Below are 72,089 nucleotides of genomic sequence, written 5' to 3' on the forward strand. Positions count from 1 at the left end.
CGGATTGCAGATGGCGGAAGTGTCGGAGGATAATGCGTTGGATCCGGAGGTTGGTGGGGTGGTACGTGAGGACGAGGGGGCTTCTTTTTTGGTTCTTATTGTGTGGACGGGGTGTGAGGGATGAGTTGCGGGAGATGTGGGAGACACAGTTGAGGGCGTTCTCGACCACTGAGGGGGGGAAGTTACGGTCCTTGAAAAACGAGGACAACTGAGATGTACGGGAGTGGAATGCCTCATCCTGGGAGCAGATGCAGCGGAGGCGAAGGAATTGGGAATAGGGGATAGCATTTTTGCAGGAAGGTGGGTGGGAGGAGGAGTATTCTAGGTAGCTGTGGGAGTCGGTGGGCTTGAAATGAATATCGGTTTCTAGGTGGTTGCCCGATATGTAGACAGAGAGGTCTAGGAAGGGGAGAGAGGTGTTAGAGACGGTCCAGGTAAACTTAAGGTTGGGGTGGAAGGTGTTAGTGAAGTGGATGAACTGTTCGAGCTCCTCGTGGGAGCACGAGGCGGCGCCGATACAGTCATCAATGTAACGGAGGAAGAGGTGGGGTTTAGGGCCGGTGTAGGTACGGAAGAGGGATTGTTCCACGTAACCTACAAAGAGGCAGGCGTAGCTTGGGCCCATGCGGGTACCCATGGCCACCCCCTTTGTCTGTAGGAAGTGGGAGGAATTGAAAGAGAAGTTGTTGAGGGTGAGGACGAGTTCGGCTAAGCGGATGAGGGTGTCAGTGGAGGGGGACTGGTTGGGCCTGCGGGACAGGAAGAAGCGGAGGGCCTTTAGGCCATCTGCATGGGGAATGCAGGTGTAGAGGGACTGGATGTCCATGGTAAAGATGAGGTGTTGGGGACCAGGGAATTGGAAGTTCTGGAGGAGGTGGAGGGCGTGGGTGGTGTCACAGACATAGGTAGGGAGTTCCTGGACCAAGGGGGAGAAAATGGAGTCCAGATAGTTGGAGATCAGTTCGGTGGGGCATGAGCAGGCAGAGACAATGGGTCGACCAGGGCATTCAGGTTTGTGGATTTTGGGAAGGAGATAGAAGCGGGCAGTGCGAGGTTGGGGAACGATGAGGTTGGAGGCTGTGGGTGGGAGGTCACCTGAGGTGATGAGGTTGTGGATGGTTTGGGAGATGATGGTTTGGTGCTCGGGGGTGGGGTCATGATCAAGGGGGCGGTAGGAGGAGGTGTCGGAGAGTTGGCATCTGGCCTCGGCGATGTAGAGGTCAGTGCGCCATACTACAACTGCGCCTCCCTTGTCCGCGGGTTTTATGGTGAGGTTGGGATTGGAGCGGAGGGCTGCACGTTCTGCGGGGGAGAGGTTGGAGTGGGTGAGAGGGGTGGAGAGGTTGAGGCGATTGATGTCTCGACGGCAGTTGGAGATGAAAAGGTCGAGGGAGGGTAGGAGGCCTTGGGGTGGTGTCCAGGAGGAAGGGGTGTGTTGGAAGTGGGAGAAGGGGTCAGTGGAAGGAGGTTTAGGTTCACGGTTGAAGAAGTAAGCGTGGAGGCGGAGGCGGCGGAAAAACTGCTCTATGTCCAAGCGTGAGCGGTATTCATTGATGTGTGGGTGGAGGGGGACAAAGGTGAGCCCTTTACTGAGGACTGACCATTCGTCCTCAGTAAGGGGGAGGTCTGGGGGGATGGTGAAGACTCGGCAGGGCTGGGTGCTGTTGTCCCCTCTGGAGTTACTGGCTGTGGAGGTTGTGGGCGGAGTTGCGTCGGCGGTGGGCGGAGTTGCGCCGGCGTCGGCGGTGGGCGGAGTTGCGCCGGCGGTGGGTGGAGTTGTGTCTGCATCGGTGATGGGCGGAGCGGCGTCGGCGGTGGGAGGAGCGGGGTAAGCGGCGGCAGTCGCGGTGACGGTAGTCGCGACTTCAGTGTCGGTGGCAACAGCAGCGATGGTGTTCGCTGCCCCGGAAGTGGGGAACCCGGCGGTGGCGGATGTGACGTCATCTGAGGGTTCTTCGATAGTGGCCTCATGGCCAATGGCGGCGGACCCATTGTGGGGAAGGTCCTGGGTATGGCTGGGGATTTGGGGGGTGGAGGAAGCCCGGAAAATGTCGGTTTATATGCAGAAAATAGGGAGGGGGATGGGGTAGGGAGTAATCGATAAGGTAGAGCACGAAGAGGGAGAAGAGCAGTTGGGTACATAAAGGAGTTGATAACGATCTGGCAAGGAGGGTGAATAGATGTTAATGGGGACTGTTAATGACTAACGATAGATATTGTGTAATGGCAGGCTATCTGGTAACAAGGCCTGGTTTGTGGAGTAAGGGGCTCGGACATAGGAGACTTTAGGTCCTAAAATTATTGAACTCGATATTGAGTCTGGACAGCTGTAGGGTCCCCAAGCGGAAAATAAGGTGTTGTTCTTCTAGCTTACGTTGAGCTTTGCTGGAACACTGCAGCAAGCCAGAGGCAGAGATGTTGGCCAGGGAACAGGGTGGTATGTTAAATTGGCAGGCAACAGGTAGCTCAGGGTCTTTTTTGTGAGCAGAACGTAGATGTTCTGCGAGGCGGTCACCCAGTGTATGCTTCGTTTCCCCAAAGAAGAGGACATCACATTGTGAGCAGCGAATGCCGTAGACTAGATTCTGGGAAGTGCAGGTGAAGTTTTGCTTCATCTGGAAGGTCTGTTTGGGCCCTTGGATAGTGGGGAGGGAGGAGGTAAATGGGCAGGTGTTGCACCTTCATTGTTTACGGAGGAAGGTGCTTTGGGGCTGTGGGAGGGTGTTTTGGGGGTGAAGGAAGAGTGGACTAGGGTGTCCCGGAAGGAATGGTCTCTGCAGAAGGTGGACAAAGGAGGGGAGAGGGATATGCGTCAGGTGGTGGCACCTTGCTGGAGGTGATGGAAATGGCATCTGATGATCTTCTGGATGTGGATGCAGGTGGGATTGTAGGGGACCCCTATCGCTGTTGCAGGAGGGAAAAGAAGGGATATGGGCAGAAGTGTGGGAGATGGGTCAGACCCAGTTGAGGGCCCTGTTGACAATGGTGCTGTGAAATCCTCAGTTGAGGAAGAAGGTGGACATTTCAGAGGCTCCCTTGTCGAAGTTGGCCTCATCTGTGTAAAAACTGTAGCCACTGGGTTCCAATGGAACTACATATGACATCATCAACTTTATTCCTAAAAAGGATAGAGTCCGGATAATTTATGAAGAGTGAAAAGCCAGAAATAGTGGAGATCCAAAAACACAGGAGAATGGCAGTAACGTGGGTCATTATGCTACCATGAATACCTAAAACCATCTGGAAAGTGGAATGAAACTTTGGCTTTTATATTTGGAGAGCTCGTTAGAAAAAAAGTGAGAAAAAGTCAGTATTTAGCTACACACAGCTCTGGTTGCAGCATGTCATGGGTACTAAGCAATTCTGCACACCAGATCTCAGGCAATATTTACTAGCCCGAAAGGAACAGTGGTGCAGATTTGCCAGAATTATACCAGAACTGCAAGGGTTAAATTGATTTAAAAGAATTTGAGTTGAGTTTCCTGGAATTTAGAAAATTAATCGTGATTTCACTCAATGTTTCCTGGAATTTAGAAGATTAATTGGTGATTTCACTGAATGTTTCAAGACAGTAAGGAGCTGATAAAATAGATGGAAAGAAGCTAGAGATAGTAGGAACTGCAGATGCTGGAGAATCCAAGACAACAAGGTGCAGAGCTGGATGAACACAGCAGGCCAAGCTGCATCATAGGAGCAGAAAGGCTGACGTTTCGGGCCTAGACCCTTCATCAGAAATTATGAAGGGTCTAGGCCCAAAATGTCAGCCTTTCTGCTCCTATGATGCTGCTTGGCCTGGAAAGAAGCTATTTTTGCTGGATTGGAACATGGTCTACAAGTTTGAACCAAGCCTTTTGTGAGCATAGTCAAAGGTTGGAGCTCACTTTTGCAAAGACCAGTCAAACATGCGACATTAATTGTGAATTTTAAATTTGAGACTGGTAAATACCTTTAGTCAAAGGTATTACATAAGGTGGGGAAATAACACAGTAAGGAATTAGGTCACAATCAGCTGTTACTTTATTGAATACAAAATGAACTTGATCATCTGGCCTAATCGTGTTCCAAGATTGACTGCTCATTACATTGTTGCTTGTGGCATCTTGCTGTCTGCTAGTTTGTTGCTATGGTTTTCAACTGGTTGCTACAATGCAAAAATTATTTGTGGACTATGAAATATTTTGTAACAGTAAACAAGTGAAACTGCATGTCTTTTGAGGTGCTATAATCTGATCTCTCCAGTGTATATTGGAATGTACAGCAAATGACGCATAGCAACTTGACTATTGGGGTTCATGGTGGCACCTGAATTGCTGAATACCAGTCCCATATTAGCAGCTGTTGTCTTCTCACTAAGTATTACTGTCCTGAGTATTTCTCACTTTTAAGAATCTGCTACCTACATCATGCTTTCAGAAAGGGCCAAATGATTTGCAAAACAATGGACTTTTCAATTCAGTTGTACAATTAATGCAGCTGTAAAGTGGTGCTTGACTCACAACTGCTGTGTTAGCAGAATCTCAAGCAGCATCAAACAAATCTGATAGATTTAATGAATAACAACATTATTCTTGGAATGAATGCCAACCAGGAATAGAAACAAGTTTCTTGGCTTATTGCTTAACTGCTAGCTCCTTCAAATAAACATCTGTTCTTCTGAATAAAGCAGAAAAGTCAATAGTTGAACGTTTTTGAAGCAGAATACTGCCATTTATTGTACAACTTGCTATCATAAACCCTCACTGAATGAGGCTTCTTAAAAGAAAATCAGGCATTATAGAAAGTAAGGGGCACTGAGGCTTGGCAAGGAACATAGGTATTTGTAATCAACCTATAACTACACACCTCTGGACCAGGTTGTACTTGAACTTGGGCCTTATGGCTTAGAGGGACAGACAATACCACTGGGCCACAAGAGCCCCATTTGGAGTGGGATCTGGATCACAGGCAGGAAGCACATTCACATCCAAATTGTAGAGAAAGTAGGGAAGAGTGATCAAGGAGTCCTGATTGCTGAGGCTGGGTCCCATTGTAGACAATTCATTCCCCTTTCCGATCAGCAGGAGAAAACCACCAGAACCATTCACACATTGGAAACCTGGCTGCCTATCTGGCTTGAACCTCCTGCAGCAACAGTAGACTTTTTAACTGGTGAGGGCCTGTGTGGAGCCACTCAATAACAGATGACAGTGGACATGCTAAATAAATCAATGAATGTTGTGGCTGCAGAGACACCCAGTTGCAGGAAGGGAGTCTGGATGATGATGACAAAGTCCCACTTTTTTTTATTTATTCAGAATGTGGATGTCGCTGGCTAGGCTAGTATTTGTTGCCCATCCTAATTGCCCAGAGGGCAGTTAAGAGTCAACCACATTGCTGTGGGTCTGGATTCACATGCAGGATGTTAGTTTCCTTCCCTGAAGAACATTCGTGAACCAGATGGGTTTTTGATGACAATCAACAATGGTTTTATGGTCATCCTTAGACTCTTAATTCCAAATTTCACCTGCTGTGGTGGGATTTGAACCCAGATCCCCAGAACATGACCTGGGTCTTTGGATGAATAGTCCAGTGAGAATACCATGAGGCCATTACCTCCCCTAAATGATTCTTCCCACCACATCCTGAAAACCTTTACCTGCCCTGTTAGGCTTCTTGGCTGATTAACAAACTGACAGCTTATGGTTAGTACACCAAAAGGTGCCCTGTAGTTCAGTTCCGCAGAACACTGATAAACCCATTCTTTTGTGTTCCCAGACCTCTCAACACTTGTATCTAAACCCTGCTCAGAATTTGCCTCTATGTTAAGTCCAAGGCAGAGCATCAAATTCGTGAATTTCAGTCAGTTTGGGAGCTTGTTTTTTCATCCTGAACTACAGTTGTTACAGGGAAATAAATATTATTCAAAATGGAGGATATGCAACAGAATAGAATTGTGTTATGCTCCATTTGAAAGTCTGAGTAACTATAAATCTTTAAAATGAGGTGATAATATATTTCATCATTTTTATTTATACCTACAAAGCCCCTAACCATGACAATTGACACTTGGTTTCTTTTTAAGAGACTACTGGTAAAATAAAATATTCAAGTAATCACATTTAAATCTGATTACAATGGTCTGCAATATTCTTTTCTTTTAAAAAAAAACAATTTTTTCTAATTAATTATGTCGGGTACTACGGTGATCATCAAGTCTTCATTTCCACGACGCACAACAAGCCCCAGGGTGTCACTGTTTTTAATCGCTTCGCTCACTTGTTCTGAAGATGTGATTGTTTGTCCGTTGATACTGATAATGATGTCACGGTCTCTTAAACCAGCACTGAAAATGAAGAATTTTCAAGAATTATGGAAATGCATTTGTCCAATAATATACAAAGTTCCAAAAGTGACTATAAAAGCAAATTATACAAAAGGGACCAAACACATGAAACAGCATTCAAAGTAGGAGCAGAAATCGGCCACTCAACCCCTTGAGCCTACTTGCAATTCAGTAAGATCGTGGCTGACCTGACCACTCAATGAGATAAGTGATGTTATCTGAAGGCCAGTGGCCAGACTGTTGATTAACCCACTGTAAAATCTGTTACCTTGGAAAACAAGCCATTTCACACAGGAAAATCACCTCTGTCCTGTTTTTGCACAGCACAATGGTGTCATGAAGGTGAATCAATGGAGCAATTAGAAAAGACAGCAATTAATATTTCAAGTATTCATTTGCTATTGTTTAACTGAGTTAAGGCTTCATTGTAGTGGAGGACAGGGAGGAATTACCTGCTAGCACAGTACTCTTTAGCAAACACTGAAAACAGTCAACACTTTTACTTCAAAACAAAAAAGGTGCTCATTGAGTGTTTAGTGCCAGCAAGTGCAGCTGAGAAATTGGTCCATCATTTTGCATCTCAGGTCACAGTAAAGTTCTCTCTGCTAAATCCGAATTACACATCTCAGTCCAAAACTTTGAAATTGACCCATTACTCCAGGAACAATAATGCTCACAGTGGAATTGAAATGAGAATGGAAAACCAGATCCTCCACAGACGGCACACAGTGGACATTTAAATTAGTCTGGGGTACATTTGAACCCAGATCTAGGAACAAGAAAGGGAAGCTTCTAACACCCTACACCAGCCAGACTATTTAGGCTGCACCTTCCAAAGCAAGAATGGATAGATGGCATCACATGTGGACAGGGTGGTGAAGAAGGCATTTAGCATGCTGGCCTTCATTGGTCAAGGCAATGAGTATAGGATTTGGAACGTTATGTTACAGTTGTATCAGTCATTAGTGAGGCCACACTTGGAGTATTGTGCGCAGTTTTGGTCACCCTGTTATAGGAAAGACACACTTAAACTGGAAAGTGCGCAAAGAAGATTTATGAGGATGTTACCAGGACTAGTAGCCCTGAGTTATATAGAGAGAATGGGGCCAGGATAGGACTTTATTCCTTGGAATGTAGAAGAATGAGGGGTGACCTGATTGAGGTGTATAAGATCATGAGGGGCAAAGATAGGATGAATGCATATAGTCTTTTTCACCCAGGGATGGGGAATTGAAAATTAGAGGGCATAGGTTTAAGATGAGAGGGGAAAGATTTAAGAAGGACCTAAGGGGCAACTTCTTCACGCAGAGAGTACTGTGTATATGAAATGGGTGGCCAGAGAAAGTGTTTGAGGCAGGTACAATAGCAACATTTAAACAACATTTGGATAGGTACATGGATGGGAAGGGTTTAGAGATATATGGACCAAATGCAGGCAATTGGAACTAGCTGAGTGGGCACCATGGGCAGCATGGACCAGTTTGGGCCAAAGGGCCTGTTTCCATGCTGTGTTACTCTGACTCTATGGAACTGCCCTGTTGACCATGGAGATTTTTTATTCAGATTGCAGTATTTGAAACTGGCAAAAGCATGATCCAACTGGCAACAGAAATGGTGGAAATTAGTCTGAGAACTTTAGCCACTGCTAAAATTCATTTTGCCCCACACTTTATTTTTTACTTGTACCCCAATGACTATGCAGAAAATGCTTCATGAATCACATGAAGCTCTTGTCTGTTCTAAACATTACGTATTTTTTTAGTCTTCTCCAATGTTGGCTGCAATTGAAATATCGAGAGTTTGAATGAATGATGGTCAAAATTAGCTGAATTGAATTCTCGAATTTTGCCTTATTACCATCAGTTGGAACATGGAATCAAGCAGTAAAGTGGGAAGATGTACTCTGCACAACAGCAGTATCTAGGTTTATCTGAAGTGGTACAAAAGTTGCCCACCGCTTCGACAGTCAGAAAGTGACCTAAACTCTAATGGAATTAATTTTGTAACATGGTGTGAAAAGCCTTTGCAGTTCCATTCTAAACTAACTTCCCTCTAACGATGTACCACAGACAGGAGAGGATTAGGTGTGTTGACATGGGCATTCAGTATCTAATGAATACTGTTTTATTTGCTGTGCAATTGAATGCAACAAAAAAATATGGATTTCAAAAACCCAGCAGATTCCCCCATCGTACCACTCGTCTTATATCTCATACCTTGCAGCAGGTGTTGCCGGAATTACTTCAAATATGTAAACCCCAGCAGAAACATCAGGAAAATCTTTGTCACGCATTTTCAGGTCACGCAAGAGACTGAAACAGAAAATCATTTGCCTGCTGTGATTTCTGTAACTGTAAACTGCATGCATTGAAATCTGACAGCATTGCGTCACAGTCAAATCCAGCATAACTTTAAATGCTTCATCTTTGCAGTGAGTAGGATAAAAGCCAACATGGTTGCAAAACCATACATATTGTACATTTCCTCATGATAATGTGGCATTGTCTCACTTGGTGATTGTTTCAAGCTTGTCCCAGTTCATCAGTAACACTCCTGATCAAACAGACACATTATACTCATAGATATGTTTGGATTCATGGATTACTGAGGTTGTTGGCTTGCTTGCCGAGCTGCCCCGTTATCATACAGACGTTTCATCACCATGCTAGGTAACATCATCAGTGCAGCCTCTCCGCTTGGTATTTATGGTATAAATTGATGACCTTCATTGTCTGGGTGCACTGAGATGAGAGAAAGTTTGTTGTGTCGTTTTGTTGCTAGCTGGTGTTTGTGTACCCGGATGCCTAGTTTCCTTCCGGTCTGGCTGATGTAATGTTTGTTGCAGTCATTGCAAGGTATTTTGTAATGTTGGTATGTTGGTCCTGCATGTCATGGTATGGGGTCTTTGGTTCTTGTGAGTGTTTGTCATACCATTCTAGCTCAAGCCAACCACAGACACACACGGGAATTCCTACAGGCCAGGTTTTCAACCCGTAATGCAATCAACAAACGTGTGGAATTAGACCCCATATACAAACAGAACCGGAAATGACACAACCCAACTTAACAGACCGGATCATATAAATTCCAAGCGGAGTAGAACAACATTACTTCATCGGAGGCTGCACAGATGATGTTACCTGGCATGGTGATGAAACGTCTATACGATAAGCAGCCAGCTCAGCGAGCAAGCCAACAACCCCATCAACAACCCGAGCTACAAATCTTTGCAAGGACCTTAAATAGATACTTCCTCCAAAACAAAGTCTTATAACAAGCTTAATGACTGCATGAATGCTGTACATAATACTTACCTTGGTGTAAGTGCTACCATTCTTATTCCCATATATTTTTTCTTTGGTGAAGAGTTTTCTGTTGGTATAAAACCAGAATGGTACATTTAGGATAGAGGATTATGCCTACTTATTGGAACATACAACATAGGAACTATGACAATATTCATTCAAATTTGGATTCTGACCCACACCACCAACAGTGATACTTACCTCAAGCAATCCAGACTTGAGGTACTGGGAAGTATTTGTTGGTGGGAGGTAGATGTGGGAAATGTCACAGCTATGTTTGACCTCTTTCTCAAATGCAATTTTCCACTGGACCTGCTGAGTGTTGGCTAAGAGGTTGTATCCTTGATTCCATTTCCCCCATTCTTGTTAACTTGTGACTGTATCTGCCTTATCCTAGTGCTAGAATGACTGAGACTAGTTGTTTCAGCGCAAACAAGGAGTTAAATGAAGGATTAGATTATAGAACCCGAAAGTGTGGAAACAGGCCATTTGGCCCAACAAGTCCACACCGACCCTCCAAAGAGCATACAGACCCATCCCCTTAAACCTGCATTTCCCATAGCTAACGAACCTAACCTACATATTCCTAAACACTGTGGGTAATTTAATATGGACAATCCACCTAATAAAAACATCTTTGGACTGCGGGAGGAAACCAGAGCACCCGGCAGAAACCCACGTAGACACGAGGAGAACGTGCAAACTCCACACAGACAGTTGACCGAGGCCAGAATCAAACCTGGGTCCCTGGTACTGTAATGCAGCAGTGCTGAACACTGAGCCACCATGCTGCCCTTTCACTGAGCCACCGGGCTGCCTCTATGGATCTATACAGATTTCTTTCTGTTATCTGTTATCTGTTATCTGTTTAGTTCAGTGACAATAGGTCGTGTATTGACTGAACAATGGGTTAACAGTAACTTGAGAGATTGGGTTGAAAAAGAAAATGACTCACACTTTCTGTGGAATTCTTTTTAAAACATGAGTAACACACCACTGAAATGCAGAGCTGTGTTCTGTCCTTTCTGCTGATTTAGCTGTTCTCATAATGAAAAGCAGTTGATGGTTTTTTCACCTCACAGTGGGTCTCCTTGAAGATGTACCAATAGAAACAACCAACAGTGTGCAATATAAAAGTCCAACCAGCAGTCTGGTTTTAGTCATAAATGTGTGATTAATTTTCTGTCTCATACCTTTCAGCTGGCGGTCATGAGATTCTGCAAGGAACTGCTGAATTCTTTTTGCAGGGATTGCAAAAGATATCCCAGCTGTCACCTTAAGTGTGTTAATGCCAATGACTTCACCGTCCTACAGTGTAAAATAATTGATGACAAAAGACATTTAATTAAATTGTCTGGCAAAATGCTTAATGTGTTGCACATTTGATACTTGGAGGGAAATTTTAACCCCAAAGAATACGTTCGGGATGGTTTATGAAGTGAAATAACAAAATATTTTAAACCCCAAACCAAACCAGTCCACTTTGAGTGTAAACCGAGGTGTGTTCAGGACAAGAGTGGCAGTGAGTAACCAACCAACTCTGAACAGGTGATTCTGTCATTTAAATACTAATAAGAGGTTGTGTGCATCTGATATTTTCCTTTGCTCCAACTTTCATGCTACCTGCCTGAGGAAACTAAGCAGCAAGAAGTTCTGCATGGAAGAGGCCAGTGCTTTTCCAGAGCAATCTGTTGGTCAGGAGACACTGAAGTTCTGCCTCTACACCCCTCCTGAACCCAGAACTCCAATCCTTCTGGTCTAGCAAACAAAGCTGGTTATCTCTTGTGAAATTAAACACCCTCCCAATCTCTCAGGCCCTGCCATCGTTGTCCTTCCCTTTTCTCCTTGACCCCTTCTTTCCTCTCCCCCAAATTCATGAGAATCTGTCCTCTTCATCCAAATCTATGATTCTTTCCTTGTAATCCCTCACTGTGATCTCAGGCAGGCACAGCTTCCTGCCAGTCTGCCTTTCAACCTGGCTGGCTGCTGTCAGGAAACAGATTTTAAAAAAAATTAATTGTGTCCTCCCATTAAATTAAGCAGCTGCTGGGGGAAGTACCTCCTTCCAGTTTTCCCTTCAGCAAACAAGCCCCCTCCCTATACTCTCCCTGTAAATATCATGTCCTCGGTGTCATTAATTCTTGACGAATGTTGTTCAGTAAATGTTGTTCCAAAACACATAGGAACAGCCAAGATGTCATTCTACTTGAAAGAAAATGCCCAAGAGCACTGAAGATTCATTCTTTGTTGAGGATTGCATCCTGTCAAGCTAATTGTTGCATTCACCCTCTGATACGAATTAATCTTCTCCTCCCCACACTGCATCGCATGACTGCTGCTGCTATTGCTGCCAGTTTGCCCCACTCATTGACCTGTACTCATTTGCTTCAAAAGCCTTTTCTTCAACCAGGCAGAGTTGATTAGCTGCCCACCGCTTCACAAAGCATCCTAAACTGTCTTTCTGCATGATATGTGACATTGCCAGCTGTGGTAATGTTCTCTCCTTGAGTCACAGAATTCCTACAGTGTGAGAGCATGCCATTCAGCCCATTGAGTCCACACCAATCCTCTGAACAGCATCCCGCTCCGACCCAACCCTCCCACCCTATCCCTGTAACTCTGCATTTATCATGGCTAATACACTTAACCTGCACATCTTTGGACTGTGGAAGAAAACCACGTAGACACGGGGAGAATGTGAAAACTCCAGACAAACCGTTGCTGAGGCTGGAACTTAACCTGGGTCCCTGGTGCAGTGAGGTGGCAGTGCTAACCACTGAGCCACCGTGTCACTGTAATCTTTTGAATTCAAAGGATTATGTGTTTAAATCCCATACAAAGACTAGAGCTGTGAAGCAAAGCTGACACTTGTTGTCCAGTGCTGAGGAAGGACATCAGTGTTGGAGGTGCTGTATTATGATGACATGAAGCACAAGTCTCTTATGCGCTCTCACACATATAAGATCCATGACCACAATTGCAAAAAAATTCAGGATACTTCCTTCTTGTGTTTGGCCCTCAAGCAACATCAGTGAAAGTCTTTATATATCTGTTCATATCATAGATCGTATCATAGCTGCCTTGTTCTTTAAACTGCAATAGTGATTTCAATGGCTGTAAAAGTACTTCAGATACCTTGAGGTTGTTAATGGCATGATATAAATGCAACTCCTTTTGTTGAAACAGAGGAAGTTGTAAATTGTGACAAAACCTGTAGAATTACTTGTGAATAAAGAGAATTTTCAGAAGAGTGAAACTGTTCTAAGAAAGAATTTTTTTTGGGATGAGATGGAAGGTTATAAATAATTAACAATATAAGCCACTGCCAGCAGTCACAGTTTAGCAACCAAAATATTTGATTTGTGGCTCTTCTGTCACTACCTGATAACTTTGCTATTGGTACTTAGAGTTCTTGGTAAGTGCTGAACAATCTCTCATTCACAAAGCATCTACTTTCATTATCAATAGACCAGTGGATAACAGCAGATTCCATCATTTAGCCTATGGGCGAGATACCAACATAACTTTTGGAAACTTACTGCACTTCCAAGAAGTAATGAATGCTGACGGTTAGCTTCATTGGAAATGGGCCAATGATACTTCAGCAGGCTTAAAAAAAATTTCTCTATACCCATGGTCACCTTTGCAAAACAGAAGTTCGAAAAATGATCCTTTTAATTTGGAGAGCAGGAAGTGAGTAATAGCTGCCTAGATGACTCTTCCTCCCGTGGGAAAGCGTGTACTTCAGTGCAGCACACAACTGCTGCTTTCCCACCTGTTCAAATTGGAGTGCTGCTTTATCAGATCTCCTTTGAAATGGGAGGATTCATATCAGGATCCATTGCCACAGTTGCAATTACCTCATCAAGCTGGCAAGCCAATGATGGAGGATCATCTGTTGGGAACATTACCGCTCAAATCCAACAATGACCTCACATCAGGGCACAAGTAGAGTAACAGGATAATTTAATGCCATTACTGATAAAATTCCAAAAGGTAAAGCCAATCGCTGGTAGGGACTGTCAATTACTTTTGTGATTGAGAGCTCTCCTACCACACACCACACATTTTCACTTCCACAAAATCAGGCCTGAATTCCAAAAAATTAAACAAGAAATGCTTCTTATGCAAGTTTCACACAACTGGGAAAATCAGCAGCATTACTGCTGGTGCTTTACATGAAGTGACACAGTTCCCAGTTCGGAGTATACATCGAACACATATGGCACCCTCTGTGGTGCCCTGATTCAGCGAGGCTAACTGCATGGACTCCAAATGGATTCTTGTTTCTGTGGTTCATTACTTCTTCACTTATAGGAGTGACTTATAAGGAGAAACTCAAAGAGTGCTATTTCAAACTTAATAGGCAAGATGAGATTTTAGTTGTTGGGTTGGCTGCATAGTTATATTGGAATGCATGCCCGAGAATAAATGATAGAAAGAAGTTTTTTGTAAAATGTAAAGCTTGGGAATCACCATTACAAAAACAGGAATCAACCATCTACGACACACATGATGAGAAATTTCATGACACCATAGGATTCTGAACTTGTAGAATTCTCAAAGAGTTGCAAAAATCCAGTCCTGATCAGGACTAGGGGCTGAAATCTCAGGCACTAGCATTTGCTTCTGCCCCCAAGCCCACCATCAACCTGAGCACAACAGCCGCTCCACTCCTCAGTGATCAGAGTGACCCCTCCCCTGACCTAAGCGTAATGGCCCTGACCATCGCTCCAGCTCCAACACGGCACTCTCCAACGCTAACCTGAGCATAGCGGTGTCCTGCTTCCAAGACATGAACAGAATAGGCCTCACTCTCCGGCCCAGGCACAGTGGCTGCCCTTACAGCCACCGGAGTTATTGGACCTTGATGCACGGCCATCCTGGGCCCTGATCCTGACAGAGGTCGATTGTGCTTTGGATACTAAGGGAGAAGAGAGCCAATGCGGATGATGTGGTAAAGTGGTGTTGAGATAGAGATCTCATTGAATAGCAGAACAGGCTTAAAGGGCTGCATGAACTACTCTTGTGCCTATCAAGCACTACTCATCTTGTAACCCCTGAGCTTGAAAACATGAATATCTGTGCCATATTTCATGTGCCAATCTCATTGGAATGATACATGTCCAAATGATGCTGACAGCTGCAAATCTAAGTGTGTTCTGTCACAATGTGATTTTCACCTATTTACTCTCAGCAGTCCCTTGCCTGAACAAAATAATTTTTCACCACAAGTCTAGCAGCTGGTCTACTTCAACATATGTGGCTCCAAGAGAATTAGTGGAGATAATTGGGGCCACACGCACCATATCAAACCAGAAAATTCAAGTTAACATTTCCACTTATCCAAAAACAGCTAAGTTCTGATTGAAAATAAAGCTTATTGTGCATTTTAATTTAACTCCATGTGCTGTAAACAACTCCTTCAGTTCCATAACAAATGAGCAAATTATTTTCGAGCTTCAAGTGTCAGTGTCAGACATTGGCAGCATAATATTATAAGCATTTCTTTTTCACCAGAAGTTAAATAGTGTTCAAGTTCTTGTGGATACTTTGTCCAAAATTCTAACCGTATAAATTTCTTCATGAAATATAACCTCCATTTTTACTGTCCCTGTATTTCTGAGTAGAAAGGATTAATTTCAAAACTAACAGACCCCAGAATATTATGAGCTGTTCAAGAGTTCACAACTTTGAACAAAAAGAGGTCTTTTTTACAAACTATTAATTCAAAAATATATGTTAAACTGCTGCTCACCAGATTGACAAGTGGTCCTCCAGAGTTTCCATACTGTAATAAAAATGGAACATGTTCACAAGGCATGATTTTAAATTATTAATTCTTTATCCAAAGACATCTTTGATTCAAGTATTTTTAAATTGAGAACTTTAGTACACAAATTTTAAAATTGTAATGTTGAACACTGGAAAAGCACTCTTGTCTGCCATACATTGAATGATACAAAGTCTTTCTCAATGTCTGTAATATTTGCAAGAAATGACAATATTCATAGAGCTAATAACACACAGCGAATGAAAGCTCCAGAATAATATCTTAAAGTAGCCCATGAAAAGAACTAATCTACTGTCTGCGCAGGCCACCATTCTATAATTTGCCATTTTTGCAAGGCAACCTAGTTAGATAATTTTAAAATTTCTGTACTCTTTAATAAGCTTCCCAATAACAGGCTTCATTTTCTTTTGCAGTCCAGGACAAAACAACCCTTGAAAACTGGTTGAGCTTATCAGAAAGCTTGCACAATTTCCCCACCATGAATTAATTTATCTCTACTTTTACAATGGTACCATTTTTGAAAACAATTGCTATTTTCCTGGCCACGCAGCATTCCTCCATAAACTTGAGATCATCCAAAGCTCTACTGCCAATGTTTTAACTCACACCAAATCCCCATTCACAGATCACTTCTGTACTTATTAGCCGACCAGTTCAAGAATGCCTTGGTAAACAAATTCTCATCCTCATTTTCAAATCTTTCCATGGCTCTAACTCTTCCTATCTTTGTCATCATCTTCAACTCCATAATCCTCTGAGAGATCTGCATTCTTTCAACTCCTGCCTCTTCAGTATCACCAGTTTTAATCACTTCACCATTCCTGATCGTGCCTTCAGCTGTCTACATGCTAAGCTCTGGAATTCCATGTTTACTCCCTTCATTCACCTCTCTTTCCTCCTTGATGATATTCCTGAAAATTTACCTTGTTGACCAAGCTTTTGGTTACCTGAGCTAAGATTTCATAGGTGGCTCAATGTCAAATTTTATTTTATGTGGAATGGCAAGAGAAACTGCACTATGTTAAAGGCATTACATAATTGCAAGTTGCCTCTCTTTTCGGTTTGAGATAAAAGTAACTGGATCTCAATTTATTCATTTGAAAATTAGTATTACTGTAAGAAACAAGATTCTGCAGTGTGTACTAAACATGTTTTTCTCATTAATTAACTGTACAGATCATTGCATCTTCATTACACCTTGCTCTCTATCTACTGTGGCACGATTGTAGGCTCTTCTACTGTTGCCAAAGTTCTTTGTTGATTTTGTTGGAACACAGTCATGAAGGACATATTTTTAAAAGATTCATCGCTGATACATTGAGTTACCTATTTGTCAGGCAAGGTCCATTGGACAAAGAGTCAATTGGATTCACAGAAATTATTACTTCAGAAAAAGCTCAGCATTTCACCTTATCAAAATTTAACAACAATTTTACAACTAGCTGTCCATATAGATTTTTATATCTTATTTGTTTGCACTCTTTGACCTTACATTGATTATGGCATCTGTCTGAATATAGTCCATATCAGAATCTTTGAGACCAAGCTCTTTGCCTCCTCTCTCAGTGGTGCTGACAATCCCTGTTGTCACTGTATTCTGCAATGAAAATGGACTGCCAATCGCCACCACGAACTCTCCTGGTCTGAGATCTGAAGAGCGTGCTAGCAAAAGCACAGGTAAAGGGTTCTATTCACAGACAAAAAAAATGTAATTAATGCTCACATTTCCAATTTCATAAGCATAGAGAATCAAATAGTTTACGTTAAAGAAATGCAGTTTTATATAAAAGAGAGCCAATATAATCAAATTAACTACTGATTCGAGAACATTGATAGAATCTGAAAATACAGAGGAGGCTGCTGACCTTATCAAGCCTGTGCCAAATCTTTCAAACAGTTTCTAAATTAATCCCCATTCCCCTGCAGTTGCCACATAGCTCTGCAAAAGTCTCTTTTCAAGTAAGTATCAAATTGCCTTTTGAAAGTCAGCACTCAGTCTGCATCTACCACCATTACAGATCATAACAATTCACTATTCAAAAAATATTAATTTCCCCTCTGGTTATTTTGCTAGTTATATTAAATCTGTTTCTATGACTTTTGACCCTTCTGCCAGTGGAGGCAGTTTTTCCCTGACAACACTGTCCAAAACCTGCATAGCTTTCACCATAATTGTCTTAATTTGTGAATTGTTAACCTGCATATTGAAGCGGAGAAAGAAAGAAAACTGAATTAAGTAAATCATAAGAACGGGAAACCATCATCTCTGTGGTTTAGTCTGGGTTTGAATCCAAAGTCTCAATTGCAAAAAGACGTGTTCCAACTCCTTGTGAGTCAACTGCCTCCAAGTTGGCTCTCTTATTTTGCATTTGCAAAGATTTCACTTTATGCCCAACTGAAAGCCAAACTGGCCAACATTCTCGTCTTTGAAGCTGAAAGGGTATTTGCAGAGCAAAGCAATTCTTTGTTTAAACAAAAACTAAGGCATGATAAACATTGCACACGATTACTAGGAGGTAGGGGAGAGGGGTAGGTGCAGAAGAAGGTAACTTAAGGAACTTACATCTGGTTGTATTTTAATTAATGCTATATCTGACTTTTGGTCAACATCTTTGACCTTTGCTTCATAAGCTTCTCCATTTTTCAACTCCACCTTTATTTTCTGTTTATTGCTGAGTACGTGTGCATTGGTGACAATTAGACCATCTTCTGATACGATGAACCCTGAGCCACTTGCCACAGAGATTTCACGGCTACTGAAGGGCATCCTGCATGGTAACAGGTAATAATAACAGAACACAGTTGGCAAAGTATGGAGCAGTTTTTACAGTATGGTCAGTGTACTCTAACGTAGTAGCTTACTGTCTCAAATATTAACTGTTCATGGTTAGATACAACTTTTTTCATCAGAACTTATTCTTATGAGGAAATCTTAATTTCTTTTCGTGATGTTTGATCCATGAAAAAGTACCATTTAAAAGACAATGGGAGAAAAGAATGAGACCACCTGGGGAACTATTCAGAATGCTGGTATAGAATGAATAAAATGGCCAACTTCCACACTTTGGACATCCTGGAGAGTTCAACGTTAATAATCAAAATTCTTTGCATCTTAGACCAACAAGCTTTTGAAGATAAACAAGGTGGCGGGAGATATGACAGAAGAAAATGTCAGTTATCAACAATTGCAAATGTTTGAATGTTATGACTTTTGTTATGTAATTAACATGGGTAGAAGCTCCACTAACTCTAAGTATAGAAAAACAGGCTGGAAGAGAACCAGTTCTGAAAGGATTCAAGAACAGTCAAAGTGTTTTGGTTGAGAGAAGCAGCTTCGAATTAAGCAACGGTAACCATTTATGTAGATGGAATATTTTCAAATGATTCAGGGAAAATTACAGCAGGAGCTTGTATTTTTGACATAAGTCTTTGGTCTGGGCAAAATAAATTAATGAAGAGGCACATATATTAAGTTATGTGGAGGTCTGAAAAGATACGAGAACCAAAAACCTACTCTCTGTGTACAGCTAGGTTGATCATTTCAAATGCATATGAATTATTTATTCCATCATTAAATATGTTTTGCTTGCATGATATCTATCATAGTGAATCATAGAAAGTGATTAACTAACAGTTGTTTCAAGTACTGTCCTGGAAATACTTACCATTTCAAATATTGTACTTGACTCTGGTTGGGCTAATTTTCGGAACTCTCATCATTTAATCTCCAATCAATATTCTTTGAAGGATATGATTTCCAACCATGCAATCCAGTCAAGTACCTTTTATTCCAAATTTCCACTTAAATAAAATGTTTCCTGAAATACAGACACCACTAGCAGTCCAGCATTTATTGCCTATCTTGCATTATCCTTGAGAGGTTGACGATAAACATTATACCTGAAGTATAATTTAAAATCATTTTAAAGGTGCTACGTATTATGACTAACAAACTTAATTGTACCAATAAAACAAAGGCTTTTTTAAAATATCCTATTTTTCTCCTGTTTTAATCTTTCACTCCTAGAAGCCACATAACTGCACAGTACCGAGTGGAGATTCCTCTTCCATGGGTCTCTGCCCTCCTGAATTGTGTCATAATCTCTCATGACATTGTTTATGCATAATTGTTATGAGCTTGTAAAATGCATCAGTTTTTGAACTGACACTATGAGTAGTGAATTTTGGCAGGACAGTTCAGAAGATACAAACCCCATTGTAGGAAATTTCTCTTTCCTGGATGCAGTGACTTAGTTACACATGGTTGAGACTCTGACGCATCGGAAGAGGCAAATTTCAGAAGCTAGGCTGGAATTACTCACCCTGTTCCTGCTCAGGAGATTCCTGCTAAGGGGACACAAATAAATCTGAACACTCATTCGCAGTCATTTATGTAGAACTACAGAAATGACCGCAAAACAAGTCAGTCAAGCTTGTATCACAATGATCCAATGCTGTACCACCAGGTCTTGTCCACATCTGCTACATAGTTAGTGGAATGCTCGGAGTTTAACAATGTCCAAAAGGTTTTTTGAAATTTGAAGTCACAATTTCTCATGAGGATTGACTAACGTCTGATCTACCAAGGACAGTCACTGCTTATTATTCCACAGCTCTCATCAATGTTAAGGTGCGATGCATTTGTTGAAGGCTCTTTGGGAAAAGAGAGCATACATTTCTTCACAAGATATCATTCAGAAAATTTCTGTCCATTTCCCAGCCATATCAAAGTCCATTGTTCCCACTTCCTGATGTAGAGTCATAGAGATACACAGTAAGGAAACAGACCCTTCGGTCTAATCAGTCCATGTGAACTATAACCCCAAACTAAACTAGTTCCACCTACCTGCCCCAGGCCCATATCCCTCCAGGCCTTTCCCATTCATGTATGTATCCAAGATAACAAGGTGTAGAGCTGGATGAACACAGCGGAGCAGGAAAGCTGACGTTTTGGGTCTGGACCCTCGAAAAAGGGTCCAGGCCCGAAACGTCAGCTTTCCTGCTCCTCTTATGCTGCCTGGCCTGCTGTGTTCATCCAGCTCTACACCTTATTTTATTTAAAACATACCAAAATGCCTTCTTCGCTATCCTGTTTACCTGCAACTCCACTTTAAAGGAACTATGAACCTGCACTCCAAGGTCTCTTTGTTCAGCAACACCCCCCAGGACTTTACCATTCATGTGTAAGTCCTGCCCTGATTTGCCTTTCCAAAATGCAGCACCTCATATTTATCTAAATTAAACCCCTCCATCTGCCACTCCTTGGCTCATTGGCTGATCTGATCAAGATCCTGTTGTACTCTGAGGTAACCTTCTTTGCTGTCCACTACACCTCCAATTTTGATGTCATCTGCAAACTTACTAACCATACCTCCTATGTTCACATCCAAATCATTTATACAAATGTCTAAAAGCAGTGGACCCAGCACCAATCCTTATATGCCAATGTATTTTCTTTGTATCACTGTAAAGGTCCATAAAATGACTGTCTTACACGCTGAACCTTTACTCTTACCTTCGAAAAAGTTCAAGGTGAACCACAGCAGGAGCAATTTTCTCCACCACGTCTGCGATGAAGTTAAACTTGAATCGCATGCTGTCTGGGTGCTGGTGACCTACACTAAGCAAATACACTAAGTAAAAAAACAGATAACACAGACAATTTGTTTCACTAGGTATTGTTATTTGTATCAGAGATAGTAGGAACTGCAGATGCTGGAGAATCCGAGACAACAAGGTGCAGGGCTGGATGAACACAGCAGGCCAAGCAGCATCATAGGAGCAGAGAGGCTGACGTTTCGGGCCTAGACCCTTCATCAGAAGGGTAGTCCTTTTCTCACTTTCTGAGGGACTGATTCTCACCTTTTATTTGCACCTCAGCCCCACACTCCTAATCTTTGGCCATCCAGTGCACAGTAGGTCGAGCAGATCACTGGAACTCCTCATAAGTCAGGTCCTGAGCCTGACCAAGGTGGCCATAAACAGGCAATGGGCAGTTGAGTGAGTCATTGGGACTGACTGCCTGCCCGTCATCCCTAATTATGTTCATGGCCTAGCAGTCTTTGTGAGGGAGCATGCGGTGTCCACAGGCATGCTCAAGCCTTCTGTCACCATTGGTTGCCGAGGGCATTGTTAATTTACAAAACAACATGCACTTTGCTAAAAGATAGTAAGAACTGCCGATGCTGGAGTCAGAGATAACACGGTGTGGAGCTGGAGGAACACAGCAGGCCAGGCAGCATCAGAGGAGCAGGAAAGCTGACGTTTCGAGTCGGGACCCTTCTTCAGAAATGGCGGATGGGGAAGGGAGCTCTGAAATAAATAGAGAGAGGAGGGGTGAGGCTGGGGAAGGTGGGTGGGATGGTGTGGGATAGGTTAGTGCAGGTAGGCAGTGGTGGGATTGGTCAGTGAGGTGTGAGGAGCAGATGGGTGGGAGAGAAGACGGACAGGTTGTGTCAGGTCATGGAAGCAGGGATGAGAGGGAAGGTTGGTCATGAGATGAGGCCATGGATGGGGAGATTTTGAAACTAGTAAAGTCCACATTGAGAGGATTGGGTTGTAGGCACCCAAGGTGGAATATGAGGTGCTGCCCTTCCGGTTTCTGGTTGGCGTCATTGTGACACTGGAGGCGGCTCAGGATGGACATGTTGTCCAGGGAGTGGGAGGGGGAGTTGAAGTGGTTCGCAACTGGAAGGTGTTGTCGTTTGTTGCGAACAGAGCGCACGTGCTCTACAAAGCGCTCTATGAGCCTCCGCTTGGTCTCACCAATGTAGAGTGGGCCACATCGGGAGCAGTAGACCACATTAGCGGATGTGCAGGTGAACCCCTGGCTGATGTGGAAGGTTTTTTCGGTTCCTTGGATGGAGCTGAGGGGGGAGGTGTAGGGCCAGGTGTAGCACTTCCTGCGGTTGCAGGGAGAGTGCCAGGGGTGGTGGAGCTGGTGGGGAGTGGGGAGCAGACAAGGGAGTCGCAGAGAGAACAGTCCCTATGGAAGGCAGATGGGGTGGGGAGGGAAATATATCCTTGGTAGTGGGGTCAGATTGCAGGTGACGGAAGTGGCAGAGAATGATATGTTGAATCCAGAGGTTCGTGGGGTGATACGTGAGGACAAGGGGGATTTTGTCTTTGTTTTTGTTGCGGGGAGTGGGTGTGAGGGCTGACGTGCGGGAAACGCAAGAGATGCGGTTCAGAGCATTTTTGACCACTGAAGTGGGGGGGGATGTTGCGGTCCTTGAAATAAGAGGACATCTGGGATGGTCGGGAGTGGAACACCCCATCTTGGAAGCAGACGCGACAGAGGAAATGGGAGTAGGGGATCGCATTCTTGCGGGAAGGTGGATGAGAGGAGGTGTAGTATAGGTAGCTGTGGGAGTTGGTGGGCTTGAAATAGATATCGGTTTCAAGGCAGTCACAAGCAATGGAGACAGAGAGGTCCAGGAAAGAGACAGAGGTATCGGAGATGGTCCAGGTGAACTTGAGGTTGGGGTGAAAGGTGTTAGTAAAGTTGATGCACTCTTCAAGCTCCTCGTGGGAACACAAGGCAGGGCCGATACAGTCATCGATGTAGCGGAGGAAGAGGTGGGGGATAGTGCCAATGTAGCGGAGGAAGAGGGACTGTTCCATGTATCCTACGAAGAGGTAGGCATAACTTGGGCCAGTGCAGGTTCTTTGTATCTTTGATTTCTGCTAGTGTCCCTTTAAGTGCTGGCTCCCTTTCACCTGTTTTTAACTTTGGTTTGGCTTATTAAATTTATTTGACATTAAAAGAGTGAGACAGTTTGTAACAAAACAGCTGGGGGACAAAGTGGAGCAGAGGACTGTTGTTCACTTTTAAAAGTTTGTTAGTAATGGGTGGGATTATCAAGAACCTCATGAAGTTCTTGAGCACAACCCAAACACCCCATTGCTTAAATATGTCTGCACCAGAAAGGCAGAAATGTACACACTTTCTTCGTGTACTTGAAAACATTCTACTTCCATTTTGCTGTTTCTTTCCATTTTTATTAATGATGTTTGGAATGTTTGTACTGTATTTGGAGCATTCATACAATAATATATCTCAGAATATGGGTCTATGCTCATAATTCTTCACAAAGCTCAAAGTTCCAGTTTTTCAATAGCTATTAAGAGATGGTATTGATGATGACCAAACATTGTAAGAAAATTAAAGGAAATCAACCTGCAGCACAGTTGACTGGCAGGACATGGTGGGTCAAGGAGCCATTTTCCATGCTGTAAAAACTCTACGACTCTCTCTATAACACTGTGACTTTCTAGCAGTGGTGAAGCAGCGGCAGAGGCTTCAGAACATTTCCTTTAACAGGAAGAATAATCAGTGACAGTAAGGGAACTAAGGAGGACAAGAAATATAAACTAATTCAGATTTGGGGAAAAAGTAATATGAACTTAGATTGTAGAAAATTTCTGGAAAAATAATTTTGTTAAAGTACAAGATTCAACTGATGGTTGTGAAGCAGCTTGTGAATGAGATAGCTTTCGTAAATTAAAGAAATATTCCTTCCCTATTGCATATTGAATAGTTGAAACACCTGATGAATGAAATGTATTTTGTTGCTTTCTTCACTTAGATGTTGGATTCCTTTTGTTTATCTAAAGTCAAGTAAAGGAAAGTTACTATTTATTTTTATGGGCTGAGTCTCACTCAGTATTGGAGCCTTGCCAAAAATAATCATAAGTCAAGATCGGGAAATGAAGCCAAGAAGCCAACACCACTAGTTTTGGGCCGATTCGGGAGCTTTGTTTTCACAATCTCCTATTTGGGCTTTACTTTTAAAAATAATAATTGAATGAAATTGCATCAATGGTTGTAATTTTGCTGCTTCTGCAATCCAGCTTAAATGTTCACAGTGATTGTGCAGCACTGCTGGCCAAATAGTTGTGCAGTTTTCAGAACCAAAGGCAGCAAAGACTGGCATTGAGAAAGCAGTATGGGGTAAGTTACTGCATGACTCCATTTTTATAGGACACAGCTATGAAGATGTATTTCTCAAAGGTACTGTTGGAAAACTGGTTCTTGTTATGTGTTGTTGGACTCTGCAAAACTAAGTTCTCAAAGGGTTAATCCAATGACAGTTAAGAATGAACTAAACTCAAAGTAGTTACTGTTCCAGAACATTTAATCTCAAGTCCCATTAATGTATACCAGCACTGCACAGTAATGTCTTGGTATTCAATGTTAAATCCAACAATAATATTCCATTCATTTTCAGACTGGGATCCAAACTAATCTGTTCAGCTGAAACATTCGTGTAAAATTTGTAAAATTTACATTTTGCCGTGTTTGATTCTTAATCTGCTGATGTGGAATTATGTTTGGAAATTTAAACAGCTGAAATTTTACTTAAAATTATGCTCAGCATGATGAGAACATATAATCTAAATACACTTTGGAGACAAGCTGCTCGTTTTTTTTTGCACTTTGCTCTTGGAAATCGGTCTAGTCCATAAATTCCCAAAAGAAACTCAAAAATCCCTTTAAGGTTATGGAGAAATTGTTAAATCAACTTCCCCTCCTTGTTCAAGGGATTTCTCAACCTCCTGTGATATTAGAACTGTTAAGGTAGTTGGCAACAGATTCTTTTAACTTGATCAAGTGAAATGTTATAAATCTGCAGTAACTCAGCCAAAAACAAAAGATATGACTTCAAAGGCCAACTTGCATAACATCATCCTAGTCAGACAAGTTTATACACTCAGGAAAAATGCTGTGGCAGCAGACAAAGAAGTTAAAAGAAGGTGGAACTTTTTGTCAGTGGCCAAGATTTTATCCTCATAAATACAGTGTACACTCATAGAAAATTCACAGCCTGAGGGGCTCAAGCTTCAAGATCTATTCTTAAATATGAGACAAACTGAAAAAAAATAGTTTCCAAAACAAACAAGCCTTCTCAATCTCATAGTTTTGACCTTCTCAATCAGAACAGCTGTTGCACGGAGCTATGTCCACTGGAGCGAGCTTGTTGACCAATAATTTCTGACTATTCAGAGATTCAGACATAGCTGTGGTGATTCCTTTCATACAGCAGTGCTATGTTATTTCTTGAGGAAAATCCAGCTCCCGTATCCTTCGACAGAAAACCGAGCAGTTCCACTGCAAGAATTAGATCCATGGCTCCTGATGGAGTCTCACTGTTTTCCTCATCTCTGCATCCCCCATGTAACATTCAATGCCATTGTCCAGTTAACAGTAGCTGGATCTGAATGCTAGGGCTGGGAGTGAGCTGAGAGGGGCAATGTCTTCACGACAATCATGTCTGTCTTCATCAGGACAGGGTCCTCACAGACCTTCAAGTGGCAAGTGACCAAATCTGACTGTTTCAACATGTACCAGTGGGCAAATAATACCATGGAAATATCTGTTCCAACTGACACACAATGAGCTTACTTTGCTGACTCAGTTGACAAGCATTTCACATCCCCAACCCCCCACCCCCGCTCCATTTATGGGATGGAAAAAATGTTTTGCAATTCTCAGCCACCTGTCATGGCCAGAGTAAAATTGGTTTTGCCTGGTATATTCCTCAGAGGGAAGACTGCACCATTCACAACCCCAAGAGGTCATTTACTACCAATTCAGTACCTCTGAATTGTAACCTCTGTTATAATGCAGGAAACATGCAGCAAATTTGTACTCAGTGGTGTCAGTCATGGCTCAGTGGTGCCACTTTCCCTTTGAGTCAGAAGTGTGTAGGATTCAATCTCAATCCAGAGGTGTCTTTCAAAAAAAAAGATTGACAGTCCAGTGCAGAACTGTATTCAGGCAGAGAGTGCAAACTTTTTAATGAGATATTAATGTTTTTCTGACCTCTCAGTTAATGTAAGTGATCCCTCACCCACGGATGATGTACCAGTGCTCTGAGCCAATGTTTACCTCTCCAGAACCACCATCCAACAAACAGGCAAACTGGCAGATAATTCTTTACTTTGGCTGCATTTATTGCAAAGCCACCACCAGGTGTAGTTAGAAGTATACATGCACAGGATCATAATGTTGCAGCATGAATTCACAACTCAGTGACAGAGTGGCATGCTGCTGATTTGTTTTGTATTTGTCTGTCAAGCCTGTGTTATTTCGCTGCAACCTGTATTTCCACTATTGTAGTAGCTCTCATCCTATGGGAGCAATAACGATAGATCCCAAATATTCAAAGTGATTTGATTATTTCCTGACTGGACATCAACTGTCACTTTTAAAAAACTAATTACCTTGAAACAACGATGGGGCAGTCAATGCACGCACTAATACTGACATCACCGGATACAAAATCTTGCGATAGTTGTGTGCACTGAGGCAAATCCCGAAACCTGTTGTCATGTCCAGCTGACCTCACCATCTTCGTCTGTACATGCATCTACTCTGTGCCCTCTTTTATGGATTACAACAGTGACTACACTTTAAAAGTTCTTAATTATCCATTCAACGCGTTAGATTGTGAACGGTACTTATAAAAGCAAATCTTCTTTCTCAGCCTGATTCCAGAAACAGCAACGCAATAATGATCTGTTTAATTGGTGTTGTTTGAGGAATAAATCTTTACAGAACACCAGTGGGATCTGTACTGCTAAAATAACGCTAGGGATCCATTTGTAAAATGGTTTAGCAACCTCTTCAAAAAGTCAGTACTTCCTGACTGCCACATTGCAATATCAGCCTGCATCATGTGCTCATGTCAGTGGGACTGTAATTCGAAACCATCTGACTCAGAGGCACAAGGACTCCCCACTGCACGACAGCCTCATGACACCCGTAGAAAACAGCTTCATTGATGATGAGTTGTACCTTATTTCTTGTTTCTTTCTAGACAAAATTACATTGGCACAAGTCTTAGAGTTAGTTTGAAGCAGAGGCTCATGAGGAAGGTGAAAAATTGAACACTTAAGTCTTGTACACTTAGCTGCTACTTTCAGCCAGCCGAATAAAGGTTGCAGAACAAGACCTTGCTAACTCAACGGTCAAACTGTGACTCAGCTGATTCTTAGAAGAAACAATTTGTTTTGAAAACTGCTGACAAAAGATCCAAAAATATATCTGGGAATCACATTACAGTGTTGACACTAGGAGGCTGCAAAATCACTTTTGTGGTTGTTTTCAACCAGGTGTGCTGGATTTTAGAAACTTAGTTGCTGGAAATGCTGACTTTGTTTAGAATAATCATTTGATTCGAAATGGTTACAACACAAAACAGGTCTATTCAGCTAATTGGTCCTGTGCCAGCTCTCTACCTGAGAAAGTTTAGCCAATCTCACTGCCCCTCAGAGCCCTGCAAATTTTCTTCCAGATGCTTTTCCTATTCCCTTTTGGGACGAGCAACTGAATCGGTCAACACCCACTATTTAGACAGTACATTTGAAATGGTAACGGTAAAGTTGCCATAGTCTTACCAGACCATAGGGCTGCTGTCTCATTAGAAAAAGACAACTGGTTTAACCTGATGGTCACCATGCCTCAGGCAAGGGAATAGGTTGAGAAGGAGAATCTTTCATGGTAACTTTAGCTGGTACAGAAATTGAAACCACATTGTTGTGTTACTGTGCATTGCAAACCAGCTGTGCAGCTAACCGAGCTAGCTAAACCAACCCCTTATATGAATGGTAACTACTTGCTAAACAAAAAGGATTTTCTTCATGTTTTGTTTTGCCAAAACGTTTAAATCTGTGTCCTCTGGTTCGTGACCTTTGCAACTGTATAACAGTTTCTCTCCTTCCCAGTCCTGTTCGCTCTTGATTTTGAACATTTAAATCTCCTCTCAATATTCTCAAAATGGCACAACTGTCCGATGAGTATAAACTCAGACTTACTTGGAAGCAATTATGTTCTATTGTAACATGTAGACATAACTCTACAGTGATATTCACATTCTATTTTTGACTAACCTTAAGTGATGATACATCTTCTGGATCCCCAGCCAAAGCACTTTTTCGCAAGTGCCACTTTGAAACAACAAATACTAATAGTTCTGTTACTCTTCCATTCATGTTCATGTAAAAGCTCTGGCTATTCTGTGGGTTCTGGCTTTTCAGAAGTATTTTTCAGTTGGCACCAACATGATAACTTCCAATCACTGTCGGCTAAAGGACATCATCTTGATGAAGATTATCAGAGAAGTAAGGGGAGAAATGACAAAATGAATTGTTCATGTGATTGACTTTTCTAAAGATCAGTCATGGACGTCACATTTTCCTTGCTGTGTTCTGAAGGTGTGCAAGTTTCTCTTTCAGTGACTTACTTGTGAAGTTCTGGCAAGTTCCTTCCTGCATAATACTTGATTTCTCATTATGGCACCAAAAATGCAATGTACATATTCCTTTTAATTATGACTTCCGTTCACAACTGTTGATACCCTAGGTATGCCTTTGTAACAATGGTCTTGGTATTTTTGTACTTTTCCTTAAGAACGGCAACATTTTCCATGTCCACTAATTCCGTCAACAATAACTTCTTGAATAGTATCACTATCATTTTATGTGGTTGAATATTTGTGGAGTCTGTCAAAGGCCATCTTGAATGCCCACCCATCAAAAGTTTCCTTCCATTTCTGCTGAAGTTGTAATGACCAGCACTTGGCAAGCCTGGTCAGTCAATTCTATTTTCTAAATTTGTTTCCCACTGTCTTTCACAAAATCTGTATGTTCTGCGGAAACTTTCATGAGGCAAATAACCATTGTCCATTTAAGAATTATTTAAAAATTATAATTTCAGGTGACTGATGGTAAATTTTGTTTGCACTAATAAAATTCATATTCTCTTACAGTTTTGTCAGCAAGTTGTCAATGATGAAAACTTTTTGCTGCTTGGTAAGAGGTGCTTGCACTTAAAGGGAGAATGTAAACGTGATCTTCCATCTAGATTGAAAGGTGTGACCAATTGGCAAAATGACAAATTGAAGTCTGAAGGAGCAAGTTTACATGAATAAAAATAAATTATGTTTGAATGAAAGAAGTTCCCATATGTAACTGTACAAACAACTATGTGGGGCCCTCCTAGTGCAGTAACAGCATCCAAACCTCAGGCCCAGGAGACCTGAGTTCATCTCATTCAGAGGTGTGCAATAACATGTCTGAACAGGTTGATTAGAAAATACCTGTAATCAAACATGTATGTTTTCGAAAGGGTAGCATGCAATGAGGTTATGTTGAGGAAAGAAGGGCAGAAGGTTAGGTTGACAAGATGACATACAATTTGAAATCGAAAGGGTTGAAGAGTCAGTTTTTGACTGAAAGTGCTTTTTCAAAAAAAATGTTATTTAATTGTATAAGCAACGCTGCAAGGCTAGCAACTGTTCCCCACCCTTAAGTGCTTTTGAACTGATGCCATATCAGTGGTTAGTTGACTTGTAAATATAAACTGCTTCCTTAAGTTTGGCTGGGTCAAAATTGTGGAACTCCCTTTCAAACAACGGAGTGGCCCTACAAGATTTCAGTTCAAGAAAGCAACTCATCACCAACACTTTCTCAACGACAAATAGGGATGAGCAACAAATGTTGACCTGGCTAGTGATCCCCGCATCCCGTGAATGAATAAAGAGACGTCATCCACATTGCTGCGGGATCGGCCGGGAATCACATGGAGAGCAGACTAAGTGAAATATGCAGATTTCATTCCCACAGTGCCATCAGTGAACAGGTTAGGGTTTGGGACAGTTGATGTTAGTTCACCAGGTGTAATGTGAATCCATGCCCCAGAGCATGATACGAAGCCTCTAGATTACCAGCCTAATGGCATTCGCCCGAAGCCCTCTTCCTTCTGAGTGGTGGCCTCCAACTAACGAGATGCCCTGCAGTGATGGGCTGCAGGAGCCCGCGTTCATACATACCTGCATCACAGGCTCCCTTCTGGATCAGAATGACAGGAAGCGCGTTGGAGGACTGGTGCCGGCGGCTGAGAGCCTTGAGGCGGCAGATGTTGCTGTAAGTCTGGCCATCGCTGCCACACACCTCATCGTTGTGCGGGCAACCGCAGGTGCCCTTCTTGCGCTTGCCAGCCGAGTAGATGCACTGGAAGCCTTCCGCACAGACACCGTGCATGTCCTCTCGCCCCCCGCAGCTTTCGCCCTCGGCCGCGGCGCAGACGGTGCAACAACCGCAAGAGTCCTTCACCTCGCCCTCGGAGCAGTTCACCGGGGCCGGGGGGCACCGGGAAGGGTCGCAGACCTGGGGGCAGGCATGTCTCATCACTCTACCGTTCACCGCCATCAGGCAGAAGCTGAGTAGCAACACGGTGCCCAACATGGTCCACGGTCGGCAGCAAACCTGGTCAAAGTGGCCACGAAAGGAGCAAAAAAAAAATCAGATCCCGGAGGAACTGGGCAAAGAATGCAGCAAGGCTGTTGCGTCTCTCTCTCTCTCACGGAAGGACAGACCTTGCAACTGAAATGAATTGCAGTTTGCCCCCAGCAGTTCCTCCACCACCTTTGCAGGAATGTACTGGAACGAATAGTGCGCTGAAAAAAAAAACAAAATCCTCCGGAGATAACAGTTTGGTCACTCAGTCCTCGTACTTGTCAGCTTTCTCTGGTCACTTGTGGCTGTCGTCTGTTGCTATGAGAAAGGAGGGCAAGAAGCAGAGCCAATGAAATCTGTGCCAAAATCCCCTACACCCAACCCATTGGATGCTTCCAATTAAGCCCATTCTTCGCAGAAAACTTTAACCCTTGCAAGCGGCCCGTTTAAGATCAATTCGGATCAGGGACCGCTTTGAGTGCTGTCGTGCTTGTTGTCTTCTTGTGAGCTGTGCAGATATTATTGGCAGCCAGCAGCAAAGCAATCGACCCTGCAGATTTCCTGTGAATGGCATACCTCCTAAACAGCAGGCAGGGCGACAACACATCTTGTGGATCAGCTCTCCTGGAAAAATAAGAAGCCATCTCTTCTCGAAAAGTAGTGAAAGACTGTGCAGGGTGTCAGCTCCTGTTCAGTCGGTGGCCCTCTCAGCTCTGAACCAAAATCTTGAACAGGAGAAAAAATGGTAGATAAGATCAACTAATTCCACTGTTTGGACAATCTAGAAGTAGGGGCATAGTCTTAAAAATTAAGCCAGACCATTCAGGAGAGATGTTAGGAAGCACTTTGACACACAAAAGCTGGTAGATATTTGGAACTCTCTTCCACAGATGGCACTGGATGCTGCATCAGTTGTTAAAATTTAAATTTGAGATAGATATGTTTTTGTTAATTTTTTACAAGAATGACGCCAGGATTGAAGGACTTGTCATATCAGAAGCAGTTGAGGACTCTGGGCCTGTACTGGACAGAGTTTAGAAGGATGAGGGGGAATTGAAACTCACAGAATACTGAGAGGCCTGGAGACGATGTTTCCCTGAGTAGAAAAGACCAAGACCTGACAGCACAGCCTCAAGTGAAAGATACTCTTTAGATGAGGAGAAATTTCTTCATCCAGAGGGTGGTAAATCTGTGGAACTCATTGCTGTAGGAGGCTGTGAAGGACAAGTCATTGCGTATGTTTAAGACAGAGATAAACAGGTTCTTCATTCGTAAGGAGAATCAAAGGTAGTAAATAGAAGGCAGGAGAATGGAATTGACAAATATTTCAGCTATTATTGAATGGTGGAGCAGACCCAATGGGCCAAATAACCTAATGCTACTCCCATATCTTATGGTCTTAAATAAATGTATTAAGGAATATGGGCCAAAGGCAAATATATGGAATTAGGCCACAGATCAGTCATGATCTCATTAAATGATAGAACAGGCTCAAGCTGAATGGCCTACTCCTTTTTCTATGTTTAAGCCTGAGGACTGAAACTGATCACTTAGACTGACACTTTGTTGCAGACTGAGAGAGTGCTGCATGCTAGGGATTCCATCTTCTGGCTGAAAACCCAATTGAGGAGCTGAAAAAAAATCACCGGCAGTATTTTAAAGTGGCAAGTTATTTTGGTGCCCTGATCAAAATTCTAGCCTCCACCCAGTGCTGCCAAACTATTTATCTCATTTGATCGTTGTGGGATCTTTCTGTGCCTAAAAATGAAAATTAATTTGTTGCTTGTTAGGCACCTTAGAGCATTTTGAGGGCAACAAAGGCATTGTATAAATACAGACTCTTCTTCTTGTTGCTCCAAAGTACAGATGTTTGTTACAAACAAATCTATACAATAGAAAGAAGGCACTCCCACATTTGTAATGTCATCCCAGGTCCCGAACAGAGAGAGCTGTGGTTGCTAACTCATTGAGCCCACTGAAGTCAGAGATTGTCAGCTCTTTGGGGACAATGGGAATGAAGGGATGTGAAAAAAGGATGGGAAAATTTGAGTTGAAAGATCTCAAAACGGGCTCAAGGGGCTGAATTACTGAGTTCTGATGTCCTTCGACACTTACTGCCTCTTCAAGAGCTTCACAGCCTTTCAAGTATCAGACCTTTGTAATTTAGCTGCCATTTCAATGCTTGTTTAGTCTGTTGATTACTATTAATAGTTGAGATCTAGCATTGTGCAGAAAGGCAGGGTTAATTCGTAATCTCATTGTAAAGTTACCCTGGAGAAAGTTGTAGAACGATACATTCCAGTTTCAAATTGGAAACATAAACCAAGTCAAAGCAAGTTAAATAGGAATAAGGGGAATAACTGGCCAATGTTGTTTGGGAAAATAGATGAAAGGTATAGTGGCAAATAAACAATTCAAGTACAGAAATGCATTCCATAAAAAAACCTCAGCAAGAAAGATCCATTCTAGGTTTCCCAGGGTGCTTAAGGACGGTATTGTATTAAAAGTAAAGACTCATAGTATTTCAAAGAATATACATAAGCTTGAGGATCAGGAGTGTTTTATAAACCAACAAAGAATGACAAAAAAGGTGGATATGGCAAAATATAACATATGAAAGTAAACTAAGCAGGAATATAAAGACTCTTTGACCATGTCCAGTTTTAGATGATTCAGCACTTGACGAGATAGTCCTGAATGTGCAAAGAATTACACTGTTCACAAATTTACAATTCTCAGTTAGACTCATAATATGGTGCAATGCATGTACTGAAAACTATGTGTATTAATACAGAGGGTACTGTTGTTTGGAGACTGAAAAAACACTGTGCCCTGTGGCCAGATAATTTTTCAGATAAATGTCAGGACCAATCCATGCCAACAGACTGGATTAAAATTAAGTTTAAAAGAGCTGGGCAGTTAACTATAAATCAACATGAATTGGTGTATTCTCCATGGCAATACCTCTCCTAATCTACTAGAGTGTACTTCCCAACTAATCAACACACTCTTCATGCATTATAATGGTGATGGTTGGTATGGTGACTCAGTGTTAGCACCACTGTCTCACAGCACCAGTGACTTGGGTTCACTTCCACCCTCGGTCAACTGTCTGTCTAGAATTTGCACATCCTCCCTATGTCTGCATGGGTTTCCTCCAAGTGCTCTGGTTTCCTCCCAATGAGCCAATTTTGTGTCCAATTGACAATGTCTTCTTGAATCCCATGTGATCTAAATTGGCTAACCAGTCCACCATGCAGAACCTTGTCAAAGGCCTCACAAAAGTCCATATAGACAATGTTTACTGCTCTGCCCTTATCTATCTTCTTGGTCACATCGTCAAAAAAAACTCAGTCAAGCTTGTGAGACATGATTTCTCATGCACAAAGCCATGCTAACTATCCATAACCAATCCTCGTCTCTCCAGATGCATGTAAATCCTGTCTCTCAGAATCCCCTCCAACAAATTACCTACCACTGACGTCAGACTCACCAGTTTAACATATAAGGTAGATGATTTGTTTTTAAAAAATGATTTAATTATTTGTTATATTAGAGTAAATTTCAATGAATGATTATACTTCAGGTTGCCGCCATTTTTCTTTTCTTGACAATTTTGCTTCATTTCCTTCCACTCATGAAAGCTTTGACTGATCACAGGGTTTCCCTCCACAGAAATGACAGATCTTTTGGTTTAAATGGTCTTCTTTGCACCATAAGTTTGGTGATTGTGACAAGGTCAGCCAGATGGACATCATGGAATACGAGTTCCCTGTTTGGGACTGTTAACCTGGTCCAATCAGGGAGCCCTGGCTGACAGATATAAACTGGAGTGTCAGAGGTTCTGTTCACTCTCAGATCTGGCTTTGAGGAAGCTGGACCAGTATCAAGTACTATGCACATGTATATAAAGGGTGACTTGGTGACTCTGTGGAGTTAATACAGTGGTGACGAGATTGGGATTAATTATATAACCATGCACAAGTGCCGACTGGCTGAGGCCCAATTGCACTTCAGGCAGGCATTATAACTGGCTTTGTCATAAGAAAATGCAGCAAGTGGAGCATTTGAGTTACAGGATGTGCCGATGTAAGTGGCCAGACCAACTGAGCTTGGGGGGCACACCACTTGAGTGAAGGCAATTGCATAGCCTCACTCAGGACATGTCCGAAACAGAGGGACTCTAGGTCAGCCCACAGGAAAACCACAAAACAAAGCCAAGCCTCAACCAAACAGTTAATGTTTTCTTCTGGATCCTGACCTGCAAAACATTGTAGTTGCTGCTGGTATGTGGACTCGAGACAGCAAAAGAGTTCCACTAGGCCTGAACTGAGTAACACAACTCATAGGCCGGTGTACATTGACTGGAAAGCCCACCTACATCTGGCTTGGAACAGTTAAATTGCTTAGTAACATCCAAATCAGAACCAATCAAAATAAACTTCTGGTTAAATGGTCACCCAGTTCTAATGGAGGTTGATACCAGTGAGCTGCATCAGTGATTGCAGAAACAGTCTTTAGCAAAATTCGCTACGGAATTCAACTCTTAAGTTTGTGTAAAATCTCAGTTAGACTGAGAATCTGCGGTAGCGAAGCTTTACAGATTAAGGTGACAACTTCAGTTCTGGTCTCGTATGAGAAGCAGCTAGTTCACTTACCATTGATTGCAGTAAAAGGCTCGGCTCCCAAGCCTAATGGGGCGAAATTGGTTGAGAAAGATTCACCTTGATTGGCTCAACATTTTTCAATGAGAAAATGGCTGCCTGAGTGAAATCCTAACTAAATACCTGGAAATTTTTCAGGATTTTTTAGGGACTACTAAAGGAGTCAAGACCACCTTATGTGTTGACCAGGAAGTAATTCCACAATTCTGTAAGGCTCACCCAGTGCCATTTGCCTTATGTGCAAAAGTATAGGCAGAAATCAGGAGGCTGTAAAGTGAAGAAATCATCAAACCAGTCCAGTTTGGGCAGCACCGGTGGTGCGGAGGGAAAGTCCGACAGGTCAGTTTACGTTTATGGGAAGTTTAGATAAATGGTAAGCTGCTTCCCACAGCTGGATAAATACCCAGTCCCTTACATAGAGGGCTTATACACAAAGCTGGCTGGTGAGGGCCATCCTTCATGAAGCTAGGGATGAGCCATGCATTCCTGCAATTGTAGTTAGATGAGGATTCCCAGACATATACTACAATTAATACCCATAAGGGTTTGTACTCATATACAAGATGGCCATTTGGGGTTTCATCTGCCTGTGCCACTATTCAGCAGATGATTAGAACATTTTGCAAGGTCGGCCTCAGGTCGCCATTTATCTGGATGACGTGCTAATAACAGGAAAGACCAATAAAGAGCACTTAGAGAACTTGAACGTAGTCTTTAGACATTTCTCCAAGGAGAGTGTGTGTCTTAGAAGGGACAAATGTGTGTTCTAGGTACCCCAAGTAGATCTACTTGGGCTACAGAATCAACAAGACCAGCTTACACTTGTTGGAAGATAAAGAGGGCAATCAAAGGTGCCACAGCTCCCATGTCTGTACCGGAGCGGAGATCTTTCCTTGGATTGGTGAGTTATTGCGGAAAGTTCATATGTTACCCAGCCTTCACCCTGGCACCCTTGCATCTGCTATGGAAAAAGGGTCAGCCTTGGAAATAGTCTCATAACCAAGAGGTAGTCTCTAGGGAAGTGAAGAAACAGCTATCATCGTCTAAGATCGTCTGTGGTCCCAAGTGAGATCTGGTGCTGACTTGCGATGTCTCCCTATATGGTATTGGGGTAGTGTTGGCTCACAAATGGCCCAATGGAAAGGAATGCCCAATAACATATGCTTCCTAGACTTTAGCTGATGCAGAGCAGAAATACGCCCAAATAGCGAAGGAAGGTGGCAGTCATCTTTGGTGTGAGAAAGTTTCATCAATATCTCTATGGTCATAAATTTGAAATATTAACAGAACACAAACCCCTGCTAGGGGTCAAAGAGGACAAGGCCATGCTGCCCATAGCTTCCAGTTCAATTCTGTGCTGGACTGTCATTTGAAGTGCATAAAATTACAAGTTAGAACAGCATCCAGGAGGCCAAGTTGTAAATGCAGATGCCTTGAGCAGCCTCGCAATAGCAGATACAGCACCAGAGATGCTACCATCGGAACAGTCCATTCTGATTTTAAACTTTCTGGATACCTTTCCGTTCACCACTGACAGTATCAGACTGTGGATGCAAGGAGATCTGTTCCTGGCAAAACTAAAACAGCTGGTCATGATGGAGGAAGCAAAAAGGCTATCACAACCAGAACTGAAACCTTTCTGGACCCCCGAGACCAGATCACCATAGAGGATGGCATTTCATTATGAGGTGCAAGAGTGATTGTCTTGAGCAAAGGTCACCAGCAGATACTGACTGAACTCCACCAGGGTCATCCAGGGGTGTCCAAAATGAAGATGTTGGCAAGAAGTTATGCCTGGTGGCCAGGATTGGATGCAGCCATTGGCACATTGACAGCCAACGCCAGAGTGCCAGGAAGGACAAAAATTACCACCAGCAACTCCCTCCTCATTCGTGAGAATGGCCGAGTAAATACCGGACCCGGTTACGCATCAACTGTGGAGGTCCTTTCATGGGCTTAATATTCTTAGTCATTGTGGATGCCCACTCAAAGCAGTTGGATGAGCATAGAGTTCATTTGTCAAACACAGGGACGATGATAGAAAAGCTCCAATAGTCTTTTGCATTGCACAGGCTCCTGGAAGTGTTGGTCACAGACAACAGGCCATCATTTACCAGTGGAGAAATTCAAGTATTCCCAAAAGTTGAATGGCATTCAGCATGTAAGGAGAGCTCCACACACCCATTGTCCAATGGTCTAGTGGAAAAAGCAATCCAGACTTTGAAGGCAGACCAAACTTTAAAGAAACAGCCTTCAGCTTCACTTGATACCAAACTGTCCTGGTTCCTATTGATTAATGGACCACCCCTCATGCAACTGCAGGGGTAGCTCCAGCAGATTTGCTAATAGGTAGAAGTCTCCACACCGCGTTAAAAATCTGATCTTCCCAGACCTGATGGTGGTGGTGGGGGTGTGTGGTTGGGAAAGTGAGGGTAAAACGGCGTCAGGAATGCCAATGCCAGATACAAGACTCCTCTAAACGAGAGAGACAGTTCATTTAAGGGACGAAGTTCGATGCTGAAACCACAGAAATGACCCTGTATGGGTAAGAAGCATGGTCAATGCGAGGTCAGGTCCTATGATGTACAAAGTTTGTGTAGGTGAGGTGGTCCTGAACATGCACATGGACCACATGAAAGCTGTAAACTCGCAAACGGTGCAGGAGCAAAGCATACCCGACCCTTCAGAATAGTCAGAAAGTCTGTTGGATCCCATACGTTCTTCCCCTCCATCCAACATCGAAGAAACCTCAGAGTCTGAATGGACACAGTGGATGTTGCAGCCTTGATACTTTTACCACCTGAAGAAGGACACCACTTCTTCTGAGACTCTCCGGGCACAAGAAGCGGGCAATGGTCCAATACACTCACCCGTTCGAAGGCTGAGTAGGAGGAACTGGACCCAGTGCAAAAACGCCCCAGGAGAGCCTACAAATACGGGCCCCGGACTTAGAGGGGGAGGGACGTCATGATTGAAACAAGGTAGACCTCGTAGATTGGGGCTGTTGATCTGATCCGATCAGGGTGCCCTGGCTGACAGATATAAACAGGAGTGTTACAGGCTCTGTTCACACTGAAAGGTGTCTCTGAGGAAGCTGGACCAGTGTCAAGTGCTATGCACATGTAAATAAAGGGTGACTTGGTGTTGGGATACTGGCCTCTGTGGACATATTACAACAAGCTCAATAAAGATTTTATGAGTCCATGATATCATTGTGGGAGTGTACTCAAAGGATGGCAAGCAACAAGCTGTGAAAGTAATTGCATCAGTCCATAGTTTTGTTGAATTCTAATCTTTGATACAGGCTAACCTGTAAGTACAGTGCCTGCATACATGTAATATGCACAATTAGAAAATTATTCTCCATATAATTTGCCCCATTCATGGAAATGTTACAGTCAAGAGTGAGTTCTAGAAATATTCATGACTCCAAACTGATGATGCTTACCATCTTTCAGCACTTGATCAGCATATTTATCTCCTCTACCCTGTGACTGCATTGTAAATGTACACTGACTACTGACTGTATTGCACCAACTTGCTCATCTTACCTTTTGTTGAGGTTGTGCAGGACGTTGGTGAGGCCTCTCTGTGTCCAGTTCTAGTCGCCCTGTTATAGGAAAGATATTATTTAGCTGGAGAGGGTTCAGAAGTCATTTACCAGGATGTTGCCGGGAATGAAGGTCTTGACTTATGGGGAGAGGCTGGATAGGCTGGGACTTTTTTCACCGGAGCATTGGACTTTGAGGAGGTGACCTTACAGAGGTTTATAAATGAATGAGGGGTGTAGATTAGGTGAGTGGCAGGTCTCTTTTCCACACAGTGGGGGATTTCAAGACTAGGGGACATATTTTTAAGATGAGAAGAAAAAGATTTAAAAATAAAACATGAAGAGCAATTTTTTTGCACAGAGAATGGTTCATGTATGGAATGAACTTTCAGAAGTGGTGAATGCGGGCACAGTTACAATGTTTAAAGACTTGCATAGGTACATAAATAAGAAATGTTTGGAGGGATATGCGCTAAGCGCATGCAGTTGGGACTATCACAACTTACTTTCTTGCCTATCTTTATGTCATCAGCAAATTTAGCAACCGTACCTTCAGACCCTTTGATCAAATCATTTATATAAATTGTAAAATGTTGAGATCCCAGCACTGTCCCTGCTAACCAGAACCTGATCATTTATGTCTACCCTCTGTTTCCAGATAGGTGGTGGTTAGGCATTTGGGAAACAGAAGGTGAGTTACTCACTGCTGGAATCCTAGCCTCTGACCTACACTTGTAGTGACAGTATTTATATGAGTGGTCCAGTTCTGGTCAATATTAGCCTCAGGAATTTGATAGTGTGGGATTCAACTGTTGTAATGCCATTGAATGTCAAGGGGCAATGGTTAGATTTTCTCTTGTTAGAGATGGTCATTGCCTGGCTTTTATGTGACGCAAATGTTACTTGCCCCTTATCACCATGGTACTGCCATAATATCATGCAATGTATCCTCAACATGAAGATGGGATTAGTCTCCACGAGGACTGTGTGTTTGTCACTCCTACCAATACTATGGACAGATGCATCTGCTAAAGGTAGATTGGCGAGGGCAGTTCAAGTAAGTTTTTCCCTCTTGTTTGTACCCTCACCATCTGCCACAGTCTAGCAACTATATCCTTTAACTCGGTCAGTAGTGCTGCTACCAAGACACATTGAAGTCCTCTACTAAAAGTACATTCCATGCTCTTGCCATCGTCAGTGCTTCCTCCAAGTGCTGTTCAACATGGAGGTTAACAAATTCATTACCAAAGGGGAAGAACTAAGTGGTAATCGGCAGAAAGTTTCCTTTCCCTGGTGCTACACAACTTCATGGGGTCCAAAGTAAATGTTGATGACTGCCAGAGCAATTCCCTTCCAACTGTACATCACTGTAGTACCACCACCTCAGTGAAATGACAGACACCCAGGAATTGTGATGGTGGTCTCTGAGACATAGTCAAAGCCACAGAATCATATGTTACAGAAAAGGTACTTTGGACAGCTCTCACAATTTTGGCACAAGCCCCAGATGTTTTCAGGGTCAACAGGTTTGTCATTATCATTTCAGATGCTTAGGTTGATGCCAGAAGGTCCATCCAGTTCAATCCTTTCGGCTTTGTAGTTGTTTTGATACAAATGAATGACTTGCTGGGCCATTTCATGGGGCAGTTAAGAATCAATTGCTGTGAGTCTAGAGTCATGGTTAGACCAGACCTGGGAAGGTGACAGATTTCCTTCCTGAAAGCATGATGGATTTTTACAACAATGGTTTCTTCTTTCTAATTGAGTTCCAATTTCACCATCTAATATGGTCGGATTCAAAAACATGTCTCTAGAACATTCACCTGATTACTACTCCAGTGATACGACCACTACGCCATTGCCTCTCTTCTGGTTATTCTGATCGTAATCCCATTGAGAAGAAACGCTTAGTGAATGTTGGAGAGCACAGCTGAATTAAAAGTCATACCCTTTGTTTTTGCCTGGCCATTTTGGTTCCACTTGATTCTGGTAAGCAATTCGAACAAACTCCAGCAAAAATTAAATTCTACTGCAGTAAATTCACAACGAGTTGAATCCCAGGGAATCCACCTATAAATTCATGTTAAGTGGCTGGGCGGTCACACCTGCATGGAAGGGGCAGCAGTGGCAGGAGATAAAAACCAAATGCAAGGAGCGCCTTCAACTTAGTTCTATCTGTACAGTCGAAGTATGTCACAGGAAAACAGGTAAATGATGGAGAATATTTCTTCCATGACTGTTTTGATTGGTCAAGTGATTTAAATCAGAAGATGTAATTACCATTGAATGAAACAGAATAGAGGTGATTGAGCAGGCAATGTCTTGCAGCTTTAGAATGTGGTGCTGTGATCGACGGAGAACACATCTACTGCAGGGGTTGGCTACTTGAAGAACCTAAGCTCAGAGCTGGTTAACTGGAGTCTGAACTGTGGGCACTGCAACACATCAGGGATCTTGAAATGAAAGAAGCTGTACCTAGATACCTTTGTACCTAAGTCCACACTGTAAATGGTGACATGTAATCTTTTCACTATACTTATTGAGTATATTTGACAATAAAAGCTAATTCTAATTCTTCACAGGAAGAGGTATCTGGACACTTGTGTTTCAGGAGACAGTCACAGCCCTTAGACTCCTTCTATCAAATTTGCATTGTTTTCAGAGACAGAAGGATATGACTGAGATTGAATGAGAGCAGAGCCTTAATAAATATGACCCCTCGTGAAATGATACAAGTTGGGGGAGAAAAAAGAAATATAGCATAATAGGGTACATCATATTAAGGGGAATAGGCAAAGACAGAGAATTCCAAAGGCTGTGTTGCCTACCTGATAGCAAGATTCAGGACGACTGTTCTGGACTAGAGAGGAACTTGAAGTGGGAGAGGAAGATTCAGTTGCTGTGGTCCAGGTAAATGTGCAGCTGAAAAATTGGTATGGGAGAAATAGCTTTTCAATTCAAGGGCACTAGTACCAGTACTTGTGAAAGAGAGAGCTGTTCAGTTGGGGTAGGCTACATTTGAATCATACCAAGTCCAGTGTCCTGGTGAATCATATGACTATGGTTGTAAATAGACCTTTAAACTAATTAGTTGTGGTGTTGGTGGAGAGGGGGACGTTCAATTGAACAGAGCAGAGGTACAAGGTTGTGAGGAGATGAACAATAAAGTGTTTCAGGGAGGGGCAGAATAAATAAGAGTGCAGCAGAAATTAGAACCAGAAAAAATAATGATGGTCAAAGATTAAAACTTAAGGCTTTTTATCTGAATACATGCAGCATTTGTAACAAGATAAATTGAATTGACGTTACAAATAGAAATAATTTCATTTGACTTGATAGCTATTACCGAGTGGTGATTGCAGGATGGCCAGGATTGGAACTCTTAATTCAACGGTATTCAACATTCCAGAAGAGCAGACGAGAAGGAAAACAAGATGGGGCAGCTTTAATGGAGGAAGAGATTAGTGTGATGGTGAATAGTGCTTTGGGTGCAAGAAATCAGGTTCTGGAATCAGTTTCAGTGGAAATAAAGGTGAGCAAGAGAAAGAAGTCAAGGTTGGGAGTCATTTATAGGCCCTAAAGAGTTGCTTCACTAAAGGACAAAGTATGAATCAGGAAATAATGGAGGCCTGTAAGAAGGACACATAGTCATAAGTGATTTTAATCTGTATATTGATGAGACAAATTAGATGGGCAAGGGTAACATGAAAGAAAGACTTGTCCAGTGCATCAGGGATTGTTTCTTCGAGCAGTACATTGCAGAACCTGCCCAGGAACAGGCTATTTTTGATGAAGTAATGTGTAAAGGAGTAAGATTAATAAAAGAATCGTAGTTAAGTATCCTGTATGGACAGAAGTCATGATATGACAGGATTTCAAATGCAGTTTGAACGTGAGCCAATTGTGTCTCAAACCAGTGTCCTTAACTTAATAGGGCAATTATAGAGTTATGAAACAAACTGGGAAAATAGACTAAAGGTAGGTCAGTATATGTGCAGTGGTAGCTATTTAGGCAGATATTTCATAACGCTCAGCAAAAATTTATTCCAGTCAAAAAGAAGAACTCAATGAGAAGAGTTAATCACCTATCATTAACAAAGATAGTCAAGGAGAATAACGAATCAAAAACTAATCATAAAAAGTGGCAGGCCAGAGGATTGGGAATTTTCTGGAGATAGGCAATGAATTACTGAAACTCCATTTAAAAAGATGAAAATTAATTCCAAAAATGAATTCGCCAGAAATAAAAAAAACAGCTTTCATCTCTTTGGGTATGTGAAAAGAGAGAAGCTAAAATGACTGTGGGACCCTTGGAGGATGCGAATGGGGAATTAATAACAGGGAACAGGAAATGGCAGATAAATTATACCAATATTCTGCTTCAGAGGAGGGCACTGTAAACATCTCAAAGGTATCAGATAAGCAAGGTACTAATGGAAGGAAAGATCTTGTAACGGTTTCTATCATGAGGTACAAAGTATTTGATAAAGTCATGGAACTGAAGGCAGATAAGCCATCCAGGATCTGATGGCCTAAATCTAAGAGTTTTAAAGAAGGTGGCGTCAGATGAATTGGAGGCATTGGTCAAAACATTTTAAAACTCAACAGATTCTACGAGTGTTCCAGCAGATTTGAAAGCACTGATGTGACACCAGTCAAACTAAGAGCTGTCGTTAGGAAAATGCAAGGGATGATCATTTAGTAAGAAATAACAGGAGGTTTAGAAAAATTTAATGTAATCAGAGTCAACATGGTTTTGTGAAAAATGAATCATGTTTAACAAATTTGATGGAGCCTTTGAAGATATAAAAAGTTAAGTTGATGAAAGGGAACTGGTAGATGTGTATTTGGATTTTCAGGAAGGCTTTTGATAAAGTGTCACATAAAATGTTATTGCACAAGAGAGGACCTCATTGTAATGGGGGTAATACATTAGCATGGTTTGACAATTGGTGAACACACAGAAGGCGGAGCGATGGGATTAATTGAAAAGACATAGCAAGTGGACTGCCACAAGGATCAGTCCCAGTGCCTCAATTATTTACGATCTATATTCACGATGTGGCAGATGGGGCAGAATATAATATATTCAGATTTGGTGATGCTACAAAAATAAGTGGGAGGGCATGAGATAAGAATGCAAGGAATGTGCAAGGGAATATGGTTAGGTAGGGCGAGTGGTTAGAAATCGGCGGATGGAGTTTGGTATGGAAAGGAGTGGGGTTGTGCATTTTGTTAGGAGGAATCGGAAGGCAGATTATTGAGCGAGACTCCAAAAATGTGCAATGCAGTGGGATCTAGGTGTTCTTGTGCATGAAACACAAGAACTTATCATACCCGTTAAGCCTTCATTCATTCCAGGTTAGAAGAATATAAGATAAATCTATAGAAACACACAAGATCCTGTGGGAGCTTCACAGGGTAGATGTTGAGAAGATGTTTCCACTAGTGGAGGAATCTTGAACTAAGGACCATAATTACAGAATAAGGGAACAACTTTTAAAACTGAGATGTGAGACAGTGAAGAAGGTTATCTAAGATTACAAAGAGATCTTGATCAATTGGCTCAATGGGCTGAAAAGTGGAGTTTGATTTAGATAAATGTGAGGTATTACATTTTGGTAAAAACAAACAAAGGCAAGACTTATACAATTAAAAGTAGGGCCTTGAGTGGTCTTGTAGAACAGAGACACCTGGGGGTTCAGGTACATAATTCTTTGAAGTTTGTGTCACATATAGACAAGGTGATTAAGAAGGCATTTGGCGTGCTTGCCTTCATTACTCAGACCTTTAAATTTAGGAGTTGGAACATTATGTTGAGGTTGTACAGGGCATTGGTGAGGTCTCTTCTGCAGTACTGTATCCAATTCTGGTCACCCTGTTATAGAAAGGATATGATTGAGTCGGAGAGGGTTCGGAAGAGATGTACCAGGATGTTGCCAGGAATGAGGGTTTGATTTATAAGGAGAGAATGGATAGGCTGGGACTTTAGCATAGCATAGAGTGGTATTGATATGTTGAATGGCAAGGTAGGGGATTTCAAGATGAGTGGGCAAAATTTTGAAGGTGAGAGGAGAAAGATTTAAGGGAGACATGAGGGGCAAATTTTTTGCACAGAGAGTGGTTTGTGTGTCGGATGAATGACCAGACGGAGTGGTAGATGTGAGTACGGTTGTAATGTTTAAGAGACATTTAGATTAGTACAATTAATAAGAAGTCTGGAGGGATATGGGCCAGGTGGGGGCAGGTGGGACTGGTTTAGTTTGGGATTATGGTCGACACAGACTGGTTGGACCAAAGGTTCTGTTTCGATGCTGTATGAATCTATGACTCTGTGATCTACAGTCAAGTTCAAGAGTAGCCAGATCTTGGGAACAACTGCAACCTCCAGGGTCTCTTCAATCCTGACTTGGAAATATATTGTTGTGCACTTTTCATTGTCATATTAAAATCCCCTGCCACAGTTAGTTAGAAGCATCATCACCACAGGAACTGCAGGGAAGACCTGCTACCATCTTCCCAGGGTGAACAAGGATAGGCATAAATGCAGTTTTGTGAGTGTTGTTTACATCCTGTAAATTAGGAATAATTGCTATTGTTCAATTAGTTGATCTGTGATGCGGCTCAAGCCCATAACTGAGCTGAGATTTTGTGCACTGTTTGGTTGACATCCAGAAATTACTTGTCACTCAGAGTCACCTTTCCCCTTTCGGATGGATTCTTCCAGATCTCCAGCTGGGCTATTAACTGGATACCACGAGGGAAACATGAAATTTTGACTTGAATTAAGGGAAAACCTGACACCATCTGGTACATTTTGTTTCAATTAGACTTCCTGCTGCCATCGATGGGGCCTCTTTGACACCATGCATGAAAATACTTGCTGACCAGATTACTCCAAACTGCTGACAAGGGAACAAAGATATACTGGCAAGCTCCACATGACAGAATAAACAGTGGATTAGGAAAAGAAACATGACAGACCTAAAAATTCAAATACTTGTGCAACAAACTTTGTGTGAATCATTTGTATTCTATTTGGGGACTGTTATTTGAGCCATGTTAGCGATCCCAGCACCCTTATTATTTGGTTTCAACAGTCTTAGTTTCCGGTGTCTGTCGGCAGTATGAGTAATTATTTACAGAAGGAGATCTAAATGAAGTGCTGGAGAGGAAATTCCAAAGTTATTTGAGATGGCAGTCCCTCTGTTGGTGCGTTATCATGACCACAGTTCAAAGTCATAAATAATTAAGTCCATATCGCACAAACATTATATTCCACTGAGAAACTGTTGACAATGCAAAGTACTAACCATGCTTATAAAGAAATGAAAATTGGAAACATCTTTTCCTTTTTCCCACACTGGCCTCAGTCCCAAACCTTCATTCAGGAAGCCGCTGGATATAATCACCTGACAAACATATGTTTGCTCATGTTTTCTTTTCTAAAATAAGCAAACTTATCCCCAGTTGGATAAACCCCAAACTGAAAATTTGCACAGATTTTTGGTAGAAGATATTAACTGTGGATCCCTAAATTTATTTGGTATGACCTTGTATACAGTAAGGTTTCAGCCTTGGGCCTGTTGGCATTATGGCCTCTGTGTCAGAAGGTCAGGGTTTAAACAAGCAGTCCAAACTTGAAAATGGAATTCGGCATGACATTTCACTGCAGTACTGGAGGTCTGCTGCACTACCTGTTTACAGATAAAATGTTAATCTGCAGCCTCATCTGTTCTCTCAAGTGGATGCAGAATATTCCATGGCATTTATCAAAGAAGAGGATTAGAATTTGTCCCATTTCCTAACCAAATATTTTTTCATGGGGCTTGAGCTCCATTAGTGAGGCAAACATTTATTGCCCATGTTTAATTGCCTTTGAACTGAATTGTTTGCTTGGCTATTGTTAGCTACCTTGCAAGCTTCAAGGTCATTTCAGTTAAGAATCAATGTTACCATGGGTCTGGAGTTCTCATGTAGACATGGACAGGAAAATGTTGTTAAAGGTTAAGACAGAACTAGCTGGGATCTCCACAAGTTGGTGATGGTTTTTTGTCACCATTATTGAAGGTAGCTTTATATTCCAGATTTATTGGTTGAACTTAACTTCCACTCGCCGTTGGGGTTGGATTTGAACCTGTGCACCCAAAGCATTACACTTGAGCTTATGTACTATCTCAGTAAGATAATCCCTATGTCACTATCTCTTGTCATTTGTTTTTAACCAATATTACTAGAAAACTTATTTGAAGGTCATTTATCTTCCTGTCATTTTATAATTTGATTTTTCCATAACATGTTCAAATTAACTACCAACATTATACCAGTGACTACCATTCAAAGACACTTCAATCGTTATTAAGCAAACCTGAGGAATGTAAATCATCATATCAATTCAAATTACTTTTCCTTTAATCCACTGAAACTATTTGTTGTCCTTTTAATATTTTGAACATTCACTGAGCATTGAAGTGCTTTGAGATCCCATGGTTCACAAACTATTCTAACAGTCCTTAAAGAAAGTGCAGATTTAAAACTTGGATGAGCAGACGGTGACTCTTTGTTTTGCCCAGGCATTTGTTAATATTCCAGCACAGTAGAATGTATGGGAATGAATGAATGTTTTCCATTGAAAATTTATATTGGAAAATTTCTCTCAGGAGTCTACATGAAAAAAAGATCATCTGTTTCAAACAGGACTTTTCACAATCTCAAGTGCTTTACAACCATTTCAGACTCCCACAAACAACAAACTCATAATCAGCTAAAAATCTTTTGTTTTGTCAGTATTAATTGAGAGATAAATATTTGTCATGGCACAAGGGCTAATTCCCTTGCCTTCGTTGATGTATCACAATGGGATTTTTTACATCCACCCAAGAAGGCAGATGGAGCCTTTATTTAAAGTTTAATTCAAAAAGCTGATACCTCTGACAGTGCAGCATTCCCTCAGCACTGCAGCAGAGTGGGACTTAAGCCCAAACTTTGCAACTCAGCTGCAAGCAAGCGATACATTGTATCACAGTTAACACTCTAAAAAGTGACAAACAAAAGACTTGTATTCAGGTAAAGCCTTTTGCCACATCAACATGCCTCAAACCATTTGACAGCACATTACATACTTAAGAAATGTAGTCATTGATGTTATGTAGGTAATATGACAGCCAATTTGAAAGAGCAAGCTTCCACAAACAGCAATGTTGTGGTGATCCAAATAATCAGGCTTGTTGATTTTGGCTGCAGGATAAATATTGACCCGAGAAAAGTCCGAATAGCGTGATGGGAATTTTTCTGGCCACCCAAGAGAATAGACGTGGGACACTTTTTTCTGTTAGATGCAAGAGACAGCACTTCCAACTGCAGCACTCCATTGGTGAGATAGTCATGACTTTTTAAACAGAATTTTTGGGGTTTTAAAAATTCATTTATGGGATGTGTGCATCGTTGGCTGGCCAGTATTTATTGCCTGTCCTTAGTTGCCTTTGAGAAGGTGGCAGTGAGCTGCCTTCTTGAACTGCCGCAGTCCACTTGCTTTGGGTTTGCCATTAGGGAGAGAATTCCAGGATTTTGACCCAATGACAGTGAAGGAATGGTGATATACTTCCAACTCAGGATGGTGAGTGGCTTGGGGGGATCTTGCAGGTGGTGGTGTTTCCATGTATCTGCTGTCCTTGTCCTTCTAGATGGAAGTGGTCGTGGGTTTGGAAGGTGCTGTTTGAGGATCTTTGGTGAACTTCTGCAGTGCATCTTGCAGATCGTGAACACTGCTGCTACTGAGATCTGGTGGTGGAGGGAATGAATGCCAATCAAATGGGCTGCTTTGTCCTGGATGGTGTCAAGTATTGAGTGTTCTTGGAGCTGTGCTCATCCAGGAAAGTGGTGAGTATTTCCTCACAATCCTGACTTGTGCCTCATGGACAGGCTTTGGGGAGTCAGTTGGTGAGTTACTTGCTGCAATATCCCTAGCCTCTGACATGCTGTTATAGCCACTATGTTTATGTGGTGAGTCCAGCTGAGTTTCTGGTCAATGATAACCCCCAGGATCTTGATAGTGGGGGATGCAGAGATGTAGCACCATTGAATGTCAAGGGTCAGTGATTAGCTTGTCTCTTACTGGTGGTGGTCATAGCCTAGGATTTTGTGGTACAAATGTTACTTGCCACTTATCAGCCCAAGCCTGGATATAGTCCAGATTTTGTTGCATTTGAACATAGACTGCTTCAGTAGGTGAGGAATTGCGAATGGTGATGAATTTTGTGCAATCATCAGCAAACATCCCCACTTCTGACCTTACAATGGGGGGAAGATCATTGATGAAGCAGCTGAAGATGATTAGGCTTCAGACACTACCCGAGGAACTCCTTGCAGACATGTCCTGGAGCTGAGATGACCGACCTCCACCAACCACAGCCATCTTCCTAAGTGCCAGGTATGATGCCAACCACCAGAGAGATTTCCCCCTGATACCCATTGATTCCAGTTTTGCTCGGGCTCCTGGTTGCCTTACTTAATCAAATGCAGCCTTGATCTCAAGGGCTGTTGCTCTCACTTACTTCTGGAATTCAGCTCTTTTGTCCATGTTTGAACCAAGACTATAATGAGGTCAGGAGTTGACTGACCCTGGTGGAACCCAAACTGGGTTTGCTGAGCAGGTTATTGCTGAGCAGGTGCTGCTTGATTGCACTGTTGATGACACCTTCCATCACTTCACTGATGATCAAGAGTAAACTGATGGGGCAGTAGTTGGCTAGATTGGATTTGTCCTGCCTTTTATGTACAGGACATACCTGGGCAATTTTCCACATTGTCGGGTAAATACCAGTGTTGTAACTGTACTGGAACAGCTTGGCTAGGGGAGCGGCAATTTCTGCAGCACAAGTACTATTGCCAGAATGTTATCAGCACCCATAGCCTTTGCAGTATCCAATGTCTCCAGCCGTTTCTTGATATTACATGAAGTGAATTGAATTGGTATCTGCACTCTCCACTGAACCAGGGTTGATCCCCTGACTTGATGGTAATGGTTAAGTGAGGAATATGCCAGGCCATGAAGTTACACATTGTGCTGGAGTACAATTCTACTGCTGTTGATGGCCCACAGCACCTCATGGATGCCCAGTCTTGAGTTGTTAGATCTGTTCAAAATCTGTCCCATTTATCACAGTGATAATGCCACACAACACAATGGAGGTTATTCTCAATGTGAAGGTGGGAGTTCATCTCCACAAGGTCTGTCCAGTGGTCTCTCTTACTGATACTGTCATGGACAGATGCATTTGTAGCTGGCAGATTGGTAAGGTTGAGGTCAAGTATGTTTTTCCTTCTTGTTCATTCCATTACCACCTGCTTCAAACCCAGTCTAGAGCTATGTACTTTAGGCCCCGACTATCTCGATCAGTAGTGCTGCTGCCGAGCCACTCTTGGTGGTGGATATTGAAATCCCCCACCCAGAATATATTTTGTGCTGTTGCCATCCTCACTGCTGCCTCCACCAGTTGTTCAACATGGATGATTCATCAGCTGAGGGGGGACGGTACGTGATAATCAGCAGAAGGTTTCTTTGTCCACGTATAACTTGGAGCCAGGAGACTACATGAGGTCCGGAGTCAATGTTGAGGACTCCCAGAGCAACTCCCTCCCGACTGCACACCACTGTGCTGCCACTTCTGCTGGTCTGTCTTGCCGGTAAGACAGGACGTATCCAGCAAAGGTAATGGTGGTGTCTGGGACATCATCTATAAGGTATGATTCTGTGGGTGTGACTGTGTCAGGCTGTTACTTAACTAATTGATGAGATAGTTCTCCCAATTTTGGCACTAGTCCCTAGACGTTAGTAAGGAGGACTTTGCAGGGCCGACAGGGCTGTTTCTGCTGTTGTCTTTTCTGGTGGCGAGGTCAATGCCAAGTAATCCATCTGGTTTCACTTCTTAGAGACTTTGTAGCAATTTGTATAACTGATAACTCCCCAGTACAATCAGGGAGCCCTGGCTGACAGATATAAACCGGAGAGTCGGATGTTCTGTTCACTCTGAGAGCTGGCTCCAAGGAAGCCAGACCAGTGTCAAGTACTATGCATGTGTCAATAAAGGGTAACTTGGTGTCGGGAGACCTGCCCCTGTCAAGTTATTCCAGATTCAGTACATGAGATGGATCCCTGTCCATGTGTGCAAAATGTCCTTGCATCACCATTTCAATCAAAGGTACTGGAGCACTTCAAAGTGCAAAACCATCCTGTAAATAGATTGAAGATGTGCTTTGAAGATTCAGTGAGGCTGCTATGCGTCAGATGCCAATATCTGTGGATGGGTGTGTGTGTGTACCTTGAGCTGAGGGTGCCTGGTGACTAAGATGGCAAGACAGAGAAGCAATTGGTGAGCTGATATTGCCAGCTAACCACTCTGACTTCCATGTTGGGAATTTTCGCCATCCACTTTCTATTCAACAAGAGCCTTGTCTTGCTGTTCAACAATCGGTTAAAAAATGGGACTTCTTTCCCTCAACACTGAGAAGTTTCTCGTTGATCATCTCATACAATTTTCCTTTCTCACCATTGCTGATTGAAATAACTCCACAGAGACCAGTATCCTGTCACCAAGTCACCCTTTATTTCCCTGTACGTCATATTTGACATAGGTCCGGCTTCCTCAGAGCCAGCTCTCACAGTGAACAGAATCTCTGACACTTCTTATTGTATCTGTCAGCCAGGGCTCCCTGATTGGACCAGATTAACAGCCCCAATCAGGGAACTCAGGTTCTATGAGGTCCACCTGGCTGACCTTGTTATAATCACTACACTTATGTCATCCAGGGGCTGGGAAGTTTCTGGCCATTGTATCGACATTTGAGGTTTGTTAGGAGTTTCCCTGAATTGCATAGACAGATGCAGGAAATTACAAATGAATACAAAAGAATTTCGTGGACAAAGCTTGACATATTATTCCATGTTTGGAAATTATGTGAGAAAATTTTATGAGAAAGCAGAATATTTTCTAAACAAGATGAGACTAGGGGCTGCGAATGTTATAGTTTTGGGATCTAATTTTCATGTGTAAAAGTTATTAAAGTCAGTTTTTAAAAAAAAATTATTCATGAGATTAGAGCAATGTTGGCTAGACCAGTATTTGTTACCCATCCCTAGTTGTCCTGGTGAAGGAAGTGATGTGCCATCTTTTTTAACAGCAGCAGTTCACGAGCTGTTGGGACACACTCCGCACTTTAGGAAGTGAGTCCCAGACTTTTGACAATGAAGGTACAGCAATACAATTCCAAGTCAGGATAGTGTGTCACTTGGAGGAGAGCTTTTCGCTGATTATGTTTCAATGCTGCCCTTGTCCTTCTGGACACTAGTGGTCATGACTTAGAAAGTGTTGTTGAAGAAGACTTGGCGAATTTCTGCAGTCATCTTGTAGATGTCACTCTGTATAGGTGGTAAAAAGAGTGAGTGGTGGGATGCAGGATACTCAGATTGCTCTGGCCTGGATGATGCTAAACCTTTGAGTGTTTTTGGATCTGCACTCATCCAGACAAGTGGGGAGTATTCCAGCACACTCCTGACATGTGTCTCATAGATGGTGAGTACGTTCTGGATACACGGGAGGTGAATTATTCGCCTCAGAATTCCAAGCCTCTGATCTGCTCTGAAAGAATAATGAAATGTTGGTTTTTATCACAAGTTTTGGAAAAGCAAGTGATGCTTCAATTATATCAAGCTTTGATCAGACACCACCCAGAATGTTGTGTTCAGTGTGACACCCTATCTAGGAAGAAGGACCTTTTGGCCTTGCAATGGAGTGAATAAAAGCAGGGCTTAAGACTACAAGACCATCAGACGTCATAGGTTATTTGACCAATCGAAACTGCTCTGCCAATCAACAATATCATAGCTGATCTGACAAACAATAACGCCACTATCCTGTGTTATCCCCATTGGTTCCCTTACTGATTAAAAATCTGTCTGTCTGAGCCTTGAATATTCTTACTGACCAAGCCTTGACAGCTCTCTGTAGCAATAAGTACAAGAGATTCAGTATGCCATCAAACAAGAAATTACTCCTCACCTCTATTTTAAATGGCCAATTCCTTATTCTGAAATTATGCCCTCTGCTCCCAGATTCTTCCACAAGGAGAAACGCCGTCTGTGTATCAATCCTGTCAAGCCCCACTAGAGCCTTATATGTTTCAATACTATTCATATCATTCTTCTAAACATCATTGAGTATAAGCCCAACCTACTCACCCTCTCCTCATAAGTAAATCCCTCCATACCCAAGATCAACTGAGTGAACCATTTTAGAACTGCCTCCAATGCTGATATATCTCTATTTTGCAAAGGGGATGAAAACTTAACAGGTGTGGTCTGTGCCTCGTATAGTTTTAGCAAAACCTCCTTACTTTTATACTCCATTCCCTTTGAAGTAATGATCAACATTCCGTTTGTCTTCCCTAATACCTGCTGAACTTGGTTGCTAGCTTTTTTTGATTGATGTATTAGACTCCTAAGTCCCTCTGTAATGCGGTTTTCTCCATTTAAATATTGTTCAGCTCCTTTATTCTTCATGGCAAAGTGCATAACCTCACATTTCCCCCCATGATATTCCATCTGCCATGTTTCACCCACTTGCCCAAACCTGCCTGTATCCCTCTGCAAACTGTTTGTGTCACCTTCACCACTTGACCTCCCACATATTTTTGTGCCACTCACAAACTTGGTTCCAGCACATCACTTCCCTCCTTCAATTCATTAATATGGAAATAAATGTAGCCCCAGCACTGATCCATGCAGTTGCAGTTTGCCATCCAGAAAATGCCCTCTTATCCCAACTCTCCATCTTCTATTAGTAAGCCAATCTGCTATTCATACTAATAAATGACCCCAACACCACAGGTGACATTCAACTCTTCAATTCTTAGTGAATAGCCTATTATGTAGTGCCTGACTATGAACATCCTTTGCAACTATAACACCTGCTGCTTCCCCTTTAACCCCTACTTGTTATCTCCTCAAAGAGTTATAATAAATTTTCATGAAGCCATACTATGTCTTACAACATTATGTATTACTAAATGCTATGCTGTTACATCTTTATCATAGTGTGTTTTCCCACTTCCAGATTTAATGTAAATGGCCTATAGTTACCTGTCTTTGTCTCCCTTATGAATTAGGATGTTAGATTGTTGGAATGTAGAATTTTGGACGTGAAGAGATCAGCTATGATTTTATTGAATGGCAGAGAAGGCTCAAGAGGCTGAATTCTGACTCAAAATTTACATATTCATGTGTATGTTTGACTGGTGTTGATCAGAAATAGTATTAGGCAAAATGGATAAAAGATGTAAGGCAACCATTGGACTCAGGGGTTAACACTGCTGCCTCCCAGTGCCAGTAACCTGGGTTTGATTCCACCCTCAGGCGACTGTTCGTGTGGAGTTTGTGCATTCTCCCCATGTCTGTGTGGGTTTTCTCTGGGTGCTCCAGTTTCCTCCCACAGTCCAAAGATGTGCATGTTAGGTGGATTAGCCATGGCAAATGCAGGGATAGGGTTATGGCGGTGGGTCTGGGTGGGATGCTCTTCAGAGGGTCAGTAAGGCCCGATTGGCCTGGCTCCACAATGTAGTGATTCTATAAGAGAATTTGTAGGATGAGTTGAAGCAAGTGCTCATTTTTGAAGTGGAGATAATATGGCACATTTTTGAGGCCAGTGTTTCCAGCTGGACCATGCATTTGTGTGTGTGCTGTCCTAAATTTTCCATCCATTGATTTCAACTCGATTAACCAGTTCATTTATCTTCCACTTCCCAGTTCCAGTGAATAATGCCATTCCAAACAATAACTTCTTTTTCTCCATAGTGTTGTCAGGTCATGTCTTTCTGGCTACTTTCAGATTTCCAGTGCATGCAGTTATTTAGTCTGTTTACTTGCTTTTTAATGTCGATTTCGCAAATGTGGGTTCTCAAATTCATAAAAAAATCACAGAAAAAACTAGCTTGACATGTAAATTCCCAAGGAATGTTCCTGCAATTTGGTGAAACTTTACCCCTTATTGAGTGAATGGGCAAAAAGACAATATCTACAGGATGTGGGTATGTTCCACAGCCATTCCAGACTGTTGAAACTGCAACCCGCACTGTTACTAAATGTTGACTCACACAAGCCAGTCATGAATCACTGAAGCCACAATGAAATTCCACCCTGTGTTCCATGTGTTGTGTGGGCTGAGAAAGAACATCGAAAACAAATTGTCAGAATTGCTTTTCACAAATAAAGGCCACTTTTTAAAAATGTTTTAAAAATTTTTGGCTTAGTGTGAGTTACATTCAGTTTTTTGGACAGGTATCCACTGTGAGGCCCAGTAATTTTCTCGCCATAACCTCCTAAATTTTTCTCAAAAACCACCTACCCTGCATTTATGACGTCCCTCATGTCTGCTACCAGACATACCATTCCCATAACAACTCGCCACTCAGTGAATATCCCAGAATTGACTGGCATTCCTTGCAGCAACAACATTTTTAAAAGCCCGTGAGCACCCGGAAAAGCACTGTCAGTCTGGAGTTGCCTTTCACATTTCCTGACATTTGCCTTGGACATGACAGACGGGGAAAATTGTTGCCCTGCTTTGTGGGCAAGGTCCTAGAGCTCTTGCTGGATGAAGTGATACAGAGGCAGAATTTCCTCCTCCCCCAGGACCAGCAGTTAAAGCCACGCCAAACCATGTTAGCCTGATCCACAGTTGTCTACCCCATGTGTGGTTAAAGCACTTTCAGCCATCTGGAGGAATGCCTAGCTCTATATGAAGAAAGTCAATGAATATCTCCACTCCGCCAGCGTTAAGTGCCATCATTTCGATCAGATTCTTCATACTAACTCTATCTGTTATACCGTACCCACCTCCCATCAATGCTCTACCACTTTCATTATTGTGTGCAATATCTTCCCTCATTTGCCTTATGTCCTTCACAACCCCTGACAGCATTAATTTTGCATGTCCTCTGCACGGTGTAATGACTTGCTCGGGACATCACATGCTGTACTCTGTAACAGCGGTGCCAGCCACTTTCATTTCCCATTTTCTCTGCCTTTTTCCTCATTCTGTGAGGAAAACATCCAACAATATAGTCAAAACAGGTTGTGGGTTGCTCAAGATCTGCTCTTTAACCCTTTTGTAGACAGCAGTCTTACTCCAACCACCCCAAGTGGCTGATTGACCATTCCAAGCCTCTGGATTGGTATTGAAGGCTGCTGTTGACTTACTGTAGTGGGATCCCCTTAGTTAAGACCTGACTGAGGCTTGTGGTAACTATGACAAACATCCTGGCTTTGTGTCTGCACTAAATGGTAGGGCAAGACAGAAGTAATAGGAACCTGGCATCTCTGACTGAGGGGCAAAGCACAAAATTGCAAGGCAGTGCAAGGCAAGGATGCTGTGAGCATCCAGGTCAACTCAGACTGAATGTGTATGATAATAACAAGCAATGAGTACAGAGATATAGCCTGGTATAGCCCATAAGCTGGTTGTGTGTCCCTGATAGCTCAGTTTGCTTGCTGTATCATCACAATGACAGTTAGTAATGCACCTAGAGGTGCAGTATTGAAATGTTGAAGCATCCTGTAAGTGGGTAGGAGATTTGCCATGAGGGTTTATGACCTGCATATGTTGAACTACAATGCCTGTGGACATTGGATGTGTGTGGTTCATGCTCATGAAGTGTGTCCACTGTCCAACACAGAGGTCCTTTGGAGTAACTGTGAGCTGAACTTGCCAGGTACCCACGCTGATTTCTATGTCAGGATTTCTCAGCATCTAACTTGTTTGGCATGTTTGGTTAGATTCAAAGTTGACTGTTATGACATTAATGATTTAACAAATAATAATATCTTTTAATTGGCAACACTGCCTGGTGAGAAACTTGTCATGTTGCTTTTCAAAGGCATAAAAGGTGGAGCTCCCAATGTCAAGATCAACCTCGATAGACTTCTTGTCTGATTCTGTCACAAATGTTGCATAGCCCAAATTGCTCAGACATGCTGCACTGTTTTTTAAATCTCAGCTTCTGCCAAAAAGATGGGTGCATTCTTCAGAATCTCTGTGTTATTTATCTCCTGGCATTAAGCATGTCCCAACACATCAAAGAGAAACTGTATCTTTCAGTCTTTGACAGTTTGGATTTATTACTAGTCTAAAAAAATTCCAAGTGCTATAAATTCATTTTTGTTCACATTTTACTGATGTGTCCTTATTCTTTGGAAAATCCCAGTTCTTGTGATTTATGGTATGCCATTAAACCACTTAGTTATGGGTTTTCCTTTAAAATTGCAGATATTGGCCCCTCCGTATCTCAGAATTTACTTTCTCCAACTTCCAATCAGAAAAGCTATCAAAATGTTGCCTTTGCATCTAATCAGCTGATTAACAAAGAAGAAGAATTTGTGTTGCAGCAACACAAATGCTGATTAGAACATTGGGAGTTCTTACTACATGTCTGGGCACTGCGCCTTATAAAGTATCTGTTCGCATTAGAATAAGGGCAGTGCAGATTTAGCTGAATATTACAATACATTCAAAGGTTAGTTTGTGTGGAGAAATTATACAGCCCATAAGCTGGTTGTGTGTCCCTGATAGCTCAGTTTCCTTACTGGAGCATTACAATGACAGTTAGTAATGCACCTAGAGGTGCAGTATCGAAATGTTGAAGCATCCTGTAAGTGGTTAGGAGATTTGCCATGAGGATTTATGACCTGCATATGTTGAATGATGTTGTTCAGCGGCGGAAGTCAGGACAGAGCGCAAGGGGATTGCTGGGAAGGTAAAATCATATATTTTGGCAGTGGCTAAACCCGAAACACTACACGTATAGTATCTCCCACCCACCCTCCTCCTCTAACCAAAAAAAGACTCTTTGTGGAGGGTCAATAAGCACAATGATTTCCTCTGAGTCAGGAGAGAGCACGAGGGGACTGCTGGAAAGGTAAGCTGTGAGTACAATAACTTACAGTTAGTGCTTCGGGGCCTTTATTTTTGGCAGCAGAGGAGGAGGAGACCGGGAGCGAGAGCACAAGAGTGGTGTCTCCCACCCTTCCACCTCCTCTAACTGAAGAATAAAAGAGTAAGTAAGTTATTCTCTACTTTTTACAAATCTTTCGGGAAAGTTTAAATTTAGAGGGGATGGCAGTCAGGGCAGTGCAATGTTCCTCCTGCAGGATGTGGGAGCTAAGAGTCAACAGCAGTGACTCTACTGACTTCACCTGTGGGAACTGCACCCAGCTCCAGCTCCTCAAAGACCACATTAGGGAACTGGAGCTGGAGCTGGATGAACACAGGATCATTCGGGAGGCTGAGGTGGTGATAGAAACGAGCTACAGGGACACAGTTACCCCTAAGAACGAAAGCAGTTGGGTGACAGTAAGGAAAGGGAAGGGAAGGAAACAGTCAGTGCAGGGATCCCCTGTGGTCATTCCCCTCAACAATAAATATACTGTTTTGGATACTGTTGGGGGGGACAACCTCCTGGGGTAAGCCACAGGGACCGGGTCTCTGGTACAGAGTCTGGCTCTGTGGCTCAGAAGGGAAGGGGGGAGAATAGGAGAGCAATTGTCGTGGGGGATTCAATAGTTAGAGGCACAGACAGGCAGTTCTGTGAACGTGAATGAGACGAACGGATGGTACGTTGCCTCCAAGGTACCAGGGTCCGTGACGTCTCAGATCGTGTCTTCAAGATCCTTAATGGGGAGGGTGAGCAACCAGCAGTCTTGGTACACATCGGTACCAATGACATAGGTAGAAAAAGGACTGAGAATGTGAAAAACGAGTGCAGGGAGTTAGGTTGGAAGCTGAAGTCCAGGACAAACAGGGTGGTTATCTCTGGATTACTACCAGTGCCATGCAATAACGAGGTAAGAAATAGAGAGAGAGTGCAGCTAAACACGTGGCTACAGGGCTGGTGTAGGAGGGAGGGCTTCCATTATGTAGATAATTGGAGCACATTCTGGGGAAGGTGGGACCTGTACAGTAAGGACGGGTTGCACCTGAACCGGAAGGGCACAAATATCCTGGGAGGGAGGTTTGCTTGAGCTATACGGAATGGTTTAAACTAGATTTGCAGGGGGTGGGGAACCGGATTTGTAATTCAGAGGATGAGGTATTTAGCCTTCCAACAGACACAACAGGGAGTGAGATTGTTAATAAAGAAATGTGGTCGATGGAGCGTAATTGTGGAGATGCGGATGGTTTCAAGTGTGTATACTTCAATGCTAGAAGTATCAGAAATAAGGCGGATGAACTTAGAGCATGGGTCAGTACTTGAAACTACGATGTTGTGGCCATTACAGAAACTTGGGTAACTCAGGGACAGGAATGGTTGTTGGAAGTTCCAGGATTTAGATGCTTTAAAAGAAATAGGGAGGGTGGTAAAAGAGGCGGGGGAGTGGCATTGCTAGTCAGGGCTAGTATAGCAGCTACTGAAAGGCAGTTCGACAATAGCAGCTACTGAAAGGCAGTTCGACAATGATGTGTCTACAAAGTCAGTTTGGGTTGAGGTGAGGAACAAGAAAGGAGCAGTCACTTTGTTGGGGGTTTTTTACAGACCCCCTAATAGTTGCAGAGAAGTGGAGGAGCGGATTGGGAGGCAGATACTGGAAAGGTGCCGAAGTCACAGGGTTGTAGTCATGGGTGACTTCAACTTTCCAAATATTGATTGGAAACTTTTTAGTTGTAATAGTTTAGATCAAGCGGATTTTGTCCAGTGCGTTCAGGAAGGATTCCTGACACAGTCTGTAGATAGACCAACACAAGGAGAGGCCACTTTGGATTTGGTGCTTGGCAATGAACCGGGCCAAGTGTTAGACCTGTTGGTAGGAGAATATTTTGATGGTAGCGACCATAACTCTGTTACTTTTACAATAGTCATGGAAAAGGACAGATACATACAGCAGGGTAAGGTTTATAATTGGGGCAAGGGTAATTATAATTCTATTAGGAAAGAACTGGGTAACATAAAATGGGAACAGATGCTGTCAGGGAAGAGTGCTATAGAAATGTGGAGATTGTTTAAGGAATGCATACTGCATGTGCTCAATACGTTTGTCCCTAGCAGGCAGGGAAGATGCGGTCGAGTGAGGGAGCCTTGGTTCTCAAGAGAGGTCAAACGACGAGTTAAGAGGAAGAAGGATGCTTATAGAAGGTTTAGGAGACAAGGATCGGAAAAGGCTGTAGAGGGATACAAGTTAGCCAAGAAGGAGCTGAAGAAAGGGCTTAGGAGAGCTATTGGGGGGATGAGAAAACCTTGGCAGATAGGATCAAGGAAAACCCCAAGGCTTTTACACGTATGTGAGGAATAAGAGAATGACCAGAAAGAGGGTAGGGCCGATCAAGGATTGTAAAGGGAATTTGTGCACGGAGCTTAAAGAGATAGGAGAGGTCCTTAATGAATACGTTTCTTCGGTATTCACAACTGAGAGGGACCTAGTTTTAGGGGAGGAAAGTATGAAACAGACTGGTCAGCTAGAGGAGGTGGATGTTAGTTAGTAAGGAAGATGTACTAGGAATTTTGAGGAACTTGAAGATAGATAAGTCCCCCGGGCCTGATGGGATTTATCCAAGGATTCTATGGGAAGCGAGGGAAGAGATTACAGGGCCTTTGGCGATGATCTTTTCGTCTTCACTGTCCACAGGTATAGTGCCGGAAGATTGGAGAGTGGCAAACGTCATCCCCTTGTTCAAAAAAGGGAATAGGGATAACCCCAGAAATTACAGGCCAGTTAGTCTTACTTCAGTGGTGGGCAAATTATTGGAAAGGGCTCTGAGAGATAGGATTTATGATCACTTGAATAGGCACAGTTTGATTTGGGATAGTTAGAATGGATTTGTGAGGGGTAGATCATGCCTCACAAACCTTATTGAATTCTTTGAAGAGGTGACCAAACACGTGGATAAAGGTATAGCAGTGGATGTGATATACATGGATTTAAGTAAGGCGTTTGATAAGGTTCCCCATGGTAGGCTCATGCAGAAAGTAAGGAGGCATGGGATCGGGGGAAATGTGGCAGATTGGATTCAGAATTGGCTGACTCTTAGAAGACAAAGGGTGGTAGTGGACGGAAAATATTCAACATGGTGCTCAGTTACGAGTGGTGTACCACAAGGATCGGTTCTGGGTCCTCTTCTATTTGTGATTTTTGTAAATGATTTGGACATAGGAGTGGAAGGGTGGATTAGTAAGTTCGCGGACGATACGAAGGTGGGTCGAGTTGTGGATAGTGCAGAGGGGTGTCCTAGGTTACAAAGGGACATTGATAGGATGCAGAGCTGGGCTCAGAAGTGGCAGATGGAGTTTAGCCCTGAAAAGTGTGAGGTGATTCATTTTGGAAGGACAAATTTGAAAGCAGAATACAGGGTTAACGGAAACATTCTTGGCAGTGTGGCAGAGCAGAGGGATCTTGGGGTTCATGTCCACAGTTCCCTGAAAGCTGCCGCTCAGGTGGATAGAGTTGTTAAGAAGGCGTATGGTGTGTTAGCTTCATTAATAGAGGGATTGAGTTCAAGAGCCGTGAAGTTATGCTCCAGCTATACAAAACCCTGGTTCGGCCACATCTGGAGTATTGTGTCCAGCTCTGGTTGCCTCATTACAGGAAAGATGTGGAAGCGTTGGAAAAGGTGCAGAGGAGATTTACCAGGATGTTGCCTGGAATGGAGGGAAGCTCTTACGAGGAAAGGTTGAGAGAGCTAGGGCTTTTCTCTTTAGAACAACGAAGGATGAGAGGTGACTTGATAGAGGTGTACAAAATGATCAGAGGTATAGACAGAGTGGATAGCCAGAGACTTTTTCCTAGGGTAGAAGTAGCTATTATGAGGGGGCATAGTTTTAAAGTAAGTAGAGGTAGATATGGGGAGACATCAGAGGTAGGTTCTTTACTCAGAGAGTGGTAGGGGCATGGAATACATTGCCGGAGAGGGTAGTGGAGTCGGCCTCATTAGGGGCATTTAAGCGGCTATTAGATAGGCATATGGATGATAGTATAAGGTAGGGGTGGAGGTTAGATAGACCTTAGGATTAGAGTAAAAGTTCGGCACAACATTGTGGGCCAAAGGGCCTGTACAGTTCTCTTTTCTATGTTCTAAACTACTAAACAAGGCTCTATTTCCAATAGTTAGTATATTTTGGCGCAGGGTATAAGGATACCTTCTATCCAGAGAAACTTTACGACGATTGAACTTCAAACATGTTTCCCAAATGAATCCATGCAGACTGTTTACACAGCCGTGCTGCCTTAAAATGCCAAAGTCTGTCACCTTAACCAGGATGACAGGTGTCTTGCTGATTGTTTTCCAATTCATTCTAAATTTCCACGAAGGTGGCCTGCAGTAGAATAATGTCAATGATGTGACTGTCCCAAGAGAGGGCTGATGCTGCAAGCGGACAAGAAAGTAAAAATGGCATTCAAACGCTTTCATTTCTCACCCATTGCCTTATCTCTTCCTCCTTCCAAGCTGGTAGCCAGCTGAAGGCTGTCCTTTCCTTATACAGGTCCAGATGAAGCAATCTTTATGGCTTTGAAACCCAGTGGGTACTAGTTTAGAATACCTCTGCACTTCAGATGAGATACGAGCAGATCATCTCAACCCCTGCAAGAACCTCAAAGAATGCATGGGTTGACAGGTGTGTTCACAAGTGGAGTGGCGGGGTGATGTAAAGGGGCAAGTGGAGTACAGAAAGGTTTTGGGATGTTTTGGAATGGACAAATGGATATAGGCCATTCTTATGAACTTGTAATTGACGTTGGGAGCAGCAATTCAATTGTGTGCATGTGTAGCTTTCAGATCAAACATGATATAGAACATGAGCAGAAAACCTGGTGCAGAAAGATTGCTTTTGAGTTGTTCCAGCATTAGTGCCCTCAGCTGTAAATTCTGCAATTCCTTTCCCAAACCTTTCTCTTTCTCTCTTTCCTCTTTTAAGCTGGTCCTTAAAACTTAACTCTTTGACCAAACCTGTGATCATATGTGCCAATATCTCCTTGTGTCGCACAGCGACAAGTCTTGTTTGCTAATGATGCTGTTGAATACCATGGGACATTTTAGTCACCTAAAGGCACAATGTAAAAGCGAGGGGTTGTTGCTTTCCTAATGTTCAGGGAAGCACATGTCTCGTGCACGAGATGCTGAAAAATACAAGATACAGCAAAAGCCTTTTCAGAGCTGCTCTAGTACTTTCAAAACCTCATCTGACCCTGTATTAGCAGTCAAAAAATTTTTGTAAAATTGATCTGGAGATACATTGAATTCTTTGAATCTCAAACCTACAGACTCTTTCAGATGTAAAAATTTATATGGCTGACTGTTTGTCTTGTTGCTCTTTCAACTTTGCTGACCCTCACCTTCATGTAGTAATTTCCAATTCGTGCTCTCGAGGTGGTTAAAATGGAATTACTAGAAAGTATTCAGTTAACTCAGTCTGTAAAACCGTGCTTACAGCAGACAGCAATTCAAAAGAAATTTCTCAAAAAGCCAAAAGAATTACTTTTCCAGCTGAGGTATGATGCAAACACCACACATCTTTTTGAAATGTGAGATCTACAGGACTCAGCTCAGTAAAGTGAAATTTGACGTTTTCCTTGCAGTTCTTGCCTTGTTTGCTCTATTATTGTGGTTGCATTGGTCAAATTAGTTAATGGCAAGAGTTGGATTGAAACTGGAAGTTGACTTCTGTTGGATGACATTTGAAAATTAAATCTGAAAGTTCAGTGGTGGGGGAGTGGTGGGTACTGCTGCTCATAAAGCTCTGTTCTTTTCCTGGAAGTGCAGCTCAATTGCAAACTATAGATGGGGAGACATTTGCAGATATTACAGCTGGGTGGTCATGGTGGAATGTCATTCCGCATTTTCCAAAAATTGTTCAGTGTATTCAATAACTCACTACTGATGGTCTTCATCTCTTTCCAGGACCACGTTTTTCAACATTTATTAAGTTGGCGTTCTAAAAACCTGCACAACATTGTTGCCTTCAATCCTTTGCATGATGAAGAGATTAGTCATGTGCCCCATCCTGAAAGCTCAGAAGCATTTTGCTTTCCAAAGAATTTTAGGTATGTAATTATCCCCCACAGTGGAATGATGGCATGAGGTCTCAATGACTGCTGTTACTGCCAACCTTGACAGCAAAGCTTTGCTGCTAAATGTGAACACCATTTTCTATCCAGCATCAGTGTAAAGCAAACCCATGCAAAGTGTATTGTTACATCAATCCCGCACGGTACCTTGGCAGAGCAATCAATGAAATAAATCCTGACATTGTTTGATCATGTAAATTGACAAGTCGCAAGCCAACAAGTTAATTCTGCAACTCTTATCATGAGTACACATTGCTTTTTTTTCATCAAGACTGTATTGGTAAAAATGATGATTGTTTTGTGGCAATGAATGCAGCATCACTCCTACAGTGACAAGTGGTCCCCAGGAAAACTCAATTGTTCCACCTTGGACTGTTGACATGGAATTTAGTTGAAGAGATAGTAGGAATTGCCGATGCTGGAGAATCTGAGATAACAAGGTGGAGAGCTGGATGAACACTGCAGGCCAATCAGCATCAGAGGAGCAGGAAAGCTGACATTTCGGGCCTAGACCCTTCTTCAGAAAAAAATTCTTCAGAAAATCCCTTTGGTTCTAATTTACCGCTTTGAAGTCATTATGAGAGTCAGCCACAGCTGAGCAAGTATCACTTTGACCTCTGAAGGCTGTGGGTTCATGTGCTAGCCCAAAGACTTGCCCAGAACTGTGTTGACTTTTGGAGGATACGTTATATCAAGGCTTCCTCTCAACTCACAGATTCCATGGCATTATTTCAAAGGAATTCAAAGGAAGTTCTTCCCAAATCTTGCCAAATAGTTATTCCACAACAATCAAAATAAAACCTGCTTCTTTGGTCATACCACATTGTTTGTGGTAACTGATGCATTTCCTTTATTACAATAGTGTCTAAACTTCAAAACAACTTTGTGAAAATCTAGGGAAGATCCTGAAGTTGTGAAAGAAGCTACATATATGCATATTTTCCTTTTCTCTTTCACATCAGCCACTGTGTTGATTAATCCGCTCCTCTTCATAGGATGGCAGCTGAGAATCTTATAGCAGCAATCTCCACTTAATTCATCTGTCAGAGCTGCAAACATGAATACTCAGTCTGCTCAACCTGACATTGCCTTGACAGTGAACTTCTAGCAATGCAACTGTTTACTTCCCTGGCTGAAAATAAAATAACTGGTGGATGTCTGAATCACAACTCTCACAGAAACGTGCAAATGCACGCTCCAGCCCAAAGGGTGTTTTTTCAAAAGATCAATCACTACAAGACTGACTTTGAAGATGAAAAGTAATTCAGATCATTTTTCCAAAAAAAAATTTTGAAATAGTTTAATGCAACATAAGTTCAACAAATGTTTACTGACCTATGCATCCATTCGGAATGAAATTTGTCAAAATTACAGGAGCAATTGGTTATTGTCGGTCACCATTGAATTACAGGAAAATAAGTTTGTCTGGATGATTGGCAAGAAAAAAACCTTTCCCAATGATCCAGATCTTTCCCTTTCCCACCTCCCATATTAGATTGGGGTAGTCCATAAGTTAAAGAAAACACAAGTATGTTTTATAATGCTTGGTGCCTGAGCACAAAATATCAAATAAATGTGTACAAATTGGTTATAGTCACACTTTTCCTCCAATTTTTTAAACGTTTTTGAAATGATACATTGGAACAACATCAGAGAAGAACTGAAATACTTAATGTAGATCTATGCAAACATGGAGATTGAGACCCAGAAAATATTGTTGTGATGTCAACCAAGTAAAGATAGCTACAGAATCAGGCTGGGAAGGGGAGGATAACCAAAGAATTCACCAAAACAATGTATCTTAAAAAAAATGGGTTTAAAACAATGCACACTGATCTTTACCTTTCAGTATATCTGTTTTAAATTCAGTGTAGTCGAGCCTGATAAACGGGATAAATCCATTTGAATGCTTTAATTTTTGGCCTAATTAAGGCACCCTTAACTTTGCAAAAAGCCTTTTTTGTTGTTTGGCAAAATATAAATTGAAGATTTTTTACAGTAACAATAATTGCCCACCAGACCACATGCACGACCACCTACGTGGTGGCTTGAGTCCAAAATGGTAAGCTTTGTAATGTTTTTGAGGGACAGAATTGAAAATATTCCATAATTTTAACCAAGGTGTATATTCTTTTAGAAATACCACTCTCATAAGCTTTATTCATTGCTTCTAAAAGTCCATGTGCATTACTCACTTTTCCTAAATTATCAGAGTTATCGACCCAGCATCGAGGCCATACTGTCCTTTCAAGTCCACACATTTGCTTTGCATAGTTCTTGCATATGCGATTGGGTTCAGGAAGCGATCAATTTCAATGAGTTGGAGTCCGATTGATATATTACACCTTTCATTGCGCCTGAGCAACTAATTCTTATTTTGTGAACTGAATCATGCACAAATGCAATGTGGGTGCCATCATGATCTTCTGGAGACACGTACTTGTTTTGTTGTACTTGTGGCATTCTCAGAAGACAACTTAATCATAGTCAGAGCCTGAGCTGTTACAGATGAGTTACGGCAGAAATGTCAGAGTTGCTGAACAAACACTGAAGTCCCTTCAATAGCGGACCAGCCAGTCAATGCGTTTACACATCCAATTAATGTTGCTGAGACCCTTGAACCATTTATTCCTGACCAAGTGGAAACAAGAAACCACCGGCATTTCTGAATCAGGTCTCATGTATGAATAAAATAACTTGTAAAATCTAAAAGCTGAAAGGCTTCTCAGCTTTGTTAAGTTATAAAGTAAAAACTGGTATTGTTTTGCCTGGTCTTTTATCTGTTGAGCACAACAGAGATGAAATATGCATGACTTGCTAAAAACACAATAATGAAAGTCAGCTTGCTCTGAATTTGATGTTCATATATCTTCACACTTTATGTGGCCAACTTGCAACTTCAAAAGTGAACAAATTATCTCAAGTATTTATTTTAGGAACCATTACTTCAGGATAGCTATGAAGCACAGTGGTAATTTAAGACACACAGTTTCAATTTTGGAACCATATTTTCCTTTCCATTCATTATAAAACTTTGATAAAAGTAGCGAACTGTTACCTTGACCTGCCCATTTCAGAAGGCAGGCACACCCAAACCAGCTACTTTCCTGCAGTTAGAGATAGTAGGAACTGCAGATGCTGGAGAATCCGAGACAACAAGGTGCAGGGCTGGATGAACACAGCAGGCCAAGCAGCATCACCTTGGGTCATTCCCGAAGAATGAAGAGAGAATTAATAACCACAAGTCTTTCAGCTCATGTAGATTTATCTATAAATCGATAATCTGGCTTGGAATCACTGACACCAACCAACACCTGGTCAAGTGAGAAATGAAAGAAACATTCAGCAGCCTAGACATGAAAGACAAAAGTGTCAACAGTCTGCACATTCTCTCACGCTGCACAAATTCCAGCATTTGCCTGTTCAGACTTCATTCCTTTTTCCATAGCTGAGATTTTGGTCAGGATAGATAGGGAGCACCACTGCCCTTTATAACCTGCTTTACATTCCTGAGGTTGCCATTTCGAGTCCGAACATTCAAATCAAATCTATCAGTTCTACAGACAGAAAGCATGTAAATGTTAAGATCTCAGCTGGGCATGTAGGTGCATCTCTATTTTAGTGTTTGGGTGTTACAACACAGAAAAATAAATCTTATTTTGTTTTTGAATATTTAATCTTAGATAAATCAGAGATGGCAGATTCAGTTTTCTTTGTCCCTTTTTAAAGGAAGATAGGTGGTTTTTACTTCGTCTGTCATATTAAATTGGTCTTGGTGAGTTGATTGCTCATTGTCCCATTGCCCCTATTTTCATTTCAAAGACTTTAATGAGGGATCGAGACGTAGTGCAGGCTGCCAATTTGCCAACTCTGTTTTACATCATTGCCCAGTCAAAACGATCCCCAATTTCTCAAATCTAAAGAGAAAAACAGGATCACAATGTTCTACAATAACCATTTCATCAGTACAACTGCAGAGACTCCGTTAATTAGGACTGTGGCCACTCCCATAACAAAGGGATGGCAAATACAGAGCTCCCACCCTCGTTGATCAGCAATGCGTTTTGCAGGAGTACATTCTGAAGCTTACTGCAGAATTGAAATGCTTCATAAACAGACTTGAACTGCAAATATCGAATTGAACGGTGAATTGAGTTAAGTGAACTCTACATGTCATAACTGGCCAATCACTGGGGAATCATGATGATGCAACCTTTACTATCCCCAGTCTTAAATTACATTGTCACACACTGAGGCATTTAATTTTGACTGAAATCAGCATGTTGAGAAGTTGTAGATTGTGACTGCTTGGTTTTGAGCACACCTCCCCCTACTCATGCTCCTTTCCTGGAAAAGTTTATTCAGACAATGTGATGGAAACAGAAAAGCTCAGGAGCTGTAGGTACCAGATGTTCCACATTCAAAATGCAGATGTTCACAAAGGTTTATGGTTTATCATCAGCTCTCTGCCCACAGCAACAGAAAGCCCCAGTAAACATACACCAAAATATAGGTTAAAGATTCCATGTAGAAAAGACACAGAAATTATGACTTCCCCACAGGAATTTGTCAAGAGTGAATTCGCAGAGAAACACAAGATGCTTTGGGAAAAAGAGGACAAATTTCTTCACACTGAGGACAGTTCAGAACTTAAACACACCCTCTGAAGGGGAGCTGGAAACAGATTCAGCAGGAGCTTCCAAAAGGCAATTGGAAACATGCTTGAACAGGATTATTATGTTGAGCTATGAGGACAACAAAATGAGGTTACGACAAAAGTGGACAGACAGACTTGCCAAAATAACTTCCTTCTATACTTCAAGGTTCTACGGTTCACAGAAATACAAAGTCATTCCCATTTTCTTTAGCCATTCTCGCTCACTTGTCTGAAGTTGTCAATTGATGCAATGGTGCCACCTGAGTCAAGTGGGAGTCAGAGTAAACTTGCAGCAAAAGTCACAACTGTTTATCCTGGGTAGTACTGTAATATAATTCACCTAATGTCTATGTGCAGGTTGGGGGACTGGGCACTGGTCAAGTGTAAGAACTAAGCTGAACTCCTACATTCCACCCCACCACCGCCTTTGGACAATGCCTGGGCAGTGTATTTGGAAATCCAGTACATTATTGCTGTGGCGATGGAAAATCAATATACAGATGACTGTATATCCATGTGTGTACTCCTCTACATGTCAGCTCTTTGAACAAACATCATATCCAACTCTCAAGCCATCATCACCAAAAAAGACACATATCTCTTTTCACTCCACTCTATTTTGTGTATTTACTTCCACACTTTTTAGTGCCAAATCCTAGCATTCACCTTAAGGTTAAAAAAAACCTTGATGCTGAGCCTGTGTACCCCATAGTGTAATCAGAAGTAACGAACGTTTGGTGAATGGTATTTTCAGACATTTGTGAGTTTGCATTGGAGGGCAATTACATTGACTACATTGACACATAGAGCTTGCATAATTCTTAATAAAGAAAAATAAAACTTCTGTTAATGTTTTGATTTAGAATTTAAATTGGTAAATGATTATACAGTGGCATGGTGGCTCAGTGGTTAGCACTGCTGCCCCACAGCACCAGGGACCTGGGTTCAATTATACCTTGAACAACTGTCTGTGCTGAGTTTGTGCATTTCATTTGGTGGTTTTCAGTGACTTTTGTCGATGTTCGTCCCGAGCAGCTCCAAAATGCAGGAGTCTGCTCTATAGTCTGTTCCTCGGGATGTATACTGAGAAAAACATCAACTGTGCCTGGAGGACCATCAATTCAGTGAAGGGCGCTCTTTGGTCTTCCCAAAACTTGCTGGTCTTCCAGAGGAAGGAGTTGATCTCAACCGACTGTTGCAGATGGTGCTAAGGGATACACTAAAGCTTGGGGCAGCTGTCAGCAAGACACAGAGGGAACGATCACCATCTAAGGTCTTTCTGCTGAAGTTAAATGGGGGACTGTTCAGTTAACCGGCCCTCCTCATGCCTGAAACATGTGCAAATAGTTTACTATAAGTAAGAAACGCCTTGGGTTTGTTTTTTCTGTATCTGTAAAGATTGTGTATAGAATCAAACTACTCTAGTGACTATGTATGTATATAAAGATTTTTATGAATAGAAAGTATATTTTTGAATTAAAAAATAGTGAACAATGAAATGGTTGTGTTCCAATGGGCAAGAAGGAGATAAAGGCACAGTTAAATTCTCTTTATGTAAATGCATGAAGAGTAGTGAACAAAATTGGGAAACTGGAAGCAGAAATAATTTGCATGATTCTCTGAAGGTAGCCAGGCAAGTTGAAACAGTTGTTCAGATAGCTGATAGGATCCTTGGGTTTATAAATAGAGTCATCAAGTATAAAATCAAGGAAGTGATGCTACACCCCTCCAAATCATTGGTCAGACCACATTTGAAGCATTATGTTTAGTTCTGGGCACCTTATTTAAGGAAGGATGTTAAAGCGCTAGTGGGAGTGTAAAAGAGGTTTACTAGAATGATACCAGGAATCAGGGATATTTGATACAAGGTAAGGTTCGAGAAAATGAGCTTATTCTCTTTGCAGCACAGAATATTAAGAGGAGACCTTATTGAGATGTTCAAAATTATAAACAATTTTGACCGGGTAAAGAAAGATATTCTGTTTCCACAAGTTGGTATGTCAGTAACTAGATGTTATAATTTCAAGACTGTCAGCAAGACAGCGAGGAGTGAGATGAGGAGAAGCTGCTTTAGTCAAAGAGTTGTTAGGATTTGGAATGTGCTCCTGGGAAAATGGCGAAAGTGGATCCATAGGAGGTTTCAAAACAGAGCTGGATATATTTCAAAGTGATGAATTTAGAAGGCCACGGAGATAGGGCTGGAGAATGGGACTAGCTTTCAGAAGTCAGTACAGACACAATCAAATGGTCTCCTTCTGTACTGTAAAGTTCTTTATTCAATAAAGCCCACCAAGTTGAAAGATCAGCATGAAACCAGCATTCTGTCATCTCTAGTAAAGTCAGTCATTAATCTACACAATGTTTACTTTTATTTCCTTTCTCAAATCTGATTCTCTGCCCTCTTTTCCTGGAAACCCTTTGCTGAGGTACAAAGTTAGGAATTTAACAGTGCCTCATCCTGCCGAGGACTGTTGATGTGCAAACCTCAGCAGAAATCATTGGCAGGATAGTTATTCTCTGGGCCATGACAAGGTCCAAACCATACTTGACATTCCTCACTTGAGTGTATCCCAGCAAGGTCAGCAATTTGAATCTGGACAAACCGTTTCCTCATCCTGAATATAATCTACTGTCAAACTTTGTTTTATAATTCTCACTGCCTCAACTTCTCTTGACATCCATGCTATCCTCCTCAAAGGCAGTAAACAACAAAGAGATAATTCTGGCTCTTTTAGTTCCCGACTTGATCTTTCTTATGCAAACAAACTTGCCCCAAAGAGCACAAATTAGTTCAGAATGGAATTAAGTATTAGCCTTCCAGCTGATTGTGCGTTACTGCAATTTTTCACTGGCTGGGCTCTCTAACCTGGAGAGATTACTGAACTGAGTCACACAGTTTGTTGAGACACTTTGGAGCTGTTTTCATTTGCAATGTCAGTGATGGACTCTGTAGAAAAGTGGGAGGACAAGGCCCACTGATCAGTAAATTAGAAATGCTTCTGGAGGAACAGTGCAGGGAACACTAGGCCAAAACAAATGCTGGTCCAGTGCCTTGCCTGAGGAAGGAAATAGCAGGTATAGGACATGATGATTTTGGGACTGGAACAGCTCTTTTCTTGATGCACTTCTTCCTTGAGAAGTTGACCCATGTCCATTTGCAGAAAGGCAGCAACAGAGATTTTAGAACTGCAAATAACACAGTTAATTGACACAATTAAGGAATGCAGAATCCAAATTCCGTTTTCCTCAATGGCTGGAAAGTCGCAGCATATGTCTGTGCTTCTGTGTTTTCCAGTGTTTCAGTGACAAATGTGCATAAAGGGCTCAGCTACACCTCAGGAATGTAAAAATTGCACTAATTTTAATACATTCCTCATCATCAGTGTATCACAGAGACCCATTGGCTGTGCTAGGTTGTACTGGGCCCTTTGGTGGTTTGCGTTTCAGTTACCAGA

The 72,089-nt window shown here is 42.2% G+C and overlaps 2 protein-coding genes across 2 annotated transcripts in view; both read right to left on the bottom strand.

Moving 5' to 3' along the window:
* Window positions 1-5,978: 5,978 nt before the first annotated feature.
* LOC109930711 (serine protease HTRA1-like) lies at window positions 5,979-30,999 on the bottom strand. Its single transcript, XM_048618763.1, has 9 exons — window positions 30,256-30,999; window positions 20,937-21,036; window positions 17,985-18,189; window positions 16,914-17,108; window positions 15,386-15,418; window positions 10,821-10,935; window positions 9,637-9,694; window positions 8,539-8,634; window positions 5,979-6,322 (listed from the first exon to the last, which is right to left on the bottom strand). Exons 1-9 carry the CDS (start codon window positions 30,668-30,670, stop codon window positions 6,157-6,159), a joined length of 1,383 nt encoding a protein of 460 aa, XP_048474720.1. The 5' UTR covers window positions 30,671-30,999; the 3' UTR covers window positions 5,979-6,156.
* A 39,888-nt stretch (window positions 31,000-70,887) lies between these two features.
* LOC109930712 (pleckstrin homology domain-containing family A member 2) overlaps window positions 70,888-72,089 on the bottom strand; it is a 48,051-nt gene continuing 46,849 nt past the window's right edge. The window contains exon 10 of the mRNA XM_048618504.1: window positions 70,888-72,089. This exon is cut by the window's right edge and continues 670 nt beyond it. The gene's annotated coding sequence lies outside the window, so the exon portion shown is untranslated.

This window comes from Rhincodon typus, chromosome 40 (genome assembly GCF_021869965.1).
Source record: "Rhincodon typus isolate 14 chromosome 40, sRhiTyp1.1, whole genome shotgun sequence".
NCBI lineage: Eukaryota > Metazoa > Chordata > Chondrichthyes > Orectolobiformes > Rhincodontidae > Rhincodon > Rhincodon typus.

What these genes read in the sequence shown, in the direction of transcription:
- LOC109930711 (XM_048618763.1), bottom strand. Translation starts at nt 30,670, where the DNA reads ATGTTGGGCACCGTGTTGCTACTCAGCTTCTGCCTGATGGCGGTGAAC. An exon ending in TAATTAAAATACAACCAGAT is followed by an intron (nt 17,109 to 17,984) that starts GTAAGTTCCTTA and finishes GTCTGTGAATAG; the next exon opens with AACCCTTTACCTGTGCTTTT. An exon ending in TCATGACCGCCAGCTGAAAG is followed by an intron (nt 9,695 to 10,820) that starts GTATGAGACAGA and finishes TTATACCAACAG; the next exon opens with AAAACTCTTCACCAAAGAAA.